The 72,089-nt window shown below is 39.7% G+C and overlaps 1 protein-coding gene and 1 long non-coding RNA gene across 2 annotated transcripts; one reads left to right on the top strand and one right to left on the bottom strand.

Annotated features, from left to right (window-relative positions):
- Positions 1–24,826: 24,826 nt before the first annotated feature.
- Positions 24,827–29,632, bottom strand: LOC111228968. The gene is made up of 3 exons (XR_002665386.1): positions 29,558–29,632; positions 25,107–25,223; positions 24,827–24,888 (listed from the first exon to the last, which is right to left on the bottom strand). It is a non-coding gene; the product is annotated as an uncharacterized LOC111228968 (long non-coding RNA).
- Positions 29,633–29,639: 7 nt separating this feature from the next.
- Positions 29,640–62,928, top strand: eif2b3 (eukaryotic translation initiation factor 2B subunit gamma). Its single transcript, XM_022755099.1, has 12 exons — positions 29,640–29,940; positions 31,264–31,429; positions 34,591–34,751; positions 42,800–42,959; positions 43,259–43,370; positions 50,231–50,320; positions 53,343–53,479; positions 53,792–53,982; positions 54,566–54,628; positions 54,908–55,056; positions 59,199–59,302; positions 62,699–62,928. The coding sequence occupies exons 2-12, from the start codon at positions 31,282–31,284 to the stop codon at positions 62,749–62,751; spliced, it is 1,368 nt and encodes a 455-aa protein (XP_022610820.1). The 5' UTR covers positions 29,640–29,940; positions 31,264–31,281; the 3' UTR covers positions 62,752–62,928.
- Positions 62,929–72,089: the final 9,161 nt, after the last annotated feature.

The following is a 72,089-nucleotide window of genomic DNA, read 5'->3' as shown; positions in this document are numbered from 1 at the left end:
ATGACAGTAGGTCAAGTAGGCAGGCAGATGGACAGACAAACAGAGAGCGGCAGACAGAAACATTTATGAATATGTATGTGTCTACATGAATGCAAGATGAGACGTGTGTGCTTTGTACGTGTCCATATAAATTTGCGTATGCTTCAATTCTTTCTTCCAGGGAAGGTTTGACCTTTGACCGTCTCCCTGCACCCCCATCTCTAACAGACACACACACACACACCCCACCTCACCTCCCTATATCCTGGACAGCTGTCAGCAGGGACCTGGCCAAAGAAAAAGACCCATCTGTCGCCTTCCTTCAAAGGTCAGGGCTCAGGGCTGTGTGTATGTGTGTGTGTGTGTGTGTGTGTGTGTGTGTGTGTGTGTGTGTGTGTGTGTGTGTGTGTGTGTGTGTGTGTGTGTGTGCGTGTGTGTGTGGAGAGAGGGAGGAGGGAAGCTTCTTTTCACTCAGTTAATCTCTGCTGTTGTTCTCTCTCGCTCTCTCTGGCACACTTCTGAGGGTTACGGATGTTTTAAATGCAGACACCCTTCGCGTCCATGTCTGGCGTGTTTAGTGTGTGGATGTATGGCCTCACTTGTTTGAAGGTGACAGTTCGCCTTGTGCATGTGTGCGTCATGTAACTGATATAATGCTCCCCCATATATTACATTAAGAACAATGCAGCGCTTGAGCATAATTAGCACTTTGCCTATTTGTCATTCTAGTGGCTTTGTGAGCCTCTCACACAAGGCTGCATAGATGATGGAAACTTATTCAGGCACTTATCGCTTTCTCTTATGAGCCCTAAAATGTTTGTAGTTCGTCCTTGTCTTTGATCACACTAATTAGATGCATCACATTTGAAGCCACACCATTTTTGTTTTGTTGGAATAAATCAATAATTCATTATGGTAAGAAATCTAAATATATGATGGTAGAATGGCTCTTTTTAGAACTTGGTTTTACATGTATCAGGTCACCTTCGAGTTTCCCCAGTTTTCACTTTTAGGCAAACAATGTGAAATATAAGCAAATTACTGACTATAATTTAAATTATTTTTTTTATTCTTAGGTGGCAATGTACTTTATGTTTTATCAAAAGCTCAAAACAAACTGTTTGACAGTAAGAAAGATCTTCAATCTCCCATCTTACTCTAAAACTACCAGAGGCCTGTTCAAACACTCTGCCTGCACTCCAGTTCTTGGCCTGACTCCCTCTGTTGGTCCACATAGAAACTAACATTTAAACTCACTTTATGTTGTTGGTATCAGTCAGGCTGAGTTTTCCAAAACAGCAGATTTCACTGCTCGAAACTCAACTTGGCCCAACTGTATGAACAAAATGAGCTAATTTCAGAGTTAGGTTGGGATAATATTTGATATAATTTGGAGTTTCATGAATGTTTTAAAATGAAAGCTTTGATTATGAGCTAAGATGTCCTCTGGATAATAAATAGGCTAAAAAATGTGTTTGATTGAAGGGTTGTTTATTTGCAGCTCTCTCGTCTCAAGTGGGATTATTAAGTCTGTATTTTTGTCTTTAGAACCAAAGTCTGTTGTTTATAACAAGAATAATCCTGGGACTTTGTCAAACACAAGATAAACACACTCTCTGCAGAGTAGGATCACCCAGATTGCATTTTAAGATTAAATCAGCATGAAACCTCATGTATCATTGCTCTCCAGCAAAGCTGAAGAAAATCTCAAAACTTCAGTTTTATATATATATAATATTCTTTAAGTCCAAATTTCCCTTTTTACTCTATATCCTAATCTCTGTTTCCTTTAAGAGAAGATAATACGTTGGAAATCCCCCCCCCCTTGTTCACGCTGTTTTACTACATAAATGTCCAAACATTCCTGTGGAATTACAATACGTGCAACAATATAATGTTACTGCAGCTGATTTGTAGGGTTCAGATAGTATCAAGGCAGCAGATTACGCTTTGAATTCGTTCCAAGTATGAACAGTCAGCAGGCCAATAAAACCTTTTTACAGGTAGGAACTAGTTTACAGTGTGATAACAGAGAGAGGGACACAGATAAAGAGAGAGAGTGATATATATATATATATATATATATGGAGAGAGAGAGAGAGAGAGAGAGCGAGAGAGCGAGATAGAGAGAGAGAGCGAGCAAGAGATTTGGACCAATGCATTAATGTTATATAAAGGGATTTAGGGAGAAAACAAAGGCTTCCTCTGTGCGATTACTGAGGATATGTAAATACATAATCCACTGTGTCCAGACCTGTTACACTGCAGGAAATAAAACAATAGATTAAAACCATGGGGTAACAGGGTAACAGGTAAGCACTAGTACAGTAGGTCAACAATGACCAGTGACATTATTTAATAGTAAGTGTAACAGGTTGTGAGCCAAGCTGCATATACATTTTCATACTGATTTCATTTTCTCATTTCTGTTCAATGCAGATTCAGACAGATTGGAGGCATCTCACGTCGTTTGCTCCGAGTCTAATCTTCTCTAAAGGAAAGAAAGAGGACAGCTCTGTCCAGTTACCATCTGTTTGAGTGGAGGACTGGAGATGAAGATTGTGAAGTGAATTAAAATCAAAACTGTTTATCCAAGGAAATATTACAACCACCTGTTATCATGTGACATGTGAAGTTTAAAACTGAGCAAAAACAATACAAGGACTTTGAGAAGTTTTTTGTTTTTTTTGGCAAACTAGAGAAATTTACTTATTTTTTGCACTATATTCTCAGTATTAACACATTTTGTTTTATTTTGTTTGTTTTTTTTTTTAAAGAATTTTACTCAACAGCTTCAGTGTTGAATGAGTGTTAGATAGTGGGGAAGATAAAATCCAACAGAAAACAGCTAAAGAGCCAAGCCACTTTCAGACTGAATAGTTTGAATAAAGGTAACTTCCCTGCTCGATATTGCAGGAAAATATATTGTCTATATATTGTCATTGTATATTGTCAATTAATTGCCATTTTTTTGTAGCTGTAATCTTAATTCAAAAGAATATCCTTATATAATGTCTACTTTTCAAAATCATTTTAACCTTACATTCAGAACCTCTACACAAATAGAACCACTTTTATCTAAAGGCTATGAGTGGTGACAAACACAGGGAGAGCGGACCACAGCTGTCAATACAGGAAAACTATTCAGTATGCTTTACTGGTCATTTGAATGTAGGATAATGTCTTTCAGTGCACACTGAAATACAGGGTTCATAATGAAGAGTTTCCCATCAGATGTAATTACAGCATGTTTCGCCTCATCTACAAAGCATGGCAAACAGTAACTGTTATGAGCAATAGCTGGGGGTTCAAAACCCATTCAACCGCAATACCCAAAACAGCAACGAGGCACGCTGCATGGTTACACAACATTACAAACACACACCGATAAAAGCCTCTGTGCATCTTTGCCATAACAAATCCACAGCATAAGAAGCATACTGTGAGAGAGGAGATGCTGCCAATAGTCTGCCGCCACCTCTGTTACCTCAAAATGTTCCACTTTTCGAGCATAGATGCTTATGTTTTTCCATATCTCATTCTCACAGAGTAATCTTACTGACATCCGCCAACTCATACAGCACAGATAAGTATACAAATCAGCCCATACCCTGTATGTCAACATTCATTTGTGGAAATATCTTATCTGATAAGAATTAAAGTGTCATGACTCTATTGGTGAGTTAGTTTTTTTTTCCCCCTTTCCCTTGTGTTTCTCTGTATCCTCCCCGTTTGTCTGTGTATGTGTGTGTATGTTTTGTGGGTGTGGCTTACATCACCCTGATTGTTCAGCCTGTCAAGAGGTAGACACTCTCTCGGCCACTCTAATATTCACAGGTATTTCTTGTGCTACTCCTTGTGCCTAAAACTAACCGAACCTCCCTTGTGCCGCAGGACTCCACTGCCAGAGACTAACCTTCCCTTTCCTTTTTTTAACCCCGCCACCACCGCCGCCAGCACCACCAGTCCTCAGCCTCCAGCCGGCCACCATCTCTCCATTCCCAGGAAAAGCCTGCCTGCGTCTGCCCTTGTCCCCAGCTAACCCTTCAACCCTCAACTGCAACTTTATCTCATTAAATCATTTACCAAGACCCCTGCTGAGTTCCCCGTCTGTTTCTGCGTCCAAACTAGAACTACCTGTTACATAAAGCTGAAGTGTGTTTACATTTACGGACGACAAACTATTAATAACTGCTCAACAACCCTACAGGATGTCAGACAGACAAAATAATTAATGAAACCGTTTTTTTTTTTTCCAACCACCTACAATTCATGTGAACCCTGCCTGCCTTAGTTACTGTTAATGTTATCCAGCAGCACAGTGGCTGATCCACTTCACTGGACAAGGAGGTTCAGGGGAAGGGTTTAGCGAATGGTCAATTATCAGCATGCCCATGGGTCAAAGATGTAGTGTTAAAGAATGGTACAAACTCACACGTGGAAAAAGGCATGATGGCAAACATGTCCTATTAAGAATCATAGATGTTTGCTCATCTGCAAAAAAATGCTTCATCTTTCAGTCTTTCAGTTCAGCTCAAAAGGGACCTGGGTCCTGGATAATAAGTAACACACACACACACACAAACACACGCACGCACACACGCACGCACACACACACACAATCCATTTGCCGGAAGTGGTTTTACAGCAGGCTGAGCTGATAAAAAATAAATGAACACAGTGATGGAGGGAGAGTGAAGGAGGGAATAAAAGGAGCAGTGGATTGAAAGAAAATGAAAGAAGGAAAGATAAAAAAGGAAAAAGGGGGAAAGAGAGGAGAGAGGGAATGACAGATAGAGAAAGAGTGAGACAGACAGAGAGATGTGAGGGAACTTGCCCAGAGGGAAGGAGAAAGCAGAGGAGAGAGAGAGAGTGATGCAGTCAAGCAGCCGTGGGCGGTTTGCGAAATCCTGGGTGACGCTTTGGGGCAATTGCATTGCATTGTGCATGTTATGTTTTTGTGTGTGTGTGAGTGGTTGCTGCGTATGTACATGTGTATGGTATCATCTCCTGTGTCTGCGTCATTACCTTGATTAGACTGCAGAAGAGAGAGGCAAGGAAATCCCAGCCCTTTCTTTCCCCTCCCTCTCTTCCTCTCCCTCCTCCACCTTATCTGTCCAAGTCTCTCTATTACACTCACGCAATTCACATCAAAGTAACTAATTTCTTGTAAATAGGTGAGTTGTTTTGCCCAAAGTGCCACTTTTTTTGTTTTGCTCACTCTCCTTATCTGTCACTCTTCTTCTCTTATCATTCTCACTTTCTCTTTCATAAAATATACTCATGTCATACTAAGCACTCAGTCAAATTATGCAAAAAAACCACCCCCAACAGTATGTGTAAAAACACGAGCACCTTGATTTACAGCAGCGTGTTTGCTGGCTGCAGTGCAGAGGAAGTCAAACTATACCCTGTGTGACGCACCTGTGGTTGGATTGAGCAACTGTTTGAACTATTTGATGCATGTGTGTGTTTGTTTTAGTCAGTCTGTCTGTTGTCTCAACCCTGTCACTATTAAACATAACTTATTCAAATATTGCTGTGTAAAAACTCCCCTGAATTCTGACCTTTGAAAGCCTTTTGTAGCATTCATCACCAGATAAAATACTCAGACAACTTGTCATTCAGGTGTCTCCGATAAATGTATTTTTATTACCATCTGTAAATGGATGTGAAACTTTGGCAAGTTACTGAATCATGTCGTTTCTATCCATTTGAACACTAAAATTATGGTGTAATATGAGCTATTTTTCATTATTCGGGTCTTTTTCAATGTTTAAATGTTTTCTAGGAAATTAAGAATTTTAAAAATGTACATTTCAAAGTGAGGTTGGAGCTTGAAGCTGCATTTGTTGATTTCTTTTTTTGGCTACTTGGCCACGTAGATATTATCACCTGTTACATGTTAGCAAACTGCCTTACTGACACATTCAACAGTTACGGAGAAACATTAGCATAACACATAGCATTCATTTGGAATTGAACCTCTGGCCACCTGATGAATAAACACATAAGACCAATATTCACTCTGCTATTGGTATTGGTATTAACTACTGAGGGGAATATCTGCTAGTTGCTAGCAGCTAAATGCTCTACTGTGTTCATTAGCTAGTTGCTAACTTTGCTGTTTGGGGCAGGACAGGTTGTAGACCAAGGGTTTCTCAGACTGCTGAATCCAGCTTCCTGCAGGAACTTAAGGTTAATGAGAGTGAACCAAAAACAGTGAGGTCCAGCGCCAAAACAATGAGCTGAAAGACCTTGCTCATACAGCTACAGTATATTGTCTAGAGCAGCTTTAAAGTCAAGCCTAGTCCCAGACCCCCCGGATCTCTGCCCATATCTTTAATTGTATTTCAGCATTGCAAAATGTATGTCATAATAATAAAGGGGAACTGCAGAGTTGGGTAATAAATCTTTGTGATGACTTTGAATGACCCATTTCATATTACACATAGTCATCTGATCATTTGTTACATATTTTGTTCCAGACCTCTGGATCTCTAATCACATTTCACAGTGAATATAGTCATACTAACGTTAAAGAAAATAGTTCTCGGTCTGATTATCACGCTACTTAAAATCTAAAACCCATCATCTTATTTTGAGAAATAAGAATTTAACTCTTCCCGGACAGTGCCCTAACAGATTCAAACCTGGGAAAATAGTGAAAAAAAAAAAATTGGTGATGTAAATGAATGTGAAAGAAAGTGACAGAAGACTTAAAAGCAGATGCGGGGAGAGATTGCTGAAATGATAGAACCACCGTGTGACCTTCTAACATCCTGTCTCTGCCACATCATTGACTTTCACCTTTAACCAGTCTGAGAGGAAAGAAACATAACCTTTCTCTATGGAAAATATCTGACATTATACTAGCATTTCATTGCTCATCACTCCTTTGTTGTTGTGTTAATTTGTGTAGTAGTGACCCCTTAAAAGTGATATTCAATTATTTGTTGTCCCCTCCGTCATCAGAGCTCCACCCACCGGTTCTCACTTTCAGATTAATATCATGTTGGAGAAAACTTTTCTCTTTGTGTCTGTGACACAGTGCATCTTTGGTTGAAACAAATTCTCCACTTTGACATGTCATTGTGCTCACCGCATAACTGTTCATCACTTTCTGTGGTGATGCCATAGCACGTAATGGAATGTGTTGATGAAAGTGTCTTTTTTGGAAGAGCTATTACACTGGCATTAAGAGGAGGTTTAAACAAGAACTCTTTTCTTTCAGACTGAGGAGACAGACAGAGGTAGACAGAGAAATAAAAGCTGAGGCTGCTTGTAGTCTGTTCAGTTTAGTGCTGCTGGGGTGCTGCCAGCTAAATGAGAGACCAGCAGATGGCTGGAATGTCGAAAATGCCAAAGATCAGAGGCCAGTAGAGACACAATGAGATTAGAAGGGAAACAGAGCAACCGCCCAAATCTGAGCTGTAAACATCTTTGTGAACTTTGAGGTGTGTTTGTGTATTTTAGAAAAAGAGATTTTAAGAGATGCTGCATGCAGACAGATTTTTTGTTTGCTTTTTGTTAGTGATGTTGCTTTGATTGTCCCCATGTGGTGGTTTTGCTGAAGCATAAAAGTCGGAGTGCATGTTAAAGTTAAGTTTAGTCTTTTTGAGATTTTTAGAATAAAGTTGGTGCTTGTTGAATACGTCCTTGTTTTCATTATATTAAAGGATATCAAAGTGCACAATGTAAGTCTGGTTGATGTAATCGGAGTTTAACTATCATATAAGAGTCATAGAGAATGACATTTTGAAATATGTATTTATCTTTAGTTATGAGTAATTTAGATTTGATTAAATTTTTCTGCACTAATGTGATAAGTCCCTAATCCAACCACTTTGCTGGTTAACCTTTTTTGTTTTAATCAAAGGTGTTACTGATGTCTACAACCACCCACAGTGTCTACCAGTTTCATCTGTGGGTTGACTTTCTACAAATCTTTTCAAACAGCATTAGATAAATTCAAAGGTACTCGGTGATCAAAAGAAAAAAAAGATAGTGTTCTTACTGGAAAACGCACAATTTCAGTCTCAAAGGCCTCATTCAAAGTAAGAGTCCTGCACAGCCTATAAATCCACACCAGGGTTGATTTCAGTGAATTGCTATGATTACTCTCACAGATGTACTGAAGAAATACAGTAACATAAGGCCTGAATCTTTCATCAGAAAAAAGCAGCATGTTTTCAAGCTAGTTTGTAAAAAAAAAAAAAAAAAAAAAAAGGAAACCCTGCATTTTCAAAAACTGTGTACAAGGCACATTATACATTATATAAACAAACAGAACATAATTGTTGTTGCGTCTCAGAAAATAGGAAAATGATATCCTGCAGTTAAGTGTGTTTTGGTGTGTGTGTGTGTGTGTGTGTGTGTGTGTGTGTGTGTGTGTGTGTGTGTGTGTGTGTGTGTTTATACAAAGGCCAGTAATGAAGCTGCACATTTGAGTCTCTCTCTTTGCTCACAGTATGGTCCTCTTTCTTTTATTGTTGAGACAATGGCGGCAGCACACAGGAGGATCGAAATTAATGGACTTCTGCATAAAGTGAGGACATCAAACTATCCATTGTATGGCCTGACAGCAGGGGCTCAAACAACTCTGCAATTGAATGTGTTCCATCACTCAACTTGCTGACAGTAGATTTTATGATAGGTTGCTGAGTATGTTTGCACTCTGTACGGGTGGACACATGCTCTGTATCAGCAAACGTGAGAGAATGTATAGTGTGAGAGCTGTTGTGTGAATACACAACACTCCACTTTCATTACAGGACTAATAGAGAGGCTCTTACAGTTCCTATTATATCACCTTGTATCGCCTCAGCTGAGCTACCTGTCAACAGGGAACAACAGAGACATTCATGTCTTACATAACATGCACAAGAAGCATTGAGTCATCATCAACAGTCTTTACATGATGCAGTGTTTTCTAATCATAATTTTTCATGGTAGAATTTTCAAAAAACACCTTGAATATTTGACTATGCAGCTTAAACAACAGCAACAAATGGAGGAAATCTTCAGACATGCAATATTTTTTAGCAACTTTCAAACAAAAGCACCAGTCTACAAATACAGTGGTTTTGATTTTTAAAACCAACAGTAGCTAAATTTCTTGTTAACAAAGTACAAAATGCAGCCAATAAATCTGAGGTTCATACTTCCCACCCATTTTTTCATACAGGAACTTTTCCTCTCACCACTGGCCAATGGGGAAAACTACTTTGTACTCTATATGGCCCAGTTTTCCCCAGTTGGAGTTCAGGAAGAGTTGGAAGATTTAAGAGAGTTTTTTTTTCAAGCAACGTGCTCTAGTGCTGGAAGGATTAGTTTCCCTATACAGTATCTGAGTGTTGCAGCGCAGAACACCATCAGTGGCATTTCAAGGAAGACAAAGCTGAAGCATAGAACCATTCAGATTTAAATATCCAACATGCAACTGATGTTCGCCAAACTATGGCATCTGCTTCGTCGACCATTGTGACCAAAGCTGAAGAGAAAAGTAAACACTGGTGTTGTCTTCAGGCTTGTTGGCCACCAGTCAATCATAACTAGTGAACTTGGTGGGAGGCACCTATAACATCTCAGAGTTGGCAACAGCCAACTTCTGAGCGCCTACACCTGGATTATGTTTTCAAAATTAAGCATGATACTACTTGTGCTACAGTGAGGTCAGCTGTCAACCGACATTTAAATGTCATGCAAAATATGAACAGAATGCATGTATCCAAAAACTGAAAACAAAAACAGATGGTGCATTGTGAAAGCAGGATTTTTCTACGAACAAAAATTCTGTCACATTGGCAGACTTAACTATCCCCAGAGTATTATAAGAAGGCTTTTAATACAATTGTATAAAGGCGTCTGACAAAATCACTGCTTGCTGTAGCTACTATATATCTAACTGTTTGAGTCAACATGAAGTGGAAGTAAGCTAAGATAAGCATGAGAGGACGTAGCCTCTTTCTACTTCCTCTACCACTGTAACAATTTCCCAGAAATCTACAAATGTTATCCAATACAGGATTTGGCAGTAATGTATTCAAGCACCAGATTTGAGATGTTGTAACCGTACGATAAGTAAATAACAAGCAATAGTTCTTACGTAGGCAGACCAAATCTGCAGCTTTTGTAAGGCACTAATTCACTGTGGCAGTGAAGGGGGGTGGCGGGTGGGGTTGCAACATTATATTGTTCTAGAGGCACATATACAGCACATAAGCTCATACACATGCACACATATGAACAGTTCACAGACACAGATACAGACACTCTTCCTATCACAGTGCTGCAGTTGCTGGGTAATAGAAGAGGGAGTATGCTGGAGCACAGCCAGCTGATAGAGTTAATCTAAGAAAACTGTGGTGTGATTGTGTGTGTGTGTGTGTGTGTGTGTGTGTGTGTGTGTGTGTCACAGAGATAGCAAGTGAGATTGGGAGTGTTTTTGTGTCAAGACATTTAATACAACAGGGCCGACCTTGCACAGAAAAGCACCACTACATAGAATGCAGGGCAATGTTGGAAGATGTGAGGTACAGCATAGAATAGATGGATATCAATCAATGCAATGAGTCAAAAGCAGCAATAATAGTCACAGCAAATAAGAACAAAGAAAAAATGATGAGGAACATAACATGCGTACATGCAAATGAAGACTCTGCTGACTGACAGAAGACAAACAGCAGTAGAAGACGACCTGGAGAAAACCATAAAGCTGTGTAATTCTCTGAAATTTCCAGACAACACAGCACTGACTTCCTGTTTGCTTTTGTACTCGTCTCTACACCAGCATCTCCTGCATCCTGTTGAGGCAGACTAAACAGAGATTGATATTATGTCAGTGTTGTTACATAAATCAGTATTTGTCAGTTTGTTTTTATATTGGTTATTCATTTGTGCTTATTTCTTATGTTACATGTGAGACATGATTATGTTGTACAGAATTGAGACCATAGAGTAAAAAAGAAACATGGCAGAAAGTAATCCTTTAAAGAAGTGAACTGCTTTATAAGAGAAGTTAGATAACCAAGGTTCAGATGTAACTGAAATCTAAAATTAGAACTATAAAGCGTTATTGTTGTTAAGCACAACACTTCCTGGTAATATCAAAGACATAAACATAAACATACAAATGTCTGGGCACTGAATGATCCGCTCACACTCGAAGAAACACTGGAAGTTTGTCCCTTTATATGCTGGAAATAATGCTTATGTGTCCAACTAAATGTAAAGTAGCATTTTTAATTCCTTAATTGATAAACAATGACTAACGCAATCCATAACTGAGTTCATAATGGATGCTGGTTTCAAAGCAAACAATAAACTATCAAGTTATATGAGACTGCAGTTATAGACAAAACGTAACTTGTGCTCTTAAACAAATTTTTGACACAAACCCAAGTTCAAGTGCAAATATTTACATCATGGAAGTGTGTTCGTTGTCCTTGCCCCGTAATAACTGTGTAATATTATGGTCTCACTCTTCATTGTCATCTGAAATCCTCTGACTTTTCTTTTCAATGCATTATATGTTTTTGCCTGTAGCCTAATGAGTATTAGATTACAAGGTTTTACTGTCTTTTTTTATGAACTGGTTTCCCTGAAAATAGGTCTGGGATCTAAACTGAAGATTTGATATGTGACTGCCAACATAATGTTTCCACAATAGATGAAAGATGATATAAAGAAGGTACATTTATTTGATCAATTGGTTGTTGTGACTCATTGGTCCTTCGTCCCTCTGTCACTTCTATTCCACGTAGCACTCTGTACTCAGTTCATGACTCCATCTCTTGCAGGCTATGTCCTGCACATGACACTGCAAACAGGGAAGTAAGGCTACAGCCAACTTACAGTTCTTTCTTGGTAACCTGAAAACAAACTGTCCATAGTTCTGTACACAAACACCTGTGATGAAAATCTTCTTCAGAAATAAACAAAGTGTTTGTTTCTCCCCCTTTTACTATTTTTTGCCAAAAACATCTGCAGCACTTAGTCTGAGCAAGTACTGAGACAGATCTGTGAGTGTGTTTTATAGCTTGCCTGTGTGTGAATCCCTTGCCTGCTGTGTATGTTACCAGAATAGAACAATGCATAACTAAAAGTAGGACATTGACGCAGAATATGAATAGATTAAAGAGCAAAGAGGAAAAGGCAAATTTGACGTTCAAAAGTCCACATTAAGGAGGATGGGAAACAGATTAATGCATCACTTGATTACATCACCGCACGGCACAGTAGGTCTGCTCCTTAACCAGCAGGTGTAAACACATCTGGACTTTACCAAACTGCCAATTTACCGCAAATAGAACTGCTGCCATTCCGAACTTGAGGCATTTTCAATCTTCAAACAAAAATCCAGTAATAGGTTGATGATTTGTTGATATTAGTAATAAACTTGAGGCTGCCATATTTTTAAAAGAATGAGCCAAATGCATGTGTGACAGATTCACTCATTTTGCATACACTCTATCAGCTGAGAAAGAAAGACTCTGTGTGTGTGTGTGTGTGTGTGTGTGTGTATGTGTGTGTGCGTGCATGCATGTGCACACTTCTTCCTTGTCCTGCAGGGCAACAGCCAGATAATCTCCAGAGTGGGGTGACTGACTGAATGCTGCTATTTTAGCTTTGCACTGTCTGCGTCTATGAATCACTCTGCAGGGTCAGAGCAAAGGAAGGAGACGGGTTATTACAGTAATGACACAAGTAAAGCGGCTCTGCATTTGCTCTGCCCCGAGTCCAAATGCGCACCAGTGTGTGTGACCCTCCAAAGCAAAACGGGGAGAGAACATGAAGCTCACATAAGTGGATCTTATGTCACGATGAAAGCACAAGAGGAGACGTTGATATTACTATGATAATCTTCTTTTCTCATAACTGTGAACATTATGTACATATGCAGAAAATCTGCACTTAGTGTCTGTTCTGTATATCCCTCTCCACCTGCTTTACATCATGCATTATTATGATTGTTGTACTATGCTCCACACAATACTGGAAGACCTCCGGAGTGAATATAGATGTCATCTACAATATCATGTAAAATCATCTAATATTCTTTTTGTATTTGACAATCAACGTCTGCATAAGGAAGGAGCTTTATCTGTGTTTGGAGGCTCTTATTGTTCGTCAGGTCAGTCAGCGAAAAACAGTGAACTGTTGAATATTAATTTCCTGCGAGTGATTAAGCAAGCAAGGCAAACTGTGTATGTAGGCCAGTTACACCAGCAACATTCATTAGACTCTCATTAAAACACATGAAGAGAAATCACAGGGAACAACATGGTATAGTAACTATTGATGTGAAGACGTACATGTTTCAGTGCTGGTTGTTCCGCAGCTGAATCAGGGCCTATCAACAACAGCTTACAGTAGATTGTCTCAGCTGGTCATCGCTGACACTGTTTGGTCCCTTTAGGTTCTGGACCACTGGAGCGAATAAAAACATATTTTTGGAGCAAGAGCTGCAGAGGAGCTCAGGATGTAAACCAGCCAAAAGAGCCAGGCCTTGCACACAGATGCATCACTGCATTGTCCTGGATGAAGACCAAGATCAGACCACCTCACTGTGGTCTGCCACCTCACTGTGCCCATTTGGAAAGCGAATAAACAATTCAATGGAGGAAGGAGTGATGCTGAAAGGAGAAGATAGATGGCGGAGGTCAAGCAGCACAGCTGCACTCACAAAGGATACTTGAACAGACAGGGAAATGGCTTGCACAATACCTCCCCCTAATGGATGAAAACAAACGGTTCTAAAGAGCATGGGTAGTCAACATTTACATGATGAACAGAAAAGGCCCGAAGCAGTTCCTTTGAAAATAGATCAGACACAAAGTGTGTGTGTTAGTTTCCCCTGTGTTTTCCTGCTGTGCAGCATTTTACAGCGTGGGATTTACATGAGAGAACATAATAACCAATATAAACTCGTCGCTGGAACATAAAATAGTATGCAACGCTTTTATTTTAATGATGTCTCCGATCAGTCATCATTAAATTAATGTTTGGAAGGGAAAAGCAGCTTGACCTGAATTCTGAGAGTTGACAGTGGAAATGACCTCTTAATGTGGTTAGAGGGAGATTCCATGCACTGTAAATGACATTTTGAAAAAAAATAATATTTTTTTTTTGACTCTTATTTTTGCACCCGATTCACAGCAGGTTTTGGATGTTCTGTCACAGCAAGAATGTTTATAGTTTTTGAAGTGTACAGGCTAACAAAGGATAGCTTATATTTTACATGTACAGGTGCAGAACAACTAACTGGTGGATATTTTACTTTGAATTTAGAATAAGTCACACAAAAGACAATGTCTTCATCAAGCACGATGTTTATGATTCCCAATGCATGAAAATACCTCAGGTTCATAATACAACAACCTGGAATGTTGTTACTCAAAATGTGTCACGTTAGCATTCATGTGACATGAATGTATTGACTCGAATAGTGACGATTGGGAAATACAAAATGTTAACCACGTCTAACATCTGCTGGGGGCACATGCAGTGCAGTGAGACATTTCTATATTGGTGTTTTACTGATATCTACTGGACAAAATTGAAATGTCACATCTGAACTGATTTAAAGTTTAAAATGTCATTTGTAAGACTCATTCTTATCATTAGACCATTTCAAAATAAGGGTTAGCCTCTATATCACTGACAATTTCCAGTCATGCCGACTGTTAGGTTAGTCTGTAGCAATGGCAACTACAACCTGTAGAGAGGAAAAGGCATGCCAGGTCTAATTAAAGCATACGCTGTGATGATATCAGTGACAACCCTCCCACAGATGAGCTTATTAAGGGAAGTGACAGCTCAACAGATTTGTGACACATGACTGTTGCACAACCTGCCAACAAACCAACCTTCCTGGCAACAAGATGCAAAAAAAAAAAAAATTAAAAAAAGAGTGACAGACATCATGGAAGTGATGTTGCAGTGATTACTAGAGGTTATCAGGTCTTTTCAGGTCATGGCGATTTCAGGTTCACAAGTATACGATTCTTAAAACTCATTTTTATCAGAGCAATTCCTTCTAATAGATTCAGTTTGTTTTTAACCTTTCAATCATAATTGCTTTAACTCTTTTTATACGTGTATTATCTGTTATTCTAGTTTCACAATTTAAAAAAAAAAAAAAATTTATATGAATAAAGTTATCCTGACGGTAGAAAGTTGAATTGTGACAAAGGACAAGCCTGTGTTGTCCCTGTTGGGGGAACTAATGGCTTGTGTTTTACTCATCTTCCTGGCAGTGGCACTCCTCATGTCACAGTGAAGGTAGTAACTAGATGCTAAACATAGATCTGAGCGTGACACGTTAGGATTTCCCTGACAGCTGAGAAACTTCCTGCAGGTCAGCTGATGTGTGTTATCACAACCGAGATGTAAACTGAAAATGTGTCATCATCTTTAGAATACACGAGTCTTCGGTAATAAAAAAATATATTTGTAAAAGATCTTTTATAAAAAAAAAAAAAAAAAAAAAAAAAAAGGGGCCCACAGATGTAATGGCACAGAGAGGAAGTGATGAATGCAGGTGAGGAAATGTTTTCAATGGCAGGATTTAAACCACTTTATGAAAGGTTTTGAAAAAGTCAGCTTGTGGCAACCCCCAGTGGTAGTTTAAGAAAAGACACTGTGGCAGACAGCAATGTGCACTGTGCAAACATAGGTGACTCAGAGAATGAATGAGGTGAATGCAACACACAGACTGAGCCATTTTTCACTGGGATTGATTAATTTTTCTACAAACAAGAACTTAAGCTCTGACAATAATAAAGTTTTGAAGCTGAGACAATTAAATATACAGTGTAACATGAAGAGTAGGGTCATAAATGTTTTAAGTTCTTACAAGGGAGATAAATGCGAAAAATCAAGAAATACCATGAGACCAAGATATACTGTATATGAGGGAAATTAAGTTTTAGTAGGTAAAAATGTCAGATGTCCATTTAGCATCACTTATAGAGTTGTTCCATAATCATTTTTTCATTACTTTGTGATTGATTATCATAATATAAATAAAACATGAGGATTACCCACCTATGTATATTCAATTATCTTTCATACTGAAACTTTTTATATCAAATAACAGATTTCAAATCAATTTTCAAATTTTTATGCCGTTTACACCAGTCAGAACGCTGGTTAAAACCATAATCAGTCTTTCAGTTCATTCCACCATTCATCTTCTTCATATCACACTCACTCACACACACACACAGACACACACACACACACACACACACACACACACACACACACACACACACACAGTCCCAATACAACAGCCGTTAGGGTCTTTTGCAGCTGAATGGCATGTCCTTTACAGAAGGTAAGTGCTTTACAAGTTACCTCAAAAAGTTTTGGGCCACCAACAAAACCGTTTGTATGGTCTATTCAAACAAGAGCTCCCACACACACATGCACAAACACACAACTTTATAAGCAGACACACATGTACAGACACACACATACACCTCTCTCAAACTGAAAGACCATGGCTTCTCTCCTTAGCAGGGCAATAAATACTTTGTAGCTGTGCCAACAGACAGCCCCTCTTTCAGAGTGTCAGCCGAGCTCTGAAAGAGGCCAGTAAACAATGAGTTAAAGAAAACATCAGCTTATCAAGTAGAGATGCTAAAGCCTTCAGCAAAACAAAATCTACATATTTCATTTAGTGATTATGGACTTTGACGTTAGCCAAAACTGAGGCTAATGTATCATTTCAAAGGGGCAACTACAGTTGATTAATATCAAAAAGATGTTGCACTCCTGTTGCATTAACACGCTAGAATATAGACCGAAGGTAAGGACCGAAGGTTGTGCAATAACATACACGTGGTCAGTTGGAACAATGCAAGGAAACCTATTGCCATTAACAAACAAATGTAAACTTTAAGAAAAAACATTCAGTCATGGGAAAAGTTTGTTGTTTTTGGTCATACACATATGATAAGAGAAAACACAAATACAGAAATTGGAAAATTGGAAATTGGAAAAAAGTTTTTATGCTCTGCTTATTTCTGACTAAACATTACAATCCAGATAGACACACACACACTCATGCATGCACATACACACACACACAACACAGAGGCAAGGCACCACACAAAGAGGGAAGTGAACGCTTGCTGAAAGCTAAATTGAAACATCTTGCAGTCAGGGTGCCATGACTCGCTATTGTTTCCGGCCCCTAAGAGTTGTAGCAGGAGAATAGGAGAAGCGAGAGGAGATGACGGAATAAGGGGAGAAAGAAGAACCTTGCCACCCATTGGCAGGAGCGAGCGAGAGGAGACTGATATTAGGCGGTCTGTTTTGAAAACTGGTGGACACCCCTATGCATATCCTCTCTCTCTTTCTGCCTTCGTTGTCTCTTACTTGCTCGCCCTCCTTCTGCCCCCAGCCTGTTGCCCCCTCCCCCCCCTCCTCCTTCCTCCTTCCTCCTGCATCCCCCCTCCCTGGGAAAACAGGGACAACAAATTAGCCTTCTTTTCTCGGCAGAGCCCGGGGAGGAGGACACTTGGACAGCCCTCAGAGTGTCCGCCTGGAGTTCCCATGGACCCCTCTTGCCCCTTCCCCTTTCAGCCAGTGAGGAAGCAGTCATTGTGCCAGCACCTGTCTCTGAGGAAATTGGTAAAAGTGATGGCTTTGTTAGCCGTCTCCATGACAACCAGGAGAAAAGAGCGGGGCCAGCTTGCAGGGACTGGGGTAGAGATTGGTGGTGGAGGGGGTGAGGAGAAAGAGTGGGAGAAGGAGGGAGGGAGTTAAGGGGCTTGACAATGGAGTAGCAGTTGCATCGCTTTGGCTTTGCCAGGGATCTACGTGAGGATGCTGTGACTTGCTGTGCATGTGTGTATGTGTTTGGGGGGAGAGGCATTGTGTTTGTGTGTGTGTGTATAAATGCAGAACTTGTAAGTAGCATCCAGTGCAGGAATGTCTCTCTCTCTCTCTCTCTCTCTCTCTCTCTCTCNCCACAGCGCAGGGATGTCTCTCTCTCTCTCTCTCTCTCTCTCTCTCTCTCTCTCTCTCTCTCTCTCTCTCTCATCCCTCCCTCATCCCTCCCTCATCCCTCCCTCATCCCAGTGGGTGACACTGTGACATCCACCAGTGAAGCAAGGCAGCAGTGTGAATAGGATTGAAAGCAACAAGGTCAGTCACATCATGTCCAGAGAATATCCCCCTCAGAGCAGACAGCACGCACTTTCAATAATTAAAAGCAACAAGTTTGCTCGCTGTAGCCCTGCTCAAACATCCATGCTACAAGTAACAGAGGGATTCTGTAAATCCAAGTCAAGAGAGATGACATTTTTGGGCAGTTCAACTGAAGCTAAGGAATTATGGTTAAAAACTGGTGGATGACAGAAAGACTGTGTTTTATCAACTCTTCACACGGTGCACAATGAAAGCTGGGAATGCAAAGGACAGACTGATGCAGCCAGAGGTCCATATGTAATATGGACATAAAAAAAAGAAAACTGTACTGTAATGCTTGCAAGGTGGCTGAAATGTCCTGATAGAGACTGATTTGATATGCAATAACAGGGCGTTTGTTCGATGGTAGTCATGTGACAAAAGCCTGATGGAACCATTTCATCTTGCAGTGAACAAAGTCAACAAAAGTTATTTTGTCCATTAAATTTATGTAAGGATGGAGTTTCAACATCACTTTGCCCTCATTCTACTCACATCCACCGTTGCATATCTGTTTTTTGTTTTTTTTTTGTCTTTTAATGGACCACCAGGTTAACAGCAATACGTCCAGCAGACCACCAGATGGTGCTCATTCACTGGCTCAAGTGGAAGCAGAAAGTCTTCAGGGGCCAACAGCAGAGTTTTATGTCCACATTTTTTTAACTGCAAGACTAAATGGCTCGCCGATTTCTTGTTTCATTCAATGTTCTCTGAAAATGTTTATATGATTAAAGGCCTCCTAAACAAATTGAGGGTTGGTAAGAGAAAGAAAGAAAGAAAGAAAGAAAGAAAGAAAGAAAGAAAGAAAGAAAGAAAGAAAGAAAGAAAGAGAGCACTCAGCCTTCCTTCCAGTCAACACAATCCAATCAAGTCAGATGGAGGCAAAATTGTGAAAGTAATCTTCATTTTATTTGATAACTGATATGTTGAGTTTATCAGTAGTGAAATAGATCTTCCATTTTTTATAAGCTTTAATCAGACTTACTTATTGGAGTGCTAAGCATCATCATATAGAATGATTCACCTGTTATAAATGATCGCCTATTCCTTTAAAACACACTGAAATGGCTATATAACTTTAGCATTTCTTTTTATCCTCTGATTCTATCATACTTTGAGGACTATACAACATAGGAGGTTTGTGTGTNTGCAATAGAAATCATGTCGGGTGTGTGTGTGTGTGTGTGTGTGTGTGTGTGTGTGTGTGTGTGTGTGTGTGTGTGTGTGTGTGTGTGTGTGTGTGTGTGTGTGTGTGTGTGCGTGTGTGCGTGTGTGAATTTCAAGACATGATTGATGACACCGTCTGTGCACAAAAAGGCTCCATATAAAGATGAGAGGAAGAACAACTATATTAGTGGTCAAGACCAGGAAACTGCTGCCATTCACAAAACCACAATGGTGAATGGTGATTTTGCATCCCCCACATGAATGAAGGTCTGAGGTTATACCCTAGTCATGTAGTCATGTCTATAGGCTAATATCAGGGTGAAATATTTTAGCTTTAGTGTGTCATCTGTGATGTTGGATGGTCCAGTGTGGATTAAGGACCATAGTAAGAGGAGTCCACTTTCCCAAAAGTGGTCTCAGACTTTTGGACCACGCTGTATATCCGATCAAGTCATGACCTTTAGAAACAGACCGAGCATCTTTTATTTTATGTAGCGCAACATTTCCGTTTCATACTCTCCTCCGGAGCAGAATATAAAATTTGACGAGTAGCTTTGAAATTAATTGGCCCTGTGTACTACTACTGTCCGACTACCCTCTGTATACGAATGTCATTCCAAACAGCATCTGTGAATACTGCCATATGTGAACAAAGTGAATGCGGTGGGTTTATGAAGGCCTCTAAAAGTGTCTTCACTGCTGTCCAGGGGTTGTGATTTATTATCTCTCCGATGTGAGGCTGCACTACCTTCCCTGAAACAAAATACTCTCAACATCTGGAGCAAACACATTCATCTGCATGTGTGTGTGTGTGTGTGTGTGTGTGTGTGTGTGTGTGTGTGTGTGTGTGTATGTGTGTGTATGTGCACCCATCTTCTTTTTGATACAGAACCCCTTGAAATGATAGTCAGCCTCCTTCACAAAATGACAGTATTTTTCACAAGAAACCAGAACTCTTTAAGCTGTTGTTCTTTCCTCCCATCTCTCACTCTGTTTAAGACACACACATTTACTCACATACAGTGCGGAAGTGCTTTGAGCTAAATGTGAACGTCAGCATTGTAAGATGCTCGCAGCGACAATCCTAATATGTTGATGTAGAGTACATACTGTACAATGTTTGCCATGTTTGCTACTTTAGCGTGTTAGCATGCTAACATTTGCTAATGGGCATCAACCACAAAGAACAACTGAGGCTGATGATAATGTCATCAGTTTCACAGGTATGTGGTCAGAAACATGTATTGGACAAACTGTAATTTCAACATGATGATCATGATGCTAGAGAAAAAGTCAGAGGGGTATATATATCTCAGTCTGAACCAACTGACAGACTGGCCGACATTGCCATCCATAGAGCTATGCAAGGTTAAAAACAGAGAGGATTTAGAATCACACGTCCTTCGGCCACAGATGAATATAAGGTGAAAGACACTTATAAATACAGTTCTCTACAGGCATTGACACTGGACAATGCTGAAATTCTGAAGATGAACACTTTAATATTAGCCAAAGTAACTCATAGCATAAAGCAAACCTGCTATTACAAAACAGCAGGAAATCAGGTGTCAAGTCTTGAACACATACATAAACGCTCAAACAATGCAGGACACTGTCTAATACCATTTAAAATACTACATTGATTCCATTACTCCAAAGTAGAAAGAGACACCACTTTCTCATGGCTTCATATTATGCGCCAAAGTTGCATCTTTTTGGTCTGATATCTTCCACAGCATTTCAGGGATTATTAATACTCCACTGGAACCAGAACTAATTATTCTAGAAGTATCTGAAGCATTAAGAAGACTCACCACAACTCAACAACAAATCCTCTCTTACTGCCTCATTACAGCAAAATGAATGTCACATATACTACTGTCATGGAAAGAAACAGTGGTTCCTACCTCCAAAATGTGGATAATCTAACCAGTACATTACATTGGAAAGGATGACGTACTGTACGTCTCAAAGAGCAGACTCCCACAATACGATTTGGCAACAACTCATATCACACCTTGAGCACTGAAGTTTGTGAGTTGTTACCTATAATTATAGTCTGTTTCATTTTATTTAATGAGTAAATGAGACATGGGCCGCAGGAGTGGTTAAAGAGGATAAGGAAGAGTAAATGAGGAGATACTTTATGTTGCTTTTCATTTTATTTCTGATTTATTTCTTTATTTTGTTTTACTTCTGTGAATGTACGCGGATGTAATTTTATAATTCTTGCATGAAATTGGCTCAATAAAAAATATTTGGAAAAAACAAGGAAATCAGAGTGGTACTGGTGGTATATCATTTGTACCATCATTTGTGCGTCCTGTGTTAAAATGCCCGTGTGTGTGTGTGTTGTGCTATTTACGTGAATAATAGTCTCTAAATGCAAACAACAGTTTCCACGTATTTTATAGTGCCTGGCATTACAGTCCTTTGGGGAAATAACACAGAGATTTGTAAAACACTAAAAAGGCATGGTGTGCTATTTGTTACTGAATGGCTTTACTGTTATTGAGGCTGGGTTATTATTGTTTTACGGCATGAGTCCGTGTTATATGCAACAACAAAAAAAAAGACTCGGTCAGTGCCTTATTCTTTGGGTTCATGCATGCTGTAAATGTATTTAACATATTTATTGATTCAGTTTCAGCATGTTAGATAAAAATTGATGGGGAATACACCATCACCCAGAGTGCACTGGGTGAGATGACCACTACACCATGGACTTGTTAGTCCATTGCTCATATACTCAGACAAACACATTCATCTGCGCTTCATACTGTACATCTCCCGCAGTTTTCAAAATCTGCTGCCAAAGCTCAGAGAACAGGAAAGAGGAGGTGATACATTTTGATGTGTTCATCGGTTGCTTTCAAGTACTCCCGTGTGATCAGCTTTACAAGGAACAAAGACTGATCTACTGACTTTTTTCTTTATCCCTGTGTTTTGCTTCACAGGCCCTCTGATTATTGGAGGATATACCTGAAGCCTGAGAGGAAGACCGACAGACGCTACCCACTGTAAAAACACTGCAAACTCCTCTGCACCTTTTTCCAATCAATAATATAATTAAACGCATATTATCATATATAGTACATATTTACTGTATTGTCCTAAAAACACACTATTGAACATGAGTCAAACATAGGGCAGTAAAGGACCGATACAAATATGATACCCATCTCTCATAAAGTATCAGGTAAGGAAAGTGGTGTTAGTGTATTAATAATACCACAATTTACATGCATTTTTATGAGACTCTTAATTTCTTGGGAACTATTTTAAGTGTCAGACTAATATGTATGTGGTGTGCTGTGGTGTGACTATTTACGACAGCAGGACGTTGCGTATGTGTTTACCACAAAATGAACCACACTGTGACCAAAAACATTATAAAAGGTTGACTTACTTTGGCACTGCAAAGTGTTTGGCTGTATCCGTGGCCTTCTTCAGCAGGTTCCGAGAAACCTTTGATCCGATCATCGAATTCGGCATGTCTAGACTCCCATCACTGAAAGATATCAAAACACAGTTGCTGAAGGCCAGAATATTTTAAAACTTGGCACATACAGGATGTACAAGTATTGCCCAAATTCCATACAGCATTTAAATTTTTGTGATGTTTGGCCTCAGGCATCATTAAAGCAATCCATTTCACATATGAGTATATAGGTAGTATAACCCTTACGCAAACAGGTTTAGAATACAAATTTCTTCTTTATCATAATTTATGGAAGCATTGGGTAGTTTGAAGTATTGTGGCTTTTTTCTATTCTACTTTTGTAACCGTATAGTTTTGTTCACATCTTTTGTCTTTGCATGATTTTCTTTTTTCCTTTAGATTTTATTTCACTAGATTTATCACACCCTGCTCGACCAAACTTCATCAGCCTACTGGGTTATCTGTCCTCGGCATTTGTACCTGTATTAAGCACTATGTCATAGTGTTCCTAAACAGTTTGAATCCAATAAATTACCCCAGGCATGATCTGTTTTTTAAATTCTTTATCTCGTTCTCTCTTTTTAAAAGACACAAACATTTTATAAGCAAGCATGGGTGTTCTCTCTCTCTCTGCACACACACGCTCACACACAGACATCACTGACATGCACACACACACTGCAGCTCACACACCAGCAGACAAACACCTTAACCTCAAACCTCAAGCTAGGTGCAGACAGGACCACACATACTGTCTCACACACAAAATGTTTGGAATGCTATAAACATTTATTTCGGTTGAAAAGAGGATTTTTTTTTGGTGCGTGTGTGTGTGTGCGCGTACATGCTTGCATTCGTGTGTGTGTCTGTGTTTGTGCATGTGCGTTCACAGTGTTTTTGCTGAAAGAGAAGGAAAGTTTAACTACACATGTAGGCCACCAGATAGAAAGAGATCAAACATGACCAAATATTTTGGGTGTGTTGTCCATAAAACGGGACAGGTTTATATAAAAAAAAGAGCTAAACCCATTGCTGAGTCATTGCTTACCCATGAAACATTTCAAAAGATGAGGGGAGCGATTAGTATCTTAAATTTGCGCTTTAGGCCTTTTAGGACTTTGGTATTACAGAAGAAGAGATAGCATTTGGGAGTCTAGATTTCTTTTCCATTTAGTGTTTGAATTTATGATCAAGTTTGTTGCATTTTTCAGTTATTACGCATTATGGTTACAGCCTAGAAAATTATATTGTGTTTTTTTTCAGACCAAATATAATCATAATTTTATCTAAACAAAATTCCGCAGCAAAAATCAATCAAAAGTAGAAGTTCTTGGTAACACAGAATGAGGAAAGACACAATTTAGCAGAGTAACAATCTTATTGATCCATTTATCAATATGTACAAAGCCTGAGCGTGCGTGTGTGTGTGTGTGTGTGTGTGTGTGTGTGTGTGTGTGTGTGTGTGTGTGTGTGTCTATGCATGTCCATGTGTGTGTGTGCCTCTGCGTGTCTGTGTGTCAGTGCATGTTTGCCCTGTGTGGTTGAGGGACCTCCCAGACATTGGACAGTCCGTCAGACATAATGTGGCCACAGAAAGACACACACAGACATAGACTCACTCACACACACACACACACACACACGCACGCACACACACACGCACGCACACACATACACAGAGAAGACAGGGAAGCTGCTGTTGAAACCGTGTGGTCAAGCTAAGCTGGGATTTCTTTCTCTCACTTTTATCTTTCTTTGCTTTCCTTTCCTGTCTTTTCTTGCTGTGCTCCATCCATATATTCTTTCTCGTGTTATTCCATATTTGTCCGTCTCTGCCGCCATCTTAAAATACCTGTGAATTAGTATACAGTATCCGTAACGCATCACCAGTCACCTCTTCATCACACACACACTCCTGAGAAGCCCATACAAATTTGATCATAAGACAACCCACCCGTTTGCAGCACCTATATCAACAACTTCCTTGTTTGAATAAAACACAGAATGCAAATATACCATTACTAACACCTGACCTACCTTTTGAGCTCGCCGCTGCTGCTCTCTTTGACAAGAGCTTGTCCTCGTTCCATTCAGAAAACCTGCAGTTGAAAACATAAATGTGAGGTCCTCAAATATAAACGGTCCCCATTTATTTCAAATGTAATTCTCAGAAACCATGAATAGTCTTTCAGACCAATACAACACGTAGTCATATGACATACAAATCAATGCCAAGACTGGACAGACAGGTGAATGGACAACATGCACAGTTAGAAGTGTTAGACAAGACCCTCAGTCAGAGAGACAAGCAGCTTACAGAGAAAAGTGCCAGCGCCTTGCGGTAGGGTGTTGCCCAGCTTTTCCCACTCTGGCTCTTCAAAACCCAGCCCGGATATTACCTGGTTCTGACACCAACTTGGCTCCCACATCCGTCCTGCGTGTGGAGAGAAACAAGAGAAGAATTACTCCAACTGTGTGCAAGTGAAAACGAATGAATTTTAATGTCTTGTGTTGCAGACTGTTGAACTTTACAGAGCAAAGAAATGCATTTATTTGTTAAAGTTCCTGGAAAACATGCTTCACAGCAGTTGTCTGGGTCGATGACACTTAACGTTTTGCAGCTGTTTTCGAGAAGTGCTGGTGAACAAATATACTCTGTTTTGGCGTTTTGCTCCAATAAGACAATGACGCGAATCTTATAAAATCTTACATAAGAAAAGCATAGTTTTGAATCTCAGTCAACAACAAATCTAAGCCCATTCACTGCAGTTAAAAACATATATCAATCAGCCAATCAGCTGATAATTTAATGAATGAAAGAATGAATGAACGTCTGAAAAGGAATGCGTTTGTACAGTAACTTGAATATCAGCAGCATTGTTTAGCATCAGTGCAGTGAGACAACTTTGTCTGTGGCTTGTGCGTGTATGAGTGTGTTAATCTCAGACGGGCCTGTTTTGGTTTCCACGGCAGCGGTGAGGGCCCCACAGTGCACTGGCCCTGGAAGTGGCGCAAACTCAAAACCACAGAATAAGTGTATGTGAATGTGTGTATGTCTGTGGTGTGTATGTGTTGCAGTGCCCACCTCTAAACTCAAAGGGAGGCTTCACGCATACATACACACCCATGCAGGCACGCTCGCTCTCACACAGACACACAGACACACACACACAAGTACACACACACACACACGCGCGCGCCTTGGCTCTGCTCTCTCCCTGGGTGGTCTGCGCTGCAAATGTTTATGATCTAAACCGAGCTAATCCAACTGGCTTGTTTCAGTGAATTGAGAATGATTTACAAGATGCAGCAACAGGGCCAAGGAGGGAGGAGGAAATCAGAGGAAATCTTATGGCTCCGTTTCAAGTCATTCTGTGACTAGACCTGCACACTTGTCTCCACGTCTGTTCGCATGTCTATCTCCATCTGGTTCTCTCTTAGAGCTGTTAGTATTCTGTGTTTGTATCTTTTTTTCATTCGCCACTCCCCCCACAACCCACCTATCCTTTTAGACGGATGTCTTTATTTGACAAATTAGCCGGGCTTTGACGATATGCAAAATACAAGGGATCAGTGGATTTTCAATTGCCTGTGAAGTCTCTCACCCTCATTCTCAGCTCTTTTTTTTCTGCTCTCCTAATTTCCCACAGAAAAGGGAGAAGGGAAACCTTGATAGCAATCTGTCCCTGTCCATCACGCACACACTCCACTCACTCTCTCCCTCTCATAACGAACGTGCCATATGAAGAACAAGATGATGTAAAATCATTGTCTATCAGACTGGGGGGGATAAAGACACAATGGTCCGTAGTCAGCCTTTTGTGCAACTCACAGACAGGTTTGCATCTTGTCATGTGAGCTTTCAGTGACACGAGTAAACTGCAGCAAAGTTCTCCCTGTTTAGTTATGTGGAATGTCTCACACACATCAGTGCTCTGTGGTAAACCAGCCAAGCAGTAATCTCTTGTGAGTGTCAGCGGTTTAGGTTGACTTTTATTGCAGCTTCGCTTTCTTTTTGCCAGATCCCCCTTTTTATGAAGAGAGAGGGATGCCACCGTCACACTGACAACACCTTATAAACTGGCAGGGTGGAGACGGGAGACAGAGGAACATAAAGGGCCTTTTGTGGCATGACCGTATTGGAAACTATAACCTGTTACATGGAAGTAATATAATTTACTGCGAGTTCATTCATTTTTAAATACACCATATATTTGTCAGTTACAGTAAATTATTTCATCTAGTTTTTGTGGGTACACAATTTTCAGCGTCCAAAATAGTAACTCTGTAAGCCGGCTGATGATCCACAAGTCAATGGAGATGGGAGAAACTTCCAGAGGGACAACCAATTCTAAGTGTCATGTCTGGTTTCCTCCTCCTCCAAACTCCTTCCATTTAAGAGTTATGGAGACCACTGTGCTCTTGCTCTTGGGAACTTTCAGTGCAGCAGATTTCTTTTTTTTTTTTTTGTAGCCTTCCCCAGACCTGTGCGTCAAAACACAATCCTGTCTCTGAGCTCTGCAGGCAGTTCCTTCCACCTCATGGCTTGGTTATACACTGTCTGATGTGAGAACGTGTACGTGCAGACAGGTGTGTGCCTTTCCAAATCATGTCCAATCAACTGAATTTACCAATAGGAGGACTCAAAAATGAGGCGGCTGAGCTGAATTTCAAGAGTCATATTAAAGGGTGTGAATGCTGATATGATGTGATATTTCAGTTTTTTCTTTTTAATAAATTTGCAACAAAAAAAAAAGTGAAAAAATTGAAGGGGTCAGTCCACTTTCTGAATGCACTGTATCTCTATGGGGCTGTTATTTCTACTTCCCCTGTTCAAGCATATTGAGCTATAAGAAAGAACTGAAGTTGAGTATATGTTTAATATGAACTCTCTCAAAGTAACAGCATCAGCTTTCACACGAGGATGACCAAAAAGTGAAGGAAGTGAGCATGAAGCTTGTCCGCTGTTTCATCTTACAAGAAGTCATCACTCACTTTCTCTGCCTGTATGTAAGAACATCTGTCTCTGTCATGTTTTTTCCCTTCTTTCTTTTTCGCTACTCTTCAATCACTCCTCTACTGGCTATCACTCTTCTTTCTCACCTCTGTTCCTTTCTACCCATTATTTAAAGACCTTTTTTCCCGGAACCTGTCTCTCTAACATATATTTTCATTTCCTCCCTCTTCGTCCTTCAACATTTCAACCTGCCAGGCTTCCCGCTTGTTTGTCTCTTTCTCTCTTTTTTTTTCTCTCTCCTCCTCCTTCCCTCCTTTTTCTCGCTCTTTTAGTTTCGAGCAAGCACCAACGAGCAGTCAAGCTCATCTCCTGGCCAGAGCAAACAAAACCAAAGCCACATTCCCCGAGCTCAATTTGCTGTTACGTCTCAGCTCTGTGAATTGGGAGTTTTCAAGCTTGAAGTCTGGAGGAGTAGCTGGGTGGCTTCTGGCCGCTAATCTGTTCACACCACTTTTTGTGTGTGTGTGAACGCTTGGAATTACTTCTGGTCAAAGGAAAATGCATGTGTATTTAAGGCTCCTAAGGTTGTCATTTAGTTGCAGAGAGAAACTAACAAAAAAAGTCCAAAACTGTCAGGCAAAAGTCATGCAAAAAAAAAAAAAAGAAAAACATTTTTATCAGCAACAACAAAAACTCATGAAACTCTTTTCAATCATTCACATTTCTATTATGGTAATTATGGTATTGTGGTTTAGTGTTATTTGGTGATGAAACATGCTACCACACATGGTTACAGTGGCTAGTAAGATTATTCATGTTAAACTACCTGATTTGTCTAATATATTCCATAACAGAGCATTTTTTAAAGGGTCTAATCAGCCTGAAGTGTACTCTACATTCTCTATGTGAGTGTGACCTTCTCCCCTCTGGACAGAGGGAACAGGGTGACAAACTATTTTTAATCTCTAACATCATCAAACTTTTAAATGCTCGTGTTTCATCTGATGATGAGCCTTCCATACAATTATTAATGCATGGTAATGATGGTAATGGTGGCCATAATTATGGTAATATTATCCATGGGTTGGTGATTGCTGGTCTGGCTGCCATCCAGATTTTACATTATATTGTGATTTCATAAACATTGTATTTCATGTGAGCTTGTATGGTAGGTTTTAGCAATTGATTTAAATATCTATACCACACAATTTAGGTATTTTATTCTATGAATCTTGCAAGTTCTCAGCTGTCAGTCACCAGCAAGACAAAATTTTCAAGTGAGCTAATGGTGTTCAAGGTACTTGAATATCATGTACTGTAAAACAAATATTAAATACTTTTTTGTCAGCAGGGATGATCAGGGAAGTGAGCATGCTGTAGAATGTTTTGCTTTTGTTTCTACTGTGTTCAATTCTGACCTTCTCTCTTTTTCTCCCTGATCAATATGAAAAAATGAAAAAGATAACTTCATGGGAGTGACTATAAAAACTGAGTAATATTTATAGATGACTGTTGCAAGAAATTATTTTTACAAGAAGTATTTTAGTTGTTAGTGCAGTTTTCAAAATGACGTTTTATTTCTATTTTTTCATTTTACTTAATTTTTTTCCTTTTTTGCGAAATCCTACATGAGAGCTCCTCGTGGTTTACACCATATACCGTGGATTACGTTGTTTTCTTTAGTGTTGCCCTAATATTCGGTTTCTTTATTTTGTGTAAAGTTCCACTGCATGAATTCGTACTGTACTTTCAAATGCAAGTAATCACCATGAACCTGTATAAACAATGTGATGTTATTTCCATTCACCTACCTGTGGCTGTTTTCTCCACTTCCCTTCTCCGCCGTAGGAACGACATTACGGAGGAAGTCGTTTTCCACACGGACGTATTTCAGTGAAAGCACACAGGTGTCATCATACGATGCTAGCTGTTAGCTTCTTGCACATAAGCTCTATTAACCAGTCCGGCAAGTAATTTAACTCCTGTCACTGCCGCTTTTCTCAGTGGGTGTTTGCTTTTCAAGGAACGTGTCCGGCCGCCGTTGAGCTGTCGCCGACGCAGCGGTATCGTTTGCTGCTCTGGTCTAATCGTTAGCCAAGTGCTAACAACAGTGACAGCAACTAAGTTACATGCGTCTGCCACCGCTGTCATTTTCAGTGGCACCGAACGACAGGGACCAAGGAGACTCTGACAGGTAAATTTACACTCCTTTTTCAACCATTGAGTGAGTCAGCGTGATGGATTTACCTTATTGTTGATGCCATGTTGTGGGTTCTGTTAGCAGTATGCCTCGACCATATGCCAGTACACAGCTTATTGTATCAGATAAGCGTCAGCCGTCGTTACTGTGTTGATGACATGCCAAACTTCAACATGCAAAGAAATGCGAAAGGGCTCATCCTTAAGTGCCACTTATGCAAAAATGAGCTCGCTTGCAGAGTCTGATGTGAGTCTGTGCGTCTCACCTGCTCAATGTAATCTGTCACAGAGTACATGCAGCGACACTGTGTTACTTTGTAGGTAGCAGCACTGCGTTGAAATGTGTTGTCATAAGCACATGCTGTATTGACATCATACAATGTATGATTGAAACAAATGTAAAAATTGCACATTTAAGTGTATTTAGTGTAGTAGGTAAAAATGAAATGGTGCCACAAAGAGAAAAAGTAAGTTGGGGTACTAAATGTCAAAATCTGAGAAAGTACAGAAATAATTTTGTCACCCAAATCAGTCAAAATACTTCAAATATTTTATACTTACTCATAAAATACTTAAAGGATAGGTTCACTATTTTTCAAGTCAGACTTAAAACAATAGTCAGCTGCTCATATGAACATTGAAAGACTCTGTTTGCTGTTTTGTAAACCCTCTGTTCATACTGACTATCAAAAGATCCTGTCCTTGAGCGCTGCCAATGCAAATGAAGGGGTTGTCTTCCAGAGTCTTTTTAGTGTTAAATTCCCTCTTTTCTGGACAGAATTTCTTGTTTATCGTTAGTGGAGGGATGGTGACACAAAGAGAGAATTTCATAATGACTCATTTCGGAAGAGACACACCCGACTTGTACAGTTGAAGCCTCATATTAGCAGAATTTTGTCCCCCATCACTTTCATCGAAAGCACAAGAGGAAGGGATCTTTTAATGGCCAGAATGATAACACCAAGCAAAACCTGTTTCATTGTTTGTGTGGGCACCTGATTGTTTTTTTATGGCAGACTTGAGAAACTGTGAACCTATCCTTTTAATTATAGTCATTCAGATCTTTTGTTCAGCACAGAGAAGTGAAATGGACACACATTGTATCATTTAGCATGGGCTCATACTGAGTGTCATTCAAGTTATTACCAGTAGTGTTTACCTCTGATATAAATGTCGTCAGAGCTTCCACACTACATCAAAACTGGCATATAATTACAAACCATATATGCAGATAATGTAACCTTATGTCCCTTTACAGCTCCTCTCCACACTCATGAATCTAACCCTCTTAATCTGTCTGTGTGTCCCACTCTATTAGCCGTCCCCAGCAGATATCATGGAGCTCCAGGCGGTGCTGATGGCGGCTGGCGGGGGTTCTCGTATGACTGATCTCACATACAACACCCCCAAACCTATGCTGCCTGTTGGCAACAAGCCCCTCATGTGGTATCCACTGAACCTGCTGGAGAGGGTTGGCTTTGAAGGTGAGAGTTGGATTTTTCATTATACTACTACTTATATTACTATAGCAACTACATCTATAACCCCTGTTACTGCTAGTCCCGCCGTGATTACTGCTACCACTATTACTGAATATTATGAGTGGTATTTTTCTTGTTTTCAGTATATCCGATGTCTAAGAATGATGTTAAAACATTTTGCAGCACACCAGACTTATACATCTATACTGGTGTTTTAATCTATGCTGCCTAATTAGACCTCCTCTCAGGACAGTGTTTGCATGTGCACTGTGGACTTGATTAACATCAACCTCACTCTCCCCTCAGTTTTGTTGTACCTTTCAGGATGGGACATCTGAAGTGACCCCATGTAATTTCTAGCATAGTTCCACCCACTGTCCACCAGAGCAGAGGTCTAATTCGCTATAAGACATGAAAACACCTGTGTGAGTGTGTAGGGCCTTTTAGAAAAAAAAGGGGATATATTACACTGAACAAAAATATAAATGCAACACTTTTGTTTTTGCTCCCATTTTTCATGAGATGAAAAATAATATTGCACACCTGTGCAATAATCATGCTGTCTAATCAGCATCTTGATATGCCACACCTGTGAGGTGGGATGGATTATCTCTGCAAAGGAGAAGTGCTCACTATCACAGATTTAGACAGATTTGTGAACAATATTTGAGAGAAATGGTTATTTTGTGTATATAGAAAATGTTTTAGATCTTTGAGTTCATCTCACAAAAGTGTTGCATTTATATTTTTGTTCAGTGTATAAACAACAGTGAACAACAAGGTGTATATATAAATATATTATATTCTTTATATTTTTTCATTGTATTGAGCTGAGGAACTTAGATCAATATTTTGTCCAGACACATGGAACAATACGACATTATCTAGTATGCAACAAACCAAGCCGTTACGAGCTGTAACTGGCACATTTCCTGCGAATGAAAAAACAGGTTCAATAAGTATCCCACAGAGACAGCGCAAGTCAGCGTAAAACACACCTATGTCAAAAAATTATGAAATAATCAAGGAGTAAAATAACATCTTTGGATATTTTATATATCTGCAATGAATATTAGCATGTTCCCATAAAAAAAGTGTTAAAGAAATCACAATAATCCTTCTTGGAAAAAAATCACTGTGAAAATATCTTAAAGCATATTTTCTTTAGCCCTGAAGCTATATATAGCAAGATCTATGGCACTGAGTTTCGAATGCAGAACCAAATAACGCCTATATTAATACTTCACAGAATTAAAATCTGCTTTTAAGAAATTTAAAACTAGTGGAGATATTCATTTTTGAATGTCCGTTCAGGTAAAACATTATTTATTTTTATTAATTTAAATACTGTAAAACATTCAGCTATTTACATGAATACATGTTACAGGTTATCCTTAGGGTTTCTTAGATGTTCAATACAGATTTCAACCCAATCCAGTGAAGAATAAGGGACTGGTGAGGCTTTGAATACACAAAGAATCACAAAAATGATGGAATGTAGTTCTGAGGGCCAAACTTTGACTTAAACTTCAAAAAATTCATAACTAAGACAGTATTTGGAGTGGAACTATAGGATTTTGCAAGGTCTCCTGAATTTAATAGAAGTTTTTACAAGACTTTTATTTTTTCAGAAAATCCATGACATGAAATGGGAAAAGTTCTGATTTCTTGGTGAGTTGGCCTGGAATAAACTAAGTGTAATTGGCAGAAGTGGAAAGTGTTACAGGAGTGCACTGGCATTCTTGGTTAGTTTCCACATAAAATGTAAAGAAGCAAAAATACAGCCAGTACTTCGTGTGTGAGTTTATATGACCCACGTGGAAAACTTGGAACAAAGAGTGTGCAAACATTGTTTTAGAATTAATGTGGAAAGAGAAGCTTGAAGCAGAAAAGATCATCTCCCACTCAAACTAAGTTTTGTTTTTTTTGTTTTTTTTTTATGTTAGTATCAAGACAACATAGACAACCATATCGTAAATAATATCTGTACTCGTGGATAAATTACAGTTAGGTCACATTTCCTCGACTTGCCTGTGCATGTTTGAAACACAAGCAGTTGTTGGCCAGCTCCCAGTGTTGTACTAAAAGAGATACTACAAAATTTGGACTTAAGTTGATGGGGTTTAAAATGAGTTAAGGTTATCAGCTGTTTTTAAACAAACTGAAATAAAAAGGAAACAGGTACTGGAGTACACCTATACCAAAGCTGTTACATTTGAATAACAAGACCAACTGTAAGTCTTTATTCTACCCATAGTGAGTGCATAGCGAATACGCTTGCAGATTGTCTCCAGCAACATTAAGTTGCTCCTTTCACTGTGTAAAAACGTATTAATTTACAACTGTGCTGCTTTTTCTAGTCGTACTTTCACCAGCTTGTCAGCACATCATCAGCCATTGTCAGGTGTGCATTTCCTGTCTAGATTTACAGTCCAGATTTTTGCCTCTTGTGCTGCAGAAAGCAGTGGGTCCAGAAACACTGGGCTTATAAAGGGATTTGTTGTAGTATGCTGTTCTTGCCAGTAAACAGGGCTGTTCGTTATAAAATCCTGTAGGTCCACACTAGCCTAAATAAAACTAGCTTTCTATACATAATCATCCTGTGTGGCCAGTAGTTTACTGTGTGCAGCCAGCTAGCCAAAGCCCTGCAATTTGGTTTTACTGGGCTGACACAGCTAGAGTGAATAAATGCCTGGTAGAAAACATTTTATGCAGACAAGGCTAATTAAACCAGACGGACTCTGCAATGTTTTCGATTCATAAAGTGGTCTAGTAATGTTATTGTCTACTTTATTAAAAAGCAGAGTGGTGCTCTTAGCTCGATTTTAAGGTTTAGGATGCATCATAGTCAAAAACTGTAGATATCTAATGACGACTAGTCTCTTTGCTGTTGGGCATCTTTGCACGGAGTAATATCTTTGTTTTTGCATACAATGTTAACAGTTTTGTGGATGCGAGAGTCTAGATTTAGTTTCATCCAATAGGTCGTGATGATCTTTTTCATTCATTAAATGATATGGGAGGAAGTTCATTGGTTTTACGATTCTTTTTTTTCCCATGAACTTTACTTTTTAAAATGTCAAAACCATCAAATCAACTTTTTACTGTTTATTATCTACTGTATATAATGTCTTATGAATATTTGTTTTGTAATGTGTTTTCAGAGGTGATTGTGATCACCACCAAAGAGGTCCATAAGATGATGAGCACAGACCCTAAAATGAAGCTGGAACCTGTGAAGATGAAATTGGATGTGGTTTGTATCCAGGAAGATGGAGACATGGGCACCGCAGACGCTCTCAGACACATCCAGCAGAAGATCAAGGTGTGTGGGTTTTTTTTTTTTTAATTTTACGTGTCATTTAGTTTCAGATGTAGTTAACATGCTATACATACAATTAAAAAGGCATTTAAAACAATTTTTTTTTAAGTCGTTCAATTCTCAGTGTCCCACTGCATATACAAAAATAATTTATGATGTGGGATATAAACATCTTTTTTGACCAATTAAATCCCACACTGGTATCGGTAATGATAACTCACGGCGTCCATATCAAGGGAATATGAATTAACATTCATTTTCTTGCCTGGTTTGTTTATTGCATCCATGAAAATACAACCAGTTTTTTGCATTGTCGTGAAATAAAACAATTTTCAAATTTCTAATCGAATATCTGTATCAACTGATAAACCAAACTGGAGAAAAATAAACCATAGAAGAAATGCTAGTTCATCAACCAAAATGTACTCCGAGAAATAACCAGCACAAAAGCAGAAGACTCCCATTGGTGAATGCAGCCCTTTATCATCCACTTCTCTCTGACCTCTGTGTTGGGTGTGTGGTGAATCCAAGCAACAGAAAAACAGAAAAATGACTGTTGTGAGTTAATGAAATGATTCCAGTTCTTCAAAATATTGAAATGTTCCAGTTTTGTTAAACGAGTTATGTTGACTTGGTGTGACCTTAATGTGAGCAAGAAAATCTGGATAAGTTGTTTAAAATGAAAACTTCAGCAATTGTTTGACTATTGCTTTATTATGTGGTAGAAGGGGGAGGGACAAATAATACATGATACGCCCATTGATACCATTTACCGTTGTAATGTAAGCCAGTGTTTTGCAGAAAGGTTGGAGGTAGAGGAGGAAAAATGACAGCGATTGTGGGGGAGGTTGAGGTGGGCGTTGTGTGTTCTCCTGGGTGACCACTGATCCGTGCCTCCTCCTCCCCCGGATGGCCAAGGCTGATGAAGTGCTTCATTTCACTTTTTGAAATACACACAAACATGCACAGACGCACACATTTACACATGCTGACATGGTATCCATGACCCCCAACCCCAATTTCCAGACCCCCTCCCCCCCATCCCTTCCTTCATCCGATTCTCTCTAAACAGATGAGGTCATGGTTAAGACTCAAACTCCCTGTGCTGCCAGTTTACCAAGTGCACCATTTATTCTCATCCTGTAGTCATGCACATCTGTGCATCATTTGTATGTGGGTATGTTAGGGTATATGTCGTCCCTCTGTATATGCCATGGTTCTGACTGGCTGCATGTGACCATGAAAACCTGTTTTTATGAGGCTATGTGTAATTTAGAACTGTTGATGTATAGATTAGAGCAATTGCTCTAGTTTATTGTTTGGCTATCAATGATTGTCACATTGTTGGCTTAGTGTTACTAAGCACTGTGTTTCATACTGTGTAATTACTGTGTCCTAAAAGGTTGGGTGGCTGTTGATGTACTTAAGGGTCATTATTATTGTCTTCTACAATTCTGAATTAATTTGCAGTTAAAAAAAATAGTGTACGTGAAAAACACCATATTGAGGAAACAAAAAAGACAAAATCACCAGCACACACAACTGTGACGCTATGCAGAAGAAAATTAATTCAAACTTGCCAAATCTTAAATGAAGGTAAGCTTTTGGATGCATTTGCTATTTAATCAGTTCTTGGGGATTAGCTTGATATAATTCATTCAGTATTCAGGGGTATTTTCAGGTTCTTATGTAGTGCAGTGTAATGTTCCCAAATACAGCAAGGATTTACTATATTAAAACATCGAACATAACTGGCAGATAAGCTAAATAATTAAATAATGTTAATCAACAAAAACGTTTTTTAACAATTTGAAGTAACTGCAATATTTTATTGGAAAAATATTTTTCCCAGTCCCAGTACAAATGCAGTTTTGGGACAGATGGTAATATTTTGTCATATAAAAGTAACCTACACAGCTAAAACTAGTAGCATTTTTATTGAATCGATCAATTTTCGCTCAAATATCAATTTTTGAATTATGTCGTGAACCGAAAGATAAAAAATGAGTCAATAAATTCACAAATATTCTTACTCTTATCGGCCTTTGTTCAAACATTACTGAAATGTGCTTCTAGATACCTCATCTATTTAGAGCGAACCACATCAAACGTGCATTTGAAGACATAAGTGTCCTGCCACTGCAGCTCATTACATTCTTCACAGCGAAATCAGTCGGCTTTGCTTTTTGAAAACGGATTTATCAAAGACTCAAAATGCCAAATTTGTTGTGACAAGTGCGTTTAATGTTTTTTCCTCTGGCATTTGAATGGGTCTGTACAGATTCTTATTATTGTCTTCGCTCAAGAGTTCTTTAATAGATGCGCCGTATTCTCCATACACACTCACACTTAAAGGCGACTAGCTCCAGCATGCTCCCATTGAGAATAGTGAAGTTCCTAATCCTTTGAGCAGCCAGCTAGATTAGAGGCATTGAGTTACACACACTCACACACTGGAGGGTGATGAGTGAAGAACCATAGCCATGGCTTGCCAAATCCCAGCGCAGAGATCATCCAAACTGTCAAACCGCTGCATGAGTACAGTATAGACACACACACACACACACACACACACACACACAAAATCACTCATCTCTTCACAAAAACACCCTCCCATGAGGGGATTTGGTGTATCCTATCAAACAAAATGCTTACAGGAATCACTGTAGACTGTGGGTGAGCAGAGTAGGTCATTCCTCTTGATTACTGAATAGAGAGATTACAAGCAGCATATTTTATTTTGTTCACTCTTCAAACAGTGATGTTACACAAAAGTGGACGGATATGCCTGGTTATTGCTCAGGTCTTTCACAATAAGCCAAACTAGTGAAAGGAGTACTTTACATGCTCTTTTTGCTTTGTATGCTTAAAGCCCCTTTGACATGTGTATTCTCATTCGGGTTTAATCACCTGGCAGATTGAGTGTATGCAGACCAAAAGAACTATATATACATTGGAGTTGCAGATTCAAAGGTTCGCCTTTGGTCTACATATGTTAGTCAGCCTGTAAGCCACATCACAAAAGGTGAAGAGAGAGAGAAGAGTGAGTGATGCAGCTGAGGATTTTCATGAGTGGGACACAGCAAACATACTTAGATGAGACTTAATTTCTTTGTCTTTCTTTCCCTATTTTTACCACATTTTTTCCTCCTTCCCGTAACATACAGCAGTTCTGACTTCATATTTTAATGAACACTATGTTAAGCCAGGACAAGGTTTGAGCACAGTCCATGTTGAAACTGGCCCTTAAAGCTTTTTTAGCCCACAGTGACATGACAAATGTTTGATGGTAGACTTTTTCTGTCTGGAGAACAAACTAGTCAAGGCTTCTGTATTCATCAAGCTTACTGCTGATTGTCAGCCACATCATTTATACATTTTTCTGAACCATCTCAACTTGAAGGTGGGGCAAGTAGCTGGATTAATCTGTTCGTTTAGAAAACAGTTTTAATATTCACGTAAGCATTAGTCCATTTTTAAGCAAAAAGTGCAATCTTTGATGGTTCCAGCTTTGCTGCTTTTCCTTGTCTTGCATGAACTGATCGTATTTAGGTTTTGAGCAATTTGAAGATATCACCTTCGGCTTGAAAATGTTGCATTGAAAAAATTAAATTTGCATTTTTTTTTGCTATTTTCTGATATTTTATAGATGAAACATTGAATTGATTGATCAAGAATTAGTATTGGTTAATGATCAGTAGAAGCTGTAAATGAGTGCACGAAGGACGAATTCTCATACTCAACACCTACAAGCAGTTTAGAGAGTGGTAGGGCAGTTCAGCTCTCATATCGATTTCAGCTTTCTAACTGTTTTGCACTGGCAGGCCGTGGTTTTGCAGTGCAATCAGAAAATACTCAGACCCTGTCACTTTTTCCACTTTTCATTTAAATTAATGATTTACTTCTCATCTACACTCAATACTACATAATGACAAAGAAAAAAACTGAATTTCAGAAACTTTAGCAAATTTATTAAAAAGGAAAAACTGAAATATGACATTGTATTCAGACCCTTTACTAAGTACTTAGTTGAAGCGATTACAGCCTCAAATCTTCTTGGGTATGATGCGACAAGCTTTGCACACCTGGATTTGGGGATTTTCTGCCATTCTTCTCTACAGATCCTCTCAGTCTCTGTCAGATTGGATGGGGACCGTAGGTGGCCAGACATTTTCAGGGCTGGAGCTCAAGGACATTCACAGAGTTGTCGCTAAGCCACTCCTGTGTTGTCTTGGCCTTGTGCTTCAGGTCACTGTCCCGTTGGAAGGTGAACCTTCTTTCCAGTCTGAGTTTCTGAGTGCTCTGGACCAGGTGTTCATGAAGGATATCTCTGTACTTTGCTCTGTTCAGCTTTCTCCCAACCCTGACCAGTCTCCCTGTCTGTGCTGCTGAAAAACACCCCTCTCAGCATAACGTCAACCCAGTCTTGTCTCTGAGCTCTGCAGGCAGTTCCTCTGACCACATGGCTTGGTTTTAGCTCTGATATGCATTGTAAGCTGTGAGACCTTATATGGACCGGTGTGTGCCTTTGGAAATCATGTGCAGTTGAGTTTCCCACAGGTGGACTCCAATCAAGGTGCAGAAACATCTAAAAGATGATCAAGAAATATCAAAAAGTGAAAAAAGTGAAGGGGTCTGGGATATATAAGGCAGTCAGTTATTGAAGCGACTGACCCTTATCAAATAGCTAAAGAAAAACATTGGCAGCAAAACTGAAAGCTGCATAAAACTGCAGACTTCAGTATAGGTTTTCAGTGAAATTTGCTGTACTATTAGTAGTTATTTATTTCATGGTAATACCAAACACATTTTTAATAGAGATTTTATTTCATCAGAGTTTTTTTCTTGACAAATGTCATTTTGTCATTTTGTATTAGAGATTGCATATACTATATGTAGGTTTGAATGTTTTTGAATTCTTGGTTATAAAGCTGTTACACACCTAAAAGTCTTTTAATGACAAGGATTTAAACAACAACCATGTTCTGAAGTGTCCCACACACTGTCTAATCGTGTGTGCTCACATTATTTAAAGATGGTGTAAAGGCCTTCATCAGGAAAGCTGAAAAAAATCACTCTACATAACAAAGAACATTTCCAAGTATCCTTAAAGTTGGTCGAGATTGTGTAAGCAGTAGTTTTGGAGTGAAGTCATTTACCACTGGGACGTGTGTGTGTGTGTGTGTGTGTGTGTGTGTGTGTGTGTGTGTGTGTGTGTGTGTGTTTGTGTGTGCTTGTATCAGTGTGTGTGGTCCTGACCTGTCCAGAGATCTTGGCTGTTGAAAGGCCAAAGTGTCTCTGTCTCTCCAGCTGACTCCACTCTGCTGTCGCCTGAGTGTGTGCCTGTGTGTGGGAATTGTGCAGGGCGCATGGTTGTGTGTGTGTGTGCATGCGCGCAAACTTGTGTGCTCTGTTCCTGCACATGTGTGCGAGCTTGCCTGTGTGTGATCGAGGGAGAAGAGAGTTGAAAGGTCTCAGTGTCAGTAGATCTCCTGCAGACACCTACAGCTTTTCCATGGCAGCTTCCTGTCGCCAGGTCCGGACCAGGCTATGCTCAAGAGTTACCTCTAGGTCAACTGCGTGACCCTTGACCCCAAAGATACCACACACTCACACACAGAGCTCTATTGAACAGTTCAACGTTCGACCACAGTTCATATCATAAACAAATTCAAGTGAATTAAAAAAATCAAAAACAAACTTATACTACCATGCTTTGCCAAATACTGTAGCAGTTTGAAGCTTCTTACCCGTATTTTCTCCTTCATATTATTGTGGGCAAATAAAAACATAGAAGACAGAAACAAAGATGTGTAGTGCTGCAGTGGACTGTTCTTGGTTTCCTCAGTTTCTAATTTTGTTCATCATTTAAAGTTCAGCAGGTAAGGTGATCGCTGCATCTTCAGGAATATCCTAAGATGCATGTACCTATGTGCTACACCTATACCATATATTTTTGATGGCCTTCATGTAGTTTGAGTGTGTTTTAGTGAATTAAGTAAATTGCGTTTTGCCGGTATTTGCATCCTGCCATCTATCTTTCCTTTTTTAAACTTCCAACTTGTCTTTCCTTTTCTTTCTGTTCTTTTGACATTAGTTGTAGATTCTTCACTCATGTGTTGTTCCACCTCCTTAAATGCTGCCGCTCTCCTCTCGCACTTGTTCTCTTCCTTCTCTCTCCGTCACAGACAGGGTAAATATGTCTCTGTCATTAAGGCGGCCTGGTGCTAATGGTGGGATTAGTCCTTATGCTGACAGCCTTCATCACTGGACAGCACACAGACACACATACACGCATGCAGACATGTTATACAATGGAGGCCAAATGACCGACGTAGGTTTTGTGCTCAAATTGATGGTGGGAGAGCAAGTGATACATCAAAGGAATTCACAAGTTGTTTATTAATACACACTTTAAAATCTACATTGGTTTACATTTTACATCGCTGGAATACTGAAAATAGTTTAAGATGATGGGTGAAATGCTCACAGAGTGTTCTTTCTCAGTCCATCTTCAACAAACGATAGAGGGTTTCTTTTAAGCAAGAGTGTCTTTTGTCCTTTTGAGTTTTGTTTTCTCTCTGTCATCGAGATGTTGGAGCAGTGCTGTTTTTGGCTCAGTTCATAGCAAACCACTCAAAGCCAAGCAGCGTAGCTTGTTGTTCTGGCTAAAATTGGAAGATGAAAGGTTATTTATGTGATATCGTGTCAGTTTCTGTCAGGTTAATGGTCCTAATGTGAACCAGGCCTGAATACGAACTTATTTGGATGATAACAAGGTTAGAGGTGGTTTTAATTTTGTTTTAGGCACTTCTTTTTTTTTCACAGATATAATCACACGCAGCCTCAAAAGTAAACACATCAGATGTCAACTGTCAAACACTGAAATGATCCTTAAAACTATGAATGGAAAATTACAAGTACAGAGCAAAACAGATAAACAAAACTTCAAATACATTTAACAAACACCGGTTTGTCATTTACTTTTACAGGTTATTCCAATGTTTAGGGATCTTGATCATGAATTATTGAAACATCTGAATGTTTTAATATGGGACTACACATCTCCACCAATCAGAGATAGGCAGTACATAATGTATGTATATATATATATATATATATATATATATTCTTACCAGGTAATATCAAAAGAAAGACCAGCTACTATCAGGTTTTATGACTCTATCAGCCAGTTTTCTGCTGTTCAGGACTTCATTCATGTTTGAAGTGTCACACAAATGGATACGTCTGTACTCATGTGAACATTGCCAAATCTTAATCACTATTTGAATATGCAATATCCCTTTACCACATAAGTTTTTGTAACGTCACAACTTTTCATTTTTCAGTTTTTTGTTTTCATTGATTGGTGTGATGTTACAGGACATACAGCAACATATATGCAGCCAAAGCATGATAAGGCAACTCATCTCCAAACCTTTTATAATAAAGCACGTTATTAAACAACAGGATTGCATCAGCTGAGGAGATACATACACGTTCTTAAACAAAAACAGTGGAACAAAGCAAGATTTAACATGTACTTTCATCAAAATTGAAGTCACTTTAACAAAGGACCTACAACTGTGTGTCTGCGTGGGTTTGGCCTATATACAAGCAGTGCTAAACTTGGAAGGGCTCACTGAGCCAATTTCTGTTGTGAATATCGAAAATAACAGTCCAAGCTCTCATGTCCTGAGGTGTTTATGTAGAGCATTGTCGCCACATGTATTTATGTATAGTCTGCGTGCCGAGATGACTGTCCTGAGTGAGCAAACCTCTCCATATAAACATTACTTGCCTTTCAAAATGTATTTCATGCTTTTCTGTGTCTTTGTGGGTTTTGGTGTGTCTGTACTGGTGACAATGGAAATGTCTTTTAAAATCACAACAGGTGGTGAGATTGAGTTCCAAAATAGAGGAGCCAGAAAGTTCTCTTTGAAAGCCTGAAATCTGTGTACTTGGTGAAGAAATGTTATGGTGATTATTTCATATCTTGCTGTTACACTTTGTTATTTTACCTTCTTTCTCTTGTCAACCTCCCTCCTCAGACGGACATCCTGGTGGTGAGTTGTGACCTGATAACAGATGTGGCGCTTCACGAGGTGGTCGATCTGTTCAGAGCCCACAATGCAACACTGGCCATGCTCATGAGCAAAGCACATGAATTCACAGAGACTGTCCCGGGCCAGAAGGGCAAGAAAAAGACAGGTAAGAGAGTATTTCATGAAAGGACATGAAACTGTTTGTGTACAAAAGATATTACATGTAATCATTCTGAGATGATTGGTACACTAATGCATTTTTTATGGTTCCGTGCAACTGTTAAAACTTGTTACAGTGTTACACAATTGACTAGTACCCAGATGTTAGAAACATGGCAGTACAGTGCCATAGCTGTAAGCAAATCAAAATTATTGCAGAAAATTGTTACACTTACTGATAATGTCTTTTACATTTTGTTAACACAGCGTATTGTGTTTTTTTTTTTGTTTGTTTTTTTTCCCCAGCTGAGCAGAGAGACTTTGTCGGTGTGGATCAGTCAGGCAAAAGGCTGCTGTTCATGGCCAATGAGGCAGATCTGGAGGACGGGCTATCGATTAGGAAGTCCATCATGAGGAAGTAAGTCAGCTTAACAAGCGGATAGTAAAATCAGTTTTTCACTTACATCAACAGTTTCCTCAGTTGAAATAAAATAGCTGTTCCCGGCACATTTTATTAGCCGTAGCTAATTAACGTTATTCCTGTAAGTTGCTGAACCTGTGCCGCATGTTGTCTGTTGCAGGTTCACATCCCACTGTGTGGATTTGAGTGTTTGACTGATGATAAATATGTTCTGTGCATCTGTAGATTCTCAGCCTTAGCAGAGCAGATGTTTAGGTTTCTAATCAGAGTCGGTGTGCTTGACGGCTGTGTGTTCTGTGGTGGGTGTGTGGGATTTTTGTTACAGGAAGAGTACTCTAGGTAGGTTTTCGTTTCTGAGTCCTAAAATGCATGTATGTGTGAGAGCGGGTGTTTTGGGAGCTCGTAAATACTTCATGGAGCCAAAGCCACTGTAAATTCTGGCCAATAAGAGGGGGGCAAGAGCAGCTGCTTGCATGCTTCCCTGCACAGGGAACTCTTGGGGCACACACACACACACACACACACACACACACACACACACACACACACACACACACATACACATATATATATCTTTTTCATACACACAGAAATGCTTATATGAACACACACAGACGCACGTAATACAACCTTGAGGTGGACATTGATGGAGAGAAAACACTCACACATTGTCACACTGTTATGGAAACACATTGAGCCTTCAGCTAAACATTTATAGCTTACATTGAAAGACTTACAACCTTTAAATCACCTCTGATCATTTATACACACACGTGTCACACAACCACACGGAACAGACTTTTAATAAAAATCTCTCAACGCGCTTAGCATTTATCACCTCAGGTAAAACCAGAATAAATCCCAGAGTTCTGGGTTTTTTTATAAGCCACCAGTAGGCAGTTTTACAAGATTTGACTGTTTTGCACATCAGTACCATCCAGTCATAGGTCACAGACACATGCATACACACACAACAACACAACACAAACACCAACACACCACACACACACACACACACACACACACACACACACACACACACAGGTTCCTTCCTTTGTGATCTGCAGTTTAAATTAACACTGAGCTTCATTCATGATACTTATACACATTGATTTGATCATAACTTAGTCTTCTGCACAAATAATGAACCATCTCCAAAGCGGTTTTGGTTACAGTTTTTAGAATTAAACTTATTTAACACCAGAACCGCACCTGACTCTTCTCAGGGCCCATCAGTCCACTGCATGTTGAAGCTATTATATATTAATTGAATTACATCTCAGTTAAAAGTATTTCTGTTTCCTCTGGAAAGTTAGTAAATACATGAAATCATCCTTTGGTACAGTTCTTTTTAAAAAATTAGTCTGTTTAAACCCATTTTCCTCTTCATTTCATTCTTTCAGCTCCTGAAACTCCTTTTTCCTCTCCATTCTTTCATCCTCCAACCTTGTTCCAACTTAGTCCTGTGTAAATTTTTCCCCTGTCCTCCTCTGTGGTTTCCACATGGTTGAGGTGTGTTAGCTGAAAACATTTTGCACATGTGAGATTGTCTGACCTGGAAATCGCTTAAATGGTGTGAAAGGACTCCAGCAGAGCTTCCCCTCATACATTACAACTCCACCTGTCAGAAACTCGTGGACCCAGACCTGCAGAAGTGGTTGACTGTGTATTAAAAAGCTGAATCAAAATCAGAATCATTCAGATCATGAGAAAGAATCGCACAAAAACCATTGAGGTCCATGTTTAGGTTGCGTCATTAGCTAAAGCCACCATAAAATCACAAAGTTTCATGCTTATTTCCCCCCTACGTCTGCATTGAATTCAAAGTTTTACTTATTGTCTGTTAGTCACTAAATTTTCCGGGCCCAGAATATATATATCTGAATTGTTCGATGTGTATGAGCCTAATAGGACTCAAAGATCGGCAGGAGCTGGTCAGCTAGTGGTGACAAGAGTTAAAACTGAACAGGGTGAAATGGCTGTCAGCCAGTACGCTGCCCGCTGCTGGAACCAGCTCCCAATGGATATCAAATCTGCACAAACCATAACTTGCTTTAAAAAGAAGCCAAAAATGTCTCTATTAGATATTACCTGTTTCACTGTCTGTGTTTTATGCTGTTTTCCTATTAAGCTTTTTACTTCTGTCTTTTATGTCTCTTTTATTTCTGTTAAGCACATGGAATGACCTCTGTGTATGATAATGAGCTTTACAAATAAATTTGCCTCGCCTCGAGCCAGCCAAAGCAGGGCAGCTGAGGACACTTGGATCACATTTTTGAGAAGCATATCTTAACTGCAGTGACCTTTAAGATATTGGAAGAGGAGATCGTTTGCATCTGTTAGCAATGATGGCACAAGACAGTGGGGCTAAAACCCAATCAACACAAATGCTACTTGCTGTAACTTCCAGACATTAAATAACTTCCACTGTGAAGTACAACAGAAGGACAAGATTACATTAATTGAATAACACATTTCAAAAAAGTTTTACTGCATAAATTATGATTATGCAATATTCTATGCACTAAATGTTACAATTTAAATCAATATAGGCTACTGATGTCTATATAAACTGGAACCACGAAAGGAGACGTTAGTAATCAGTATCCTTTATTTGCTCATATACCTGTTCTTTTGTTGCATCCGGTTTGTTTGTTTTATGGGTAGTCTTGACTCTTGGAGCCAGCAAGATGTTTACTTGCTGGTTTACTTTTTTTGTTGTTGTTGTTGTTGTTTTTCTTCTTTTTTTTTTAATGTCAGAATGTCTGAATAATTTGGCTTGAAAGCTAAAATCTAAGTGCTGGCATGAAGTGGCAGTCTGGTTTTCATTTCTCTTCTTCTTCAGCCTGTCTTCAGGATTTGAAATGATTAGTCAACTATTTTGGCATTTGATTAATAGTCATTTATCACATTGAACACATGCTGGTTACAGCCTCTCAAATGTGAGGATTTGCTGCTTTTCTCTGTTTTATATTATATATATATTTATAGTTATACTTGAACGTGCAGCTCGTGACATGCAGCTCTCGATTCTGATATGTCCGTGTCTCGAATTGTTTGTTGAGGAACAATGCGATTTGAAAACATGACCTTGATGTCTGGGAAACTGTGATGGGCTATTTCTTTTATTATGTTTTGACATTTTATAGACTGCACAATAAACATATGGTCGTACGTGTCTGTGATCTCACATATCGAATATGCAGGCTTTGTCAGTTGTCAAGAGTAGCCTGACTCCACCAGCAAGGCCATGTGCACTTAAGCCTTATAACACAGGTTAAGATATGTGAGTCAGCTCAATTAAGAAAGCATCTGTTAGTCTAGCATGGTATTAAGGGAATCACACACATTTTATTTTGGAGGCAATAGTTGAATACCCCAAATAAGTCGTAAGCCATTCAGCCCTGTTGGCTCTGTAGTGGAAACCTGACTAATGAGGGTATTAACAGTCATTCTGCTGTGTCTGAGTCATCGTCCGCTGTGGGGTTTTAGTTGTAACTAAATAAGACATTATGCTGTGTGTGTTTGTGTGTGTTTCAGAGTGAGAGAGATGTGACTCCTCTCTCCCACTGAGGACTTTAGTGGTACTTTAGTAGTCAGTCATTAATCCAAGGGTTGAGTCATCCTTGCCTGCAGAGGCAGTAAATTCCTGCTCCCCTCGACACTGGGCTCTACAGCACTCGCAGCAACCAGAAATCACATGATGCTGCTGTTAGGAAAAGCAAGATGTTTACCCTTGTTTGGGAAATGCAAGATGTTTGTTGGAGTCGGATTCTGCAAAAAGTGTAAACTAATAAAGTAGCATGTGGCCAGTGCTCAGTGTTTTGAAACAGAAGGGCTAGCAACCCTTAAAAACATTGAAAAGGCTTTCAGGATCCAGATAGTCAGTATGAATTCTTTCCTGCTTTGAAAAAATAATTTGATCAGGAGTTGTCATTTGGGACAGATAGTTTAGTTGAAGCTGAGGAGGGTCTGGATTGAGGGTTTAAAGAAGAACAGATTTTATTTTGTAATCTGTTTAATGCCATTATGAATAGAAATATATGAGACAAAGGGACACATTGTGTTTTAAATTGTGTTCCATTTCTGTTTGTTTAGCGATATAATAGAGGTTGAAGAAATTGTTTTGTTGTAGTTTTGCAAATGGGGACCAATTAGTTCGTATTGTCCTGATGGTCAAATGTGTGTTTTCGTTTCTGTTAAAGTCTTTTTTTTTTTTAAGTTTACGCTTGTTCCAATGTCGTATTTGGGAGAATTAGCTGCTCTGTTGTCTTATTTGAAAGTGAACTCAATATGTTGTTGTGTTTTAGACTATTTATCTGACAAAAAAGCCATTTGAAGACATTTTACAAAATTTCAATGGGTACTGTTAACCTATTTTCGGACATTTTATTGACCGAAGGATTAATCAATGGGAAAATTATTTTACGATTAATCAATAGTGGGAATAATTGTTAGTTTTAGCCCTTATTTTGAAGATAATTGGATCTTTGAATGGCACATTGGTTTAACCGGTACAGGTCGTGTGATTAATCACTACACCTACCTATTCAAACAAAAAGTCACAAATGCACCTGGATACCCCCTCATTGTCCTTACACATGTGACCATGTGATTACCCACGTGTTTTTGTTATGAAAAAAATCCTGCTGTCCGTCACATCCTCTTTGCCCCTTTCTCAAAATTATTAGGGGCACCTGTTACTTGCAGTCGCTCTCATTCACTCACACACACATACACACACACACACACACACACACACACACACACAAAAACACAAACACATCCACACACCTTGCCACAACCCAGTTATCCCCAGCTTTCTCCTGCTCATTTGCAGGTGCCAAACAGTGATGTCACATGCTGGGTGTTCCCATAAATTCCACTTTAACCCCACGATGCGCACACACACACACACACACACATACACACATACACATACACAGGCACACACCTGGGAAATGTTGTATGAATAAATACATTTGACAAACACCCACAGAGCGTGTCTGTGTGTGCACGCACATGTGTTTTTATGCTTTTGAGTAAAATACCTTAACACAGATGAACACACATGCAGTTTGATTTATGGCTTTCAGCATCTGGTTGTAAAATATGTGTGACCAAGCAATCCTCCTGAGTCACTCTAGTTGCTCTGCAGCTTGGTGAAGAGAGGGAGAGTTTAGAGGAGAGGAGAGGAGAAAGCTGGACAATTGTAGAAAAGAGCTTTTTGATGAAAGAGAGAGGAAGGAAGTGAGTGAGGGAAGAAAAAGAAACATTTTAAAATATTTTTTTTTAAATCAAATTCTGGTACACTGTGTCATACATGGTTCATAGAAGATGTTTTATTTGATATGTGATTATTGCTAAATTCTGTGTACATGTTGACAGGTGGTCCAAGGAAAGAAAAATTTTATGCCTTTTTATTATTATAAGTTTATTTTAAGAAATGCTTTATGGCTTGTATTGTGAAAGTTTTTTATTCTCGAATATTAGATATCTGTACAGAAGCAAAACATAATTCAAATACACCCAATATTGGTAGGAAAAATGACTTTTTTTTCAATAATGTAACCATTTTATATGTTTTTATATCAATATCACTGCTGGTCCCAATACCAGTACTAACTAGTACTGATTACCAGCCAGTTAAGTTAACCAGTGATGGTGGCTCTGTTAAAACCAATAGAAATCATAAGAGGAATAATGGGGAACCTGTTTGCTTGGCAAATATTTCTTTAACTCAACAAAATGTAATTACAGATGGGTGAAAAATTATTAGATTTTTTTTTTTTTTTTTTAAAGATCTGAATCTCATGTCATGTGGAATAATAAATCAACTTGCTGGATGTGAGCACCACTTTGAACAGTGAACCTCATGTCTGCTTTTAATTTTTGTCAAAGTTACGTTATTGTTGTGTGGTAATGAGACGCAGACTTTTTCAAATCTATTAGATTTTACAACTTTAAAAATCTAAATCACTACAGCATTCTTTGAAAAATGGTTAGCGGTAATAGAAGGTATATGTGATTTGTAGTAAATGGGCTAAAACATGTAAAAGCACCAGTATGGTCCTTTTAGGAACAATGCACCCTGTAGTTTTTATGATGTAATGATTGAAAGGGCAGAGGAAGAGGAGGATTGGTAGTCAGGGAGAGGATGAAGGGGTGAGGGTGGATTTGTTTATTGAACCCTGCAGGATGAAATGGTTTTCTTTGGCTCTCGCTTCGTAAATGTCACATGTTCAAACTCAACTGTGTGCCCATGTGTGAGTAAATGAGTGAATGAGTGAATTCATGGGTGGGTGAGTGTGCGTCTGCGTGCATGTGGCCCTCCAATCAACATAAACCTGTCTCATGGCACCGGCTCTGTGGGGCGACATCTACGGTAGCTGACAGAGGACAATAGACAGATGTCACCGCTCTCTGACTTTTATGCAAGCCTATGGCTGTGTCTGGTTTTCATCAAATGTTCCTGTCCTATGTGCAAAGGGGAGGTAAATTAGAAGGAGTTTCAGTAAACGAGAAGCAAACATGAAACATAAAAACAGCAGGTGATGAAAAGAATCAAAGCAAGTAGCAGCCAGGGTCAAGCTGTTTGTCATGACAGTGGTGCGTGTATGCCGTGCAGCAGGACTCCACAAATGCATATTCTGATCAAATATAATATCTCATGTATCCTTTTCAGTGCATCAAACATTTCCATTTTGGTGTAAAATGTCAAATACAATATATTATTTTAATGCTGTAATGTAGTTCTTTTGTAAAGTAAGATGGCTTGGTGAATGTGGAAAAGCATGGCTTTGATATAACTTCACTGTCGGTCTCTGAGTCTGTCTCTTTCTCTCTTTTACCTGCAGACATCCCAGGATGCACATCAAAACAGGCTTAGTGGACGCTCACCTTTACTGTCTGAAAAAAGCAGTGGTGGACTTCCTCACGGAAAACAAGTGAGTTCTTCGCCTTTTTTCTGACTATTAGTTAATTAATTAACATAGAAAATTAGCTTTCCCACTTTGAATTTTGGCCCTGATTTTTAATTTTTTTTATTTTATAATTTGACAAATGACCAGTTTATGTCTAATCGAATTGACAAACAGACTTTCAAGTGCTTACACACACCCGCACAGTCACGTCGACTTGAACTCATATTCACTGCTTAATCTGTAGTAAGTGTTAAACATGGTTACATGGTGTGTAAGGCTTTGAAAGGTCCTGTTAGCAGGGTATTCTAGCTAGGTGTTAATTTGTTTTACTATGTGCCACTGAGGCAGGCTGTTAGGCCTTTAGCCTCTGAAGCGAAGCAGTGTCATGGGGAGCTCTCTGTAGCTGCCCAGACTCCATATTCCTGGATACAATCAGAATAAATGAAAGGCTCTATGTGGTATCAGCATGTATTTAATCTTCTGCACTTGCATTAGTGATGACATAATGATATTAGGGTAATGATGCAGTCATCTCATTATTTGGTTTGATTCATAGCACAGGGCTCACAATATCAGGACAGTTTAACAATTTTTAGTTTCTTGGTCTTTCATATACGTATCAGTGGTAAATAGACCGAGCCTAAGCTTAGAGTATAAAATGTTAGGATAAACATAAATGAAAAGATCAAACTTGTGGCATACAGCTTAATACTTTCAAAATCAAATGTGGTCTGTGCTGCTGTTCAGTTGCATTATACAACGCAAGCTACTAATTTGAAGCATCATAATTGCCAGAGAAAATAAGAGAAAGAAAAGCTGAGTTATTGTTAGGATTGAGCCTCTTGTCATCGCAGCAGACATCAGTGGAGGATCTCGGACATTCCATGTCTGGCCAAAGACACATTGAAAAATCCCTCCAGCACTGCGCCAGCGTGGAGGCATCATCCTTCCCATTCTTGTGAACATGATAGCTCAGTAATGCCGTGAGGGAATTTCTTCAAATTTGGCACATACATGCACTTGGACTCAAGGTTGAACTGATTAGATTTTTGGTGGTCAAAGGTCAAGGTCACTGTGGCCCCACAAAACACTTTTTTTTAGCCATGACCCAACAATTCACACAGCGATTATGACAAAATTTCACACAATATTTTGTATGATTCTGGATTAACAGGGATGTAACCTTAAACGAGCCTGAGTGGTGGAAGCATACAGCTATGAAGCAATAATTATAGTCTTGTAGTAAGATTGCAGCACCAATGCAACCACTTTGAACAAAGGTACTCAGTTGGCCCTGCCATAATGTAGTGACATTACAGTCCGTATTTAAGCTCCAAAGTGGAAACTGTTGCATTTCTGTGCTGTAAAATACTGTTCCACAGTCTTGTTAAGTACACAGTTGCCTGAAAATATTATAAAATGTCACCTTTCCTGACCATAAGTACTGCCTTTACATTGGCAAACTGTGCGCACTTGAATGGGAGATGCAGGTAGCACATTAAAAAACTGCTGATAAAAGCATCCAGTGTGTTTGATAACAGCAGGACTGGATCCAGATACACTCCAGGCAAAGTTGTAAGCTTAGGAACAGCTTGGTGCCAGGCTTCTCAGAAACAGGGAGGTGATGAGATGCTGAAATGTTTTTGGAAGGGGTCCCATCGAGAAGTGGGTTAAATTACAGCCATTTTAAATGTGTCCTCACCATGCTAGTTTTAGCTCACACATAAATAAATCTGAAGCCAAGCTACCAAACACAGATCCCACAACTATACTCCATCACTCCACCTCGTCTTTTTGGTCAAGGCTGAAGGGTACACTTGAATTGCCATAGAGATGTAGATATAAATCTTCCATCATTACATCACTAGCGCACCCTCTGCCGCTAGCATATATCATCTCTCTTGTTAGATGACTCATTTCTTTCTTCAGCTCTTTTCTCGGATTTTCTTTCACAGCTCCTCTCTGTCTCTCTTCCTTTCTCCTCCACACTCTCTCTGTCTTTTGCTCAAGGAGAGAAATGGACAGAGTAACTGTTGTTTTTCTCCTGTCATTCAGATGGAAATTCTAATCTCCCTTTAAAAGAAAGTAAGACGAGGACAGTGGAGGGTTGAGTGGGGGGGGGGGGGGGTAGAGAGGAGCACTGAGCTCAGCACAGTGCAAAGAAGAGGAAAAAGAAATGAAGATGGGGAAATTACCTCCAGGTTTACATAGACTTCAAAGCGTGGTTCAGCTTCTGCTTTTGTCTTAACAGTCCTCATGAGATACTGAGGTGCTAATTGTAGCACATGCACATTGAAGCAAAGGTTCTGACAATGGCATTAACTTCATTCTTTGTCATTTACCACATTTATCAACAATCTACTCAATAATAATGATGAATTCTCTAACTTCCTCTTTGCTATTACTGCATGTTCTTTAGGATGTATTGATAACACAAATATTCTGCTAAATATACTGGTGCCTGGATGAACTGTCAATTCTAATTAATGATTAATCACATCACTTCGTACACGACTGCATTACCAACACAGTAGTGCACTGTGGATACAACATTAAGTAGTGGGTGATCTTGAACTGCAGAGCTAAATGAAATGAATAAATCTATTTATTCAGTTTGCATTTTTTGGCACAACCTTGTACATTTCCTCTCTGAAAAAAAAGAAAAAGAAAAAAGTATCTCAAATGGTAGCCTAACACTTGCCAAGGACACTACCAGTTAAGGAGGTGCTGAATACAGCAACCGTTTTGATTCAAGTCAATGCAAGGTCACAGTAAATGCGTGAATCATCTGTGTTTCAGATGCACAACATCCAGTGACTGAAAGATTGCTCACTTGTAGAGTTTATTCATATATGAACTCATTTTCTTGCATGTTCATTTTCTATTTCATTCAGACTTGCCCTTTTCTCCATCTGCCGATGATTAGGAAGTAAACCATTATCTAAAGAAAGCACGTTAAACTCATTCACTGATTCACTGACACATATTGATGACTTTGTAGGCATGTTTAGGTCTTGTTACATCTTTCCTTTTTCTTTTATCGCAGGTCCATCTCATCCATCCGTGGTGAGCTGCTACCATATTTGGTGCGGAAGCAGTTTTCCAAAACAACCAACAGCCAGAAAATCAAAGACGACGCAGAAGATCAGAACCAGAAAAAGAATGACGGCTCTACGAACCACGGTCAGTGTTTGCACTGACACGTCACTACACATACGTCAACATCAGAGCAAAAACAACATACAACAGCCACAGCACTGTAACCCTATTTAAAATACCTGTGGATCTTACTCATAAGCCATCAGCATGGAGAACAGCTAGGTTTGGCTTTTGCTGTAAATAAGCACTGACATAGACTGACAAAAAAAAAGGACAAGTCTCCCCACATCAAGGCACCACACATTCCCCTAAAACAGCATGTATGTATCCTCATTTTCACTCCTAACTCTGCTGTACCCCGCTTCCCTTCCCTTCCCGTCTCTCTCTATTGTCCAGAGCTCCTCATCTCATCACGGGACGAGCCTCTCCTCCAGCTGGCTCAGGAGCGCTCCTGTTGGAACGACCATCACGGTGACATGAGCGAGGCTTACCATGGAGGAAAGCTGCGCTGCTATGTTCACATTATGGACCAGGGCCTGTGCTACCGCGTCAACACTCTAGCTGCTTACATAGAAGCAAACCGACTGGTGAGTCAGACATTAGCCTGCTCCAGCCAGGTTTTTGTTAAATACACATTTTCAAATGTGATTATTCTGTACATACTACGTACATATCTGGAGGACATTGAAGTAGCTGTACTTACACAGGTCCTCTATAGATTTGTTTTTTGTAAATTCAAACACTTTTTTTTTTTCATCTTGTATATATGCTGTGACTGTACTTTACTCCTGTATCCTCTTTTTGTGTAGTTTTCGCCTTTTTCATAATGCACAATGATCTTTTCTTGTTTTTCTGCTGCTTACAGTTCTACTCTGAACATGAAAGTTCATTCTTGACCTTGGAAACTGTAATTTAACAAAAAATAAAACAAATAAACTTGTGGTCCACTTGTAGTTTATGCAGAACTTTCAACTGCATGTTCTGGTCAGATGAAAACATCCTGCTCCTGTTTTTCTACTTTAATTTGAATGTTGTATACTTGGCCCAATGGCCCCTTTGCATCAGAGGCATTGTTAAAATGATTTTATTCAATTTTTCAGGCTTTCATTTAATCTGTTATTATGGGTTTGTAATCTTATGTGTCCCTCCCTTTTGTCTTCTCCTTACTAGGCCCCAAAGCTATTTGAGGAGCCAGCAGTCCATCCATCTGCTGTCATTTCTGAGAGATGCCAGGTAAGACTAACGTCTTAGAAATATCATTGGTTGGTACACTAGCCATATTTAAATAAAAAAATATTTAAATAAGGTTTCAGTTGTCTTTCATTTTCTTTTTAATTAGTAATTTTGCTTATTGTCTTTTTAGCTCCCCTACCATTATCTCTCTCTCGGCATCTAATTTAAATGTCATCATTGCAGAGGTCTGTGTATGTATCTCTGTCTGAGTAATGCTTCTGTTTGTGTGTGTGTGTGTGTGTGTGTGTGTGTGTGTGTGTGTGTTTGCTCTGCCCTCAGATGGGCTCAGACAGTATCATTGGAGCTCAATGTCAAGTAGCAGATAAGACTTCCATAAAGAGGTCCACTATTGGGAACTCCACCACTGTAAAAGAGAAGGTCAAAGTCACCAACTCCATCATCATGCACGGGGTTACCGTCGAGGAGGGGTGAGAACACACACATCTCTACAAACACACACATGCACACACTCGTTGATGACATGTACTTTGAAGTGATGTTGCCTGAAAAAGAATTTCACCTCGGGGCACAGGCATGTTTATGAATTAAAGTTTGATTGTTCTCATCGAGTTTTTTTTTTTTGCTGGTGTTCAGTTAGTACATGCTTACTGTGTGTGACAAAGCGGTGATAAGTAAGCAAAGATTTCAAAATAAAATGACTCATTTTTATGTTGCCAGGAAAAACTTGTAATGAGCATCTTTAATCTCCTTTCAAATTTTCATATTTTTACACACAATCCCAAAAACTACTAAGCTTTTTTCTCCCCTGCTTCTGTTAACACTGTTTGATTTTTACAAATAAAAGCTGTGTGTGTGTGTGTGTGTGTGTGTGTGTGTGTGTGTGTGTGTGTGTGTTGTGGTATGGGTGGATGTGTGTGTGTGTGTGTGTGTGTGTGTGTGTGTGTGTGTGTGTGTGTGTGTGTGTGTGTGTGTGTGTGTGTGTGTGTACTAGGCAGATGCTTGTGCATGTGTGTGTCTGTTGATAGGAGGTGTAACAGGTTTTGTTTTCTGAGCTCTGTGGGGTCAAACAGTGATCGCCGTGTTAACAATGCATCTATTGGTGTGCAACCAGCCAGAGACCAGTTCCAAACAAACACGGAGCTGGTGAAGTGAAACACACAACATCCCTATATTTCATTTAGCCACTAATTTACTTGTGTATACCCAGGATCCCACTGGTTATGGAATTTGTGGAATAACATGTGGGTTTGAAAGGTGTTTTCCAGACATCAAATGCTTTTATTTATTTATCATATTCAAAATCATATTATTCCACTTTGTTTGACAGTTCACATATATTCTTTGTGAGATTATTCCAACATTTGAATGAAGTTGTACAATACTGACAGATGAACCTAAGACTTTGTCTTTTTTTACTGCTGCACCATCAAATGGAAATAATCCAGAGGTCTTGTACATCACTTTGTACACGTTTACCCAAAATTCAGTCTGACATGTTTGGTGCCTTTGGAAACTTTGATCTGTACTAGAGAAATAAAATTCTGTGCAGCATGAGTTTGTAATGACAGGCTCACCAGCCGGTCAGTGAGGTTTAAGGCCATGCCAAGCATTATGTGGTTATGTGTTAACAAATGTAACCATTCGCTCGCCTTCTTCCATATGATACTGTTGCTTGACACCATTTACAACAGAAAACTACCAAAGGATGTCCTTATAGTTGTACAAATGTGCTGCTTTTCTTCTTTGACCTCAGCAGTAGAGGATTTACGTCATTGCAACTTTTTTTTTTTAGCTGAAACATCACCTCAGTGAACCAGGTCGGAAATAACAATTCCAACTTTGCTGAGCAAACTCAGAGGGTCAATGCAGGACATGGCAAATGTTGTAATTGCCACATTATGACCTCACCTGGGGAGGGCAAAAAAAGCTAGTCTGAATAGTGATGCATCATGATTAGTAGCATTACTGCACATCAGGATTGGTCTCAACTGTAGCCAGTAGTTTAAGTGGTGAAAATCGACTGCTTTGTTGCAACAAAAGAAGACTTGTACAGAGAGCACCAGTAGCTACTGTAGAATTAGCATGTAGATTGATCTGCTCAGTTTCTTAGCCAGAAATTCTGGTGGAAAGAGACTTTAATGCAGTCATTCACAGGCTCCTTTTCTTTTATCTCAATTTCTTACTCCTCCCTCCCTTTTCTTTCCATCAAGGCCTCAACGCCATCTCTCTCCTCTCTCGCGCTCTCTCTCTTTCTGTCTCTCTCCATCTCTTCTTAAGCCTTTCAGGGACCCCAGCCAGCCAGCATGGGGACCCTCATCATGCCCATGTAGGTGCACGCACAAAGGCATGAAAGAACGAGAGAGACGAGAGAAGGGAAGAAAGAAGCGAGGGGAAAGCAAGCTAGCACGCAATAAAGAAATTGCAATTCTTTCTTTTCTTTCTTTGAGGACATAAGAAGGAAGGAGAAAGAAGGAAAGAAAGAGCCAGTATGAGGGGATTAGCAGACCCCGGCCATGTCGCAGAAACCCCTCGCATTTCTAGTTTCTTTGTTTGGAGCTGACCAGAGCTTGTTGACAAAGCGCTGCGTGTTTGGGAAGGGGGATAGTAGGGGTCAACTTTACAGGGGGGTTGGCACAGAAGGTGGGGGTTGACGTGTGTGTGTTTGTGTGTGTGTGTGTACGCGTGCTTGCGTGTGTGTGTGTGTGTGTGTGTGTGTGTGTGTGCGTGCGTGTGTGTGTGTGTGTGTGTGTGTGTGTGTGTGCGTGCGTGTGTGTGTGTGTGTGTGTGTGTGTGTGTGTGCGTGCGTGTGTGTGTGTGTGTGTGTGTGTGTGTGTGTGCGTGCGTGTGTGTGTGTGTGTGTGTGTGTGTGTGTGTGCGAGAAAGAGGATGGTGGGGGTGAGGGTGGTGTGGGGGGGGTCATGGCAAGGAGGAGCCCTGGTGTTAGTAATTAGTGGTGTTTCAGCTCCGAAGCTTCTTTGGTGGTCTCTCTCTCTCCCTCTCTCTCTAATGTTACAAAACTCTGAATCTTGTAATCTCCCATCACCATCTACCACCACCACCACCACCTCCTGGGTAGTCACTGACACACGCACACACACACACACACACACACACACACACACACACACTCTTTTCTCCCTCTCCCTCCAGGCCTAACCACCTGAATAGAATGGGCCAATACAAACCTGTCTTGTGTGTGAGGTGCAGAGGGCCAAGTGTGTGTGCGTCACTGCCTGGGCAAGATCAACATGTGTTCTCCACCGGGCTCCCCGAGCTACTGAAACACACATACACACACATTCTCTAACCCACACACACCTACACATACACGCCCTCCACGATTAGTCGACACAGGACACACAAGACTGTCTGTGTCTCCTCTCCAAGAATTTTATGGTGATGGTTTGGCTGAATGTGAGCGTGCATGGTGGGTTCGCAATGCCAGCTCAGGTGGGACTGTAGCACAGGGCCAACAATGTCTTAACACACACATACACATATGAACACACAGCATGGCCCGCTGTTGTTCTTAGATAGACATGTATATGCTAATGGAACATCATTAAGTTCTGTCTATTGGATGTGTTTGAGTCTTCGGAGCAGGCGGGAGGACGCTTGATGGCTGAATGTATCTACTGTGAGTTTGACGTCCTGCATGGCACTCACCTAGCAACTGTGCAAGTGGAGAAGGTTAGCAGCCAACAGTGGAAGGCTGTGGTTGTACTGGGCAGCTCCCAGTATGAATGTTCTCAGTTGTGTGTATATGCCCGGCTCCAAAGGAAGAAAACAGAGTGTGAACCATGTTCGAATTTCCAGTGTAGCCTGAAAAGCAAACAGAAAATGTTTCAACACTAAGAAACCTATCCCAGCGAAATCTTTAATTACTCAACAGTTGGTGAACTATTACTTGGTAGCAGAAATTAACCACTGGCTCACGTCATGTAGGGTACTAACCCATGGTTTAGGGATCCCTTAAAGGAATAATGTTGAGTGGTTGTGAATGTTTTAGTCATTACAGCTGCAACTAACAAATACTTTCATAATCTTTAAATCTGCTAATTATTCTTCATTATCATATAATTGAATCAGCACACTTCTAGACCAGTTTAAATGAAACCTAAACATTTCTCACAGGTATTACTGCATTAGTTTCGGTTAGTTGTGCATAATAAACTGGCAATAATGTCGCCTCTGGAGCAGTAGTTTCCAGCCGTTTTTGGCTTATGACTCCTTCAAATGAAGCAATATTTTCTTGTGACCTGTCATCACTGGTTATGTGGACATGGATTATGAGCAGTTCAACCAATGACAGATTTTTTTTTCCGTTTCCGACCGTTTCGTTTTAAAAGATTTTTAGAGTCCTAAAAAGGTGAAAATATTTACTATTCCACAAGAAGAAGAAAAAAATTAGAGCAAAGTCATAAAAATTCACATAATAAGCAGGTAACACAGACATAGTTTTTCTTTATTTTACCTCGTATCGTTTTTGTGACCTCTCATATTAATCACTGGGATCCCACAGGGCGTCCTGACACTCCTGTTTGGAGCCACAGCTATAGGCAATATAAGAAGAATGTGATTCATATGATTTGTGTGTGTTATTTTTCAGGTGTAATATCCAGGGCAGTGTGATCTGCAGTAATGCTGTTATCGGCCGAGGCGCAGACCTCAAATATTGTCTGGTGGGAAACGGACAGCGGATCGAACCAGAGGGTGAGACTCACACATACACATAAACACACATTCACACACTTGAAAAAAAAAAAAAAAAAAAAAAAAAAAAACAAGCAAACAAACAAGAAAGATGGTAATTTAACTCTTACTTTAAGCTCTTCATCCTGTTTGGGTTTTCATTTCTTCCCACTGTAACTGTGGGTACATTTTAGGGTTTTATGCATTTAAATGAAGTTGGCTGTTTTGCATCCCCAACTTAAATCAACTGAACACTTTGCTCTAGGGATTCAAAGCTTGTTTCCTGCATAAACACATTGCAAAAAATAACAGAAACGCCTTAGAATGTCACACCACGCAGTACAACAATCTTGCATATAAATGTTATCTATTAACATTTGTTATGTCCAGATTTGTTGTTGCTGTTATTTTGTCCTACCTCAGGACTTTTCTCTGGCCGACTCAGATAAGGTGTTAATGTATGTGTGTGGTATCCGTAAGTGCCAGGCCTCGGAGCCAGCAAGGAAAGTTTCTTAATTCTGAAGTCTGTGTGATAGAGAGATTTGTCAGAGATTTTTTTTTTTTTTATTTCCTTAATCCTCTTGTCCCCAAAGCTAGCTGTTTGCATGTGTGTGTGTGTGTGTGTGTGTCTGTGTCTGTGTGTCACATTGATGGAGAGGTTAGAGAGCAGGCCAGAAACAGGACCACCCGGAATTCAACAGCAGCCTCCAGCCACGTCCAACGCGCACACACACATACACACACAAACTCACATAGACACACACTCAGGCACATATAGAGAAAGAGAGTAAGCTCGGCTACTAGACTGAGCAGCCTAATTGAGTGAACAACAGGGTGCTCTAAGTAACAACAGTGTGAATTTGAGCTAAACTCGCCTAAAATATTTTAAACAGTTGAGACTTTCTGGAGCATTAAGTGAGCGATCACTGCAACAAAACTGATCTGTCTTCTCTTTTTTTTGGCAGAATCTTTCCTACTAGACAGCACCAAGTTGCCAACATTATGTTACTGAACAATGGAAACTTAGACCCCTAGTTGCACATTGTTTTGCGTACACTTTATGACCAAAGTTCAGTCACACAATAGTAAAGTTTCAGCCTCTGTTTCTCTGGAGTGTAAATCTCTTGATGTGTCTCTTGTTGTCTGTCTTACATAGGAATGTTGTTTCATGGTACTTTTGTCTATCTTTGATTATTATTTTAGAGAAATCCTTGTCTTCCGTAGTTATATTAAAAGGGTTGACCTGTATATAGTTTCTTAAAACAGCTCAAAATCTCAAGTTTTTGAATATGCTCAGATTACAGCACTTTGTTTTTATTCTTGATTTAGACACAGAAAAACTCAGTTAAAAAGCCTTATCAGGAGAGCAATAGAGGAATGACCCCTCTTCCATGACTCAGGAAGGGATTTAACCTTAGAGGTTCTTCAGTAAGAAGAGAAAAAATCAAACCTGAGGGATGAGAGTTTTTTCTTTTCCTTATCGTTTGTCATAATCTTGGGCCATAGATGCACTTGTACAGCATGACATATCTCTGCAGAATATGCTAATACAAAACATAATCTGTCATAATCTGTAATCTGCACATGTCAGCAAATGAGAACAATAATGAGGAATACAATTTCTGTAGTTAAGTAAACTTTGAATAATTACATTGTTGTTTTTTAAAAAGCAATCTGCTGTAATGTACTTAAAGATATGCCACAACAGTTTTGCTAGAGCCAGACAGGCAGTCTATGAATCTTTTAGATGAAATTAGATCAGATTATTCTACATAGCAGACTGTACTAATTGTAAACCCACTCTGCCTTTTACTTTATATTGTACTTTAAGAAAAAGCACAGCATTGTCCGTCGCCACCAATCTCACTGGCTGACCATAGGCTGCTAAAGACATTACACACCCACTGTACTGCTGAAGCTGTTAGCAGCTAAGGACCACCCTGACAGTTAGCCACACACACACACACACACGCACACGCACACACATGCAGGTCTATCAGGTGTTGATATTTAAAAGATACATACCTACACTGTGCTGTGGCTGCACACACACACACACACACACACACACACACACACACACACACACACACACACACACGTAGTCATACAGTAGGCACACATAGACAAATACACACATCAACCCCCTTTTAAAGATGACACTACTCTGATCTAATTGTGCATCCTGGTTAAATGTTAAAGTGTTAACCTGACATTTTTAACCATATTTGCTTAGAATAGACAAGTCTGAATCTTTTTTATGACCATATGACTGTTTTCTTTCCTTAATTCGTATATGTGAATACATGTGGTCTTAATTCATAAAAGGCGATTAGTTACTGACAAATTAAAGGGCTCAAATTGAGTAACTTTTCCTCCCTTTCTCTCCACTCGCTCCCTCTCCTTCCCTCTCCTGCTGTCCCATGCTCCATTTGTCCTCCCCTCCACACACACAGCAGAGGATAAACTCGTTCTCAGCAACAGATTCCTTCACACTAAAACCTGTCTGTGTGGATGGAACATTACTCTCCTCCACCGTTTGCTTTGGATCAGCACTGATGCTCGGGGATGGAGGGAGGGATGGAGGGATATGGGGCGGAGTCGCGGCTGCTCTCCTCATGCTGAACTGGGTTAGGGTTGAGGAAGATAGAGAGAAACTGCTGGCAGACTTAGTTTCAAGCATCATCTATTTCTTTTAGTGAGGTTCAGGTAGTGGTCAGTGTGACCTAAGTCCTACCACACTGAAGATTCTGGGAGTGATCTCATATAAATGAAAGGAGCATACAGGGGATATGCATGTTGTAGCCCATTAAGTACAAATTGCTTATACATTTATTTCAGCTAATGGGGAACCTTTGTTTTCCATTCATTTCAGTGTGGTTTCAAAATGAATACGCAGAAATGACTTAGTGGGTATTCCATTGCAGTAAATTTTCATTGCCTCTACGTTCTTAGCAAAAGCAATGTAATCTGCGTGCGGTAAAAAAAAGTTGCAGGTGGAGGACTGTTTCAAAATCTCTTCCATTGATGTACTTGAAAACTCATCAAGGAGTTGACAGTCACCTGCTTTCCATTGTCTTGAGAAGGACAATAAAGTCTTATTGATTCTGATCAATAGCACAGTGAGGAAGGGCTGTTTGTTAATGTTGGTTTCCATATTTATTTTTATAAACAAACAGGGTCTGACCGAATAAACTTTTGTCGTCAATTTGCTTAGATAGCATGTTATAACTGTCCCTTGACTACCATGAATTTTTTGCGTTGCTCTGAAGGATCTTACAGCTTTTTCATCTCTTAGAGAACCATAAAATCTTTCTTTGTGTTCTACTCAAAACACAAAGATTACCAGCGTCCGCCAGCTTTTCACCTAGCAGTAATTCCTGCCTCTTTTTTTTCCAATTTCTGTCTCTTCTGCAGCTGAGAGGACTAACGAGGTCATCGTTGGAACAGACCAGCTGATGGAGATCTAGCTCCCATGGGGGAAGGAGTGGCGGAGAAAGCAGCAAAACACAGAGGACAACTAATTAATCGGCTGACCGACCAATCAGAAGCCTGGAGGCTGCTTGCACAGTTCGACACTCTCTTCCACCACTCGGCTGTTTTGTACATTGTGTCCAAATAAAGTCAGGTCTGCTTAAACCCATGAATCAGTTTGTTGGTCTGTGTGTGTTTTTTTATTCCTTTGTCTCTTTCAGATCTTTGTAATTGTTTTACCACACTAGTTACTATCAGATCGTTACCGTCTCCTAGCAGCAGGACCTGTTGGAGAGGGTGGGGCACGGGCTCGTACATGTTTGACTGTGCATGGGTGTTTACACGTGCACACTGTGCAGCTGTGAAGACCAAAGATGTAGAGAAAAAGCAGTGGGAGGGGTGACCACAATGGCGTGGGGGTTAAGTTTATTTGTATACAGAAATGGTGTATGTGTAGGCCCTGGACCACCCAGCTTGATCCTGTATCAGTTAACACCGACACCCCACCCTCACACACGAACACAGCAGAGGAGGAAACTGACTCGCGCCTGACTCTTTTCGTTCTTTTTTTTTTTTTTCTCCTCGTCTTTCCCTTTCTGCTCCCTTTGCTGTCACAAGATTTATTGCATTCTTTTGGCAGAGCATTTCTTAAATTACAGTTCCTTAGTCACGAAGGAAGATCAGGACAGGGATGTCTGTGGGGGTGCTTTGTGTGTACATGTGCGTGTGTGTGTGTGATCTACTGTTCTCTGTTTCATATTGGGTCTGTGGCTGTGCAGAAGTCATTTAGACTGTCTCTTGTGGCCTGATTATGTGTACTGCTGTGTGTGTGTGTGTGTGTGTGTGTGTGTGTGTGTGTGTGTGTGTGTGTGTGTGTGTGTGTGAGAGAGAGAGAGAGACATTATGATGTTGTCTACCATCTCTACTGCACTTGTGGACATGTTTTTATGATTATTCCCCCCCCCCAAAAAAAAACAGTTACTAATGTGGCTTTCATCCGTCATTTATATTTCTTAATTAACCTGCCCCTGAATCTGTAATTTTGTCAGCTGTAGTATAAAGGTTAAGGCTTAACACTTCAAAGTTTTAAAAGTTTTCACTCTGTGTAACACAGAAAGCGTGTTACAAATATGTGCGTATTTACCAGGCAGTGGGGGTCTAACAAAAGATGTTTTAAGTGACAAATGACTCAAAGTTAGGATATCTCGGCCTCTGCTGTGCCAAACATAATTCCAATTTATTTTTCATTTATCGCTCCCAAAAAAGTCCCCAACTTTACTGAAGTGAATACTAGTCTCCTTTAAAGAGCTTGTTTAAAGGAGTAATGTGTACGTTTTTACTATTGCTAAATAGCCAATGTTTGCGTTAACAGCTGTTTACCAGTCTAGAAGAAGCATTGCGAGTTTACCATCAAACTTCAGTCCTTTACTTGCCAAGAGCTGTCCCCAGCGGTGGAAAGCAACGTCAGTGTTAACTCTTGTTTTACTACTTTTGTTCAACTGAAGCTAGCATGCTAACCAGCTAGCCCTCATCTGGCAGCTGTTTCATCACTTTCCGATAACGGGTCACTGTAGCGTCCAGTCTGCGCTGAAGAAGTAGCGTAGACTGTATGCTTACTAAACACGGTCAACTTTTGAGTGCACTTGAGGTGTGCACTTTTCTCCCACAATGCAATGCACAAATGAAATGGTGGAGCGGCTCACAGTGAGAAAAATTGAAATACATTATGGGCAGTGGTGAGACAACTCTAAGCAGATCCTTGGAAACATCATTGGCAGTGACGTGACATTGCACGTATTGACTGATTTTTTTGTTAGTTTAAATTGGTAAAGTATTTTTTTTGATTGTTTGTTCACTAATCAACAAAACAGATTTGCAACACGGCTAGTAGTTTTGCCTCATGGCATTTTGTAACTAGAGGAATCACTAATAGAAATTCCCTTAACCTACCTTACAAAACATCACAGATTTCAGCATTCAGCTTCAGGATGAAATGCAAAATAAGGAGTCGTGCTTTCATTTCACTGGTTCCTTTACAAGAATTATTTCCATAAAAGTGAGTTGCAGGCTGAAAAGAGTGCTAGACAAACACAGTATTTTTTTTATAAGTGTCTTTTTAGGTACCACCACAGAACTGTCTTCCCGTGTTCACTGTGGCGTTAGCCCCCAAACTGAAATAGTCCATAGTTCCATGGATTTTCTTACCTGTGTTTACTGCGAGCAACTCTTGTCACACTGTTTAGTTTTCAGTTACAAAAAAAACTTGATAAAGTAAAGATTGTCACTCTTTATAGTAATATCCTCGTAGTTGTTTTCCCATTAAGTAATACATGTGCAGATATCAGATTTTTTATCTTTTTTCTATCATGGTGATTCTCATCTATAAAGTAGTAAAAATCTGAGTCATTAAAGTAATTTGGCACTTATTTATATCTGGGTTGGGACGTGTTGTAGCTGTGTCCTCACAGCACAAGAGTGACTTGATGTGAAGGTGAAAGACTAAATTTGTCACCTGAGTTTTGGGGTAAAGAACAAAACCACAGTTAAGGTTCACTATGTCCGCACTCTTTGTCTTGGCTGTATTAACCTTTTTAGTGGTCGCACACTCTGACCTCTCTCTTCAACCACATGATGAGATCTGGCAGCCGGGTGTGTTTGGGTAGAGGTTTGTATATTTATACAAAGACCCCGGAGTCCCCTCAATAGAACGCCACCATGGCTGAGCCCGCCTTCCAGCACATATGTGTGTTTGGTCCTCTGTGTGCACGCATGTGTGCAGGCTCACCTGTGTGTGACTGTTGTTAATCCTCTGTCGCACAAACTAATCAATGCCATCTAACACCCCTGTGAGTGAACGAACGCATGCATGCATGTATGCATGCATGTATGCATGTGCACACATGCGTACACAAATGTGCATGTTTGCTTTGCAGATCTGGAGATCAGATGTCAGGCCACAGATCATATATCAGGCTGTCTGTTGGTCTTTGGTTTTGTCGCTTTGTGGAATTTTTTGACCTCTCTACAGAAGATTTTCATCTAATTATGCATCCCAAACAAATCTATCTTGCACCGGAGAGAAGAGAAGTGATCTGAAAAATAAAACATTTTCATGCACAAATTATCATCAGTGACCCATTTTGCTGAAAGCATATCTACCCAAAAGGATAAAATCTAGCATATTAATGAATGAAGAAGCTCGTCCACATCTGGAGTGACATTTTAAAACTTTATTTTATGCAAAATATGAACTTAAGAGCTTATAGATCAGTTTCGATTGCACTCATTTCTGTGCCTCTGTATTGTGTGTGCGCCTTCTGTTTGTGTGTGTGAAATGTGTCCTTTTTTTTGAGCCTCTGTGCAGAGGGAATCATAAAGACATTTTTCTTTAAGACATTAATGTCATAGAAGTTGACAGAAGTCTAGAGATTGAGAGGCTTGTTCACATCAGAGTTTTTCCTCACAGTCTGGGAAGAGATCCAGAGCTGTTGGGGGAAAATTCAAATGGTTGTCAACATTTTATGCTCTTTGTCAAGATAAATGCATAATATGACACTTCTGGACATATTACCATGACATCGTCTCATCTCCCTCTTGTATCTCTAAAGCACAGTCTCAGAAATAAAATTTAAAGGGGCAGTTCACCCAAATCACAAAAGACATCATATTTTCACACTTTTCCCAAGTGGCATCTGGCCATGAAGAATTTGGATTTATAGGCCACTCTTTTGAGATATCCACCTCTGCCAATACCTGAATACTGTGGAGGTGAATGGAATTTAAAAGTATTGAAAAATTACTTTTACAAATTCAGCAGCAGTGTGTTTTTTCATGAAACAAATGTTCCAGTTACTCTGGATAATCTTAAGATCCAAATGTCTGACTGGCAATAGTTTTTGTTGGAACTATTTTCTACTGAAGAAGTAGTTGTGGTGAAAACTGTCCAAAGTAAAGTCTGAGGATTATCTAGAGAAAGTTTGATAAAGTTGGGGAGGAAGTGTTTGACCTCCCTCAACTTTGATTTATGAAGTGAGACGTGGACTAAGAAACAACCTAACAACACAGTTTAGGAGCAGAAAATGTGCAAACAGGGAGTTGGCTGAAGTTTCTCTTGCTTTTTCTCAGTTAAATAAAACAAGTGACATTATATGTGAACACATTTGTTTCTGAGATGTTCTCTGTGAGTCAGTGATATCTTACTGCTGCTGAGCCCTGAGGGGGAGGACATAGAAAATAAAGAACCATATAGTCTTAGATAGATGGCATGGATGGATGGATGGTGGAGACGAATGTAGGATACATATGCGCAGAGAGGTGAGGTGGAGTCTGAGCTCTGGGTTGGGGGGTTGGCTGAGTAGCTGGGTGGCTTCATGGCTTGAGGGCTGATCGTGGGTGAGCGAGAGAGAGAGAGAGAGACTGAGCAGGCCACCCAAGTGGCAGTCAGAAACCTGTGTGTGTTTGCTGCTGACCCCTACACATTAGCACAACACTTCCTCAATTTGTCTCCTGTGTTCTCCGGCCACAAATGAATTTCCTCCACCACCTCCCCACCCACTCCAAACACACACACACACACACACACACACACACACATATACAGACACACCAACACCACCCCATCACTAACCTAAACGTCTGAATACATACACACACAAACACCCTTTTTACAAGCTTTAGAGATAGAACAGTTGCTTATGTTGCTTAGCCAACAAAGACTGTGTGTGGAGACACAGATCCCATGTATGGGATAACAACCTTAGTGACATGCCTATCTCACACACACACACACACACACACACACACACACTATGCCAGATATTCCTGTCTGTCACTGCGGAGGCCCCCAGCTAATTAACTAAACATTGACTGGGTGGTTGATTGGGATCTCATCTTAAATTGCTTTTGTAATAAAATCACAGGAAGAAGCAAAAGCTTGACCTGCTTTACACCCACAGGTGACCTTTTCTTTCTAATCTCATTCATTACAGTGTTTATAACATCCAAAGCTGTAACTGCAAACAGGTTGGCTATTCCATATCATTCAAATAAACATTTTTTGTCTATCTGAAACATTCAGTTCTGGTTTTTCTTGCACTGTAATTTTACTACAATCATTGCCACTTTATTCTGTTCAATTTCACATCAAGGCTTCTTGTAATTATCTAAGATAGAGAAATGTTTAAAATTGAATTACTCCTGAATTTTTAGCCATTAGAGATTTGAACATAAAAAAAGAAAAAAGAAAATCCAAGTAGCTTTTTTTTTATTTTCCTACTGTCAAAAATGTATTTAAATATAATTCCTGTGTGTAAGAAGCCAGCTGTGTGTTGTCTCAACGTCTTAAGATGGGAGCTTTTCTGATAAGCTTCTTCATCATTTGTACAGATCACAATAGTGCGGGACTTTTATGAAAAGCTATACCATTTCAGATATATTTGCCGACATATACATGCATAGGCTCTCTCTCTCTCACACACACACACACACACACAGACTTCTTTTAAAGCTACAGGTCTGAGTTTGCATTACCACCTGCTAGCTGCGTCTGACAATACCTCTGTTACAACCGCACAAACAAAGACTTAAAGAAAAGTGTGTTTCTCTGTCTCTCTGTGTGTTTTGTGTGTTTTTCCCCTAGAAAGGCAACCATTCATTACGGTGACAAAGGGGTAAAGAAATGCATTATCATAATTAATCTTGTGTGAGACTGTGGGTGGCAGCTTTGACTCTCCTCTGAGACTGACAGAGGTGCTCAATGCAGAAAGTGTCTCTCTGCTACCGGGCAACTTTTTGCCTTTTCACTGCGATCTGGGAAACTGGTGTAATTACTTGGAAAGTGTAAAATGTCTCATGGGTTTTTCCTAACAATATCTGAGACAGCTTTGTGAACTTTAAATCAAACACCCATTGTGAAAATGTTTTACAACTGGAAAAGTACAAAGATCTTTCCTTTTTTTGTTGTTTTTTTTTTTACTTTAAACTGTGGTGTATATTTTTCATTCATCATCACAAAATGTTTTTTGAGCAACTTTATATTTCTAGTCAGTCAGCCCATGTCCAAATATTCAGTTTGGTTCTCGTGAAAATAATCTGTTCATTTGGACAAGAGTTAACCCAAAATGTGTTTGTGATTTCTTCTCTTGTTTTTTTCTTTTTTTTCCAGAGATTTTTTGTTATGTCTCAGTCTGTTTTTAAGAGCTAGATGTGATGCTCTGTTGTTTTGTGCTTTGAAAACCGTTTGCATGATGGAGCTATTGGAAATTGGCCTCACACATAGATAAGTATACTCAGGGTGTAATGAGAGGGTAAAAAATGATTATCATCATACCACCTGAATCCCCTTTAGGTTGCTTAGTGGTTGCATAATTTGAATAGGGTCTTTATCTTTATTCCAGACTTCAAATCAAAATCAATTATTTCTACTTTTTTCTAGATTTTTGATCTTGGGGCAAGATTAGTTTCATATACTGTATACGAGATTTTTTGATCTGATCTGATTGTCTTTAATGCTGAGGCACAGTTCATGAGCTTCAAGAGTTCTTGTCATGTTTGAGGCCATTATTGCATTCTGACATTTTCATGGGAAACTGCAGAAAAATCCATTAAAACATTCCCATATTAGATTATCTGATCCTTTTCCCAATCTAAAACAAATGAAAACTTGTTTCTATAATCATATGCTAAAAGTATTTGATCAAGATCTAGTACTGTCTATCAAGGAACTGGATATGAGGACATGTTTTAGATTTAATAGATAACCAGTTCTGATTTAATGTTGTTTTTTGTTTTGATGTAAATGTTTGATTTTCACCTGACTTCTTTTTATTGGTTTTCAGATCTGGAACAAGCAACATGCGACAACTGCAACATTGAACCATCAGTCGTCATGTGGGTACATCCTTGTTTCGGGTTATTCCACAATTAGTCAGTTCAGTTACAGTTCTGTCAAAAACATAGTCCCTTTACTTCTCACAAGATAGGTCTGTTTTCCCACTGACGCCCACTGAGTTTTGCACAATGTCACTACTGTTTCCCTGGATGATCATCTCTGCATCTGTGGTCATCTCTCCTTCTATTTCTTCATCCGTCTCCTTTCGTATGACTTCCTTGGTGTTCCCCGGGTACACAGCACAGTATTTTTTTGGAATGGCACTTCCCTTTATGTCTTTTACCTCACTTCTACTGTGTGTCCCAAATGATTTGCGAAGAAATGCAGTCGTGAGCAGTCTCACAGCCTCTCTCTTCGATAAATAAACACTTTCTGTGCCTGAACCCCGGGCGTCTCGGCTGTTGTGAGACGGCTGAGTGCCAGAGCGGTTCCGTAGCTCTGCTTATAGCACATACAGAACCCTGGACGAACAGCCAGCCATGCATGCATGGATGAACGGATGACTGGATGGAGTCACTGGGGGGAGATGAAATGGAGGAATGGAGATAGAGGGGGGGGGGTAAGAGGAAGAGCAGGAGTAGAGGGAAAGATGAAGGTGTTAAGAAGGAAATCAGAAATAAAAAGAGGTAAAAGTAAAGGAGATGGAACAAGAGAGAAGATAAAGAGAGAGAGAGGGATGGATGGATGGATGGATGGAGGGAGGGAGAGGGACCATATGGGACACAGGACGTGGAGAGGGGAAGGAGGGAGAGGAGGGCAATTTGTGTTTGGAGGCTGGGGCGGTGTGATGGCAGATATCTGCACAGCGCATGGTCATCTCAGATGGTTTATTTATCCAAGGCCTCCAGACCAGGCCTCGGACCTCCCTGAGTTTGTTAGGCTTGAAGGGGGCCCCCTACCACACAACCCAATTCCTCACATTCCACATTAGCTCCCATTTCCAGCTGCTTGTTTCCCTCTACCACTCAACCCGACCCAACCCAGTCCAGGCAAACCATACCCAGTCCCAGCAAAATGGAAATACTGACCAAGCCAGTGCCACCCCAGTAACGCGAGCGTCTGGCTGTCTCCATTTGGACAGATGGACGAGTAAGTATATACTGTATGATGTAGGTGTATCAATGAACCTCTGCAGAGAGCGGTGGAGCTGTGGTAAATGAGAAGCCAACAACAGTATCCTGTGATCCTACAGTCCAAGTCAGAGGATAGGCTGATACAGGCAGTGCATATATGCTATTTTATCAAGACACAGAAAGCGATCGCTCTGTACCAGCAGAAATGCTTAACCACAGATTTATCACATTCAGATGTTTGAAACAGAACATTTTTACATAGTGTATAAATATATTTAATTTGTGTGGGCACACAGCAGAAAATAGAGAAATAAATCTGGGTGTGGTTTCGAAATGTATCCCAGCTTTTAGATAACCGTTTGTTGATCCACAAAGGCTTGTTCAAAGAGGATCAATATGATAAAAAAAAACAAAAAACTGTTACATGCTAGTAGATGATGGATTTCATTTATTCACTGACCCAACCTTTAAGAAAGTTTGTGAGAGGTGACCTGTAGTTTTTGCTTGTTGTAGCTGGAAAGAAAAGGCCTAAGTAATGTCGCCAGTGACAGCATTGAGGCAGCTCATGTCAGCCTTTTATAGATGCCAATCAAAAGTGATTATTTCATTTTTCACACCCACTTTCATGCAAATGTCATTCTTTATACTTTGTTTGGTACTATGCATACTCAACAATGTGTAAAGACGTCACCTTGGGCATTTTCCACTTTGTTATGACATTTTTACTAAATATAACTTGACTGATAAAAAAACAGTTAGTCACAGAATCCCCAAATCACTTAATATTCATTTTTAGACATTGAGTATAAAAAATTGATTTTGTGTGAATGAGATGTGTTAGGGAAGCTGACTTCATTTGTCATTGCAGGAGTACAAAAAAATATCTACTTCCTTACTGTCACTCAAATTGTTACTGATTCAAATATCTTTACTCCCTTCACTTGTCATAGTCTTATGGCACTAAAGTTGCAACAGTTAAGAAAATATGAATAAAAATACCTTTTCATGACATATTTTCTGTCCTTATGATGCACTGCATCACATACACACTGATCCCAGGTCTGTCTGACAGTATCCTCCTATCTATCCATCTCTTGTTCTTTGTCTACATGTCATGTAAACGGTGAGGATGGACGTAACAGCTCAGCAGTATGTGACACTGATTGAACCTGCACCTACTGTCGCTGTCAAAAAACAGAGCGAGCCTATAGCGTCAACGCCTATATCCAAATTGCTTTACTTCAGCTTCAGATTGTTTTACAGTCACCCAGAGGCCCTCAAACTGACACCGGCCACCTGACAAATGTTCCACACAGCAGCACAGGTTGCTGTTTAGGCAGGGAATGACTGTGTAATCTGGTAAAGTGTTTAT

Source organism: Seriola dumerili, unplaced genomic scaffold (genome assembly GCF_002260705.1).
Source record: "Seriola dumerili isolate Sdu_G_001 unplaced genomic scaffold, Sdu_1.0 BDQW01000226.1, whole genome shotgun sequence".
NCBI lineage: Eukaryota > Metazoa > Chordata > Actinopteri > Carangiformes > Carangidae > Seriola > Seriola dumerili.
Note: the sequence above shows the minus strand (reverse complement) of the source record. Positions and strands in the feature narration are given on the sequence as shown.

Bases quoted from the DNA above. Each gene is read 5' to 3' on its own strand.
- eif2b3 (XM_022755099.1), top strand. From the start codon at position 31,282: ATGGAGCTCCAGGCGGTGCTGATGGCGGCTGGCGGGGGTTCTCGTATG. The intron at 34,752-42,799 runs GTGTGTGGGTTT...CTCCCTCCTCAG, and splicing joins ACATCCAGCAGAAGATCAAG to ACGGACATCCTGGTGGTGAG. The intron at 53,480-53,791 runs GTCAGTGTTTGC...TCTATTGTCCAG, and splicing joins TGACGGCTCTACGAACCACG to AGCTCCTCATCTCATCACGG.